This window comes from Triticum urartu, chromosome 2A (genome assembly GCF_056163025.1).
Source record: "Triticum urartu cultivar PI428250 chromosome 2A, HENAU_Tu73, whole genome shotgun sequence".
NCBI classification, from domain to species: Eukaryota; Viridiplantae; Streptophyta; class Magnoliopsida; order Poales; family Poaceae; genus Triticum; species Triticum urartu.
This window is the reverse complement of record NC_141874.1, coordinates 700,573,958-700,634,905: the sequence shown is the minus strand read 5'-3', so window position 1 is coordinate 700,634,905 and position 60,948 is coordinate 700,573,958. Positions and strand designations below refer to the sequence as shown.

At 47.3% G+C, this 60,948-nt stretch overlaps 6 protein-coding genes and 2 pseudogenes across 7 annotated transcripts; 1 reads left to right on the top strand and 7 right to left on the bottom strand.

Annotated features, from left to right (window-relative positions):
• Nucleotides 1-5,194: 5,194 nt before the first annotated feature.
• On the bottom strand, nucleotides 5,195-7,457 carry LOC125527809 (anthocyanidin reductase ((2S)-flavan-3-ol-forming)). Its single transcript, XM_087544992.1, has 6 exons — nucleotides 7,073-7,457; nucleotides 6,630-6,796; nucleotides 6,196-6,396; nucleotides 5,949-6,108; nucleotides 5,610-5,826; nucleotides 5,195-5,514 (listed from the first exon to the last, which is right to left on the bottom strand). Exons 1-6 carry the CDS (start codon nucleotides 7,194-7,196, stop codon nucleotides 5,367-5,369), a joined length of 1,017 nt encoding a protein of 338 aa, XP_087401118.1. The 5' UTR covers nucleotides 7,197-7,457; the 3' UTR covers nucleotides 5,195-5,366.
• Nucleotides 7,458-8,312: 855 nt separating this feature from the next.
• LOC125527808 (CASP-like protein 5B3) lies at nucleotides 8,313-13,660 on the bottom strand. Its single transcript, XM_087544993.1, has 7 exons — nucleotides 13,438-13,660; nucleotides 12,217-12,349; nucleotides 10,457-11,900; nucleotides 10,025-10,191; nucleotides 9,451-9,704; nucleotides 9,175-9,336; nucleotides 8,313-8,725 (listed from the first exon to the last, which is right to left on the bottom strand). The coding sequence occupies exons 1-3, from the start codon at nucleotides 13,527-13,529 to the stop codon at nucleotides 11,697-11,699; spliced, it is 429 nt and encodes a 142-aa protein (XP_087401119.1). The 5' UTR covers nucleotides 13,530-13,660; the 3' UTR covers nucleotides 8,313-8,725; nucleotides 9,175-9,336; nucleotides 9,451-9,704; nucleotides 10,025-10,191; nucleotides 10,457-11,696.
• Nucleotides 9,493-10,560, bottom strand: LOC147986916 (anthocyanidin reductase ((2S)-flavan-3-ol-forming)-like). Its single transcript, XM_087542205.1, has 3 exons — nucleotides 10,428-10,560; nucleotides 10,025-10,206; nucleotides 9,493-9,654 (listed from the first exon to the last, which is right to left on the bottom strand). Exons 1-3 carry the CDS (start codon nucleotides 10,558-10,560, stop codon nucleotides 9,493-9,495), a joined length of 477 nt encoding a protein of 158 aa, XP_087398331.1.
• Nucleotides 13,661-15,242: 1,582 nt separating the features above from the next.
• LOC147986915 (uncharacterized) lies at nucleotides 15,243-16,625 on the bottom strand. The gene is made up of 2 exons (XM_087542204.1): nucleotides 16,382-16,625; nucleotides 15,243-16,063 (listed from the first exon to the last, which is right to left on the bottom strand). Exons 1-2 carry the CDS (start codon nucleotides 16,623-16,625, stop codon nucleotides 15,243-15,245), a joined length of 1,065 nt encoding a protein of 354 aa, XP_087398330.1.
• A 23,828-nt stretch (nucleotides 16,626-40,453) lies between these two features.
• On the bottom strand, nucleotides 40,454-42,834 carry LOC125528738 (anthocyanidin reductase ((2S)-flavan-3-ol-forming)-like; annotated as a pseudogene). The gene is made up of 5 exons (XR_015615249.1): nucleotides 42,401-42,834; nucleotides 41,946-42,111; nucleotides 41,617-41,817; nucleotides 41,354-41,513; nucleotides 40,454-41,212 (listed from the first exon to the last, which is right to left on the bottom strand). The product of XR_015615249.1 is annotated as an anthocyanidin reductase ((2S)-flavan-3-ol-forming)-like (transcript).
• A 324-nt stretch (nucleotides 42,835-43,158) lies between these two features.
• Nucleotides 43,159-45,976, bottom strand: LOC125528740 (anthocyanidin reductase ((2S)-flavan-3-ol-forming)-like; annotated as a pseudogene).
• A 5,658-nt stretch (nucleotides 45,977-51,634) lies between these two features.
• Nucleotides 51,635-53,802, bottom strand: LOC147986914 (anthocyanidin reductase ((2S)-flavan-3-ol-forming)-like). The gene is made up of 6 exons (XM_087544990.1): nucleotides 53,513-53,802; nucleotides 53,141-53,307; nucleotides 52,564-52,764; nucleotides 52,315-52,474; nucleotides 51,961-52,177; nucleotides 51,635-51,868 (listed from the first exon to the last, which is right to left on the bottom strand). Exons 1-6 carry the CDS (start codon nucleotides 53,634-53,636, stop codon nucleotides 51,721-51,723), a joined length of 1,017 nt encoding a protein of 338 aa, XP_087401116.1. The 5' UTR covers nucleotides 53,637-53,802; the 3' UTR covers nucleotides 51,635-51,720.
• Nucleotides 53,803-54,015: 213 nt separating this feature from the next.
• Nucleotides 54,016-55,282, top strand: LOC147986913 (uncharacterized). The gene has a single exon (XM_087544991.1). The coding sequence runs from the start codon at nucleotides 54,183-54,185 to the stop codon at nucleotides 55,071-55,073; it is 891 nt and encodes a 296-aa protein (XP_087401117.1). The 5' UTR covers nucleotides 54,016-54,182; the 3' UTR covers nucleotides 55,074-55,282.
• The last annotated feature ends 5,666 nt before the right edge of the window (nucleotides 55,283-60,948 follow it).

Sequence of the window (60,948 nt, the reverse complement as noted above, 5' to 3'; positions counted from 1 at the left end):
CGCCGTACTATCAAGGAGGGCTCTTGATGAGTAGCTTGATCGTATCGTCTGCAGAGAGCTCAAACCATTGCATCCTTGCATCATCTTTCTTGGTTCTTGTTTGGTTCTCTTTGTGACTCTTAGAGCTTATGGTCATCTTGATGCCAAGCTCGAGTTCATCGAAAACGGAGTTCACTCGCAACTTCTATGATGTTTTCGACGTTGGAGGTTATGTCGGTTCTTCTCTGTTGGAGGTTTCACTCCTCTGTCGCTGTTTTGATACTACTCGTCGTCTTGTTTCCAACAAGCTTGAGCTTGCTCGATTCAGAGCTCATTCGCAGAAGTTATGGCAGTTCTCGTTTTCCTTGGAGTATACTTGTTTTTATGGAAGTGGCATATGTTTGGTGCCAGCGGTAGTACCGCGGGGCCAGAGCGGCAGTACCGCGTATCGCCACAAGTGGTAGTACCACTGTCTCACAACGATAGTACTGCTCGTGGCCATAAGCGGTAGTACGGCTCTGGTTTCGCGCTGGTACCGCCTCGACTCGAGACGTGGTTTTCTCGTGTCAGGTTCAGCGGCAGTAGTAGCGGCAGTAGGAGCGGTAGTGCCGCTCGTGTGTGGTAGTACCGCTGGGCCAAGCGGCAGTACCGCTGGCCCCAGCGGTAGTGCCGCTCATACGGCTCTGCCTCGCCCTCTATTTTGATCTGCTCTCTGTGTTCTACCGCCCGGGCGGTAGTACCGCTCCCCTGAGCTGTAGTACCGCTCATGCGCGGACTGAGCACATAACGGTTGGATTCAGGAGCTCCTATAAAAGGGGGTCTTCTTCCCCATTGAACCTTATCCTTTGAGCTTGCGTTCTTCCCCCATTGTTGACCTTCTTCGAGCTTGCTAACTCTCAATCCCTCCATGGATTCTTACTAGTTTTTGAGGGAAAAGAGAGAGGAGATCTAGATCCACATTTCCACCAATCACTTTCTCCTCTATGTGAGGGGAACCCCTTGGATCTAGATCTTGGAGTTCTTCTTGTTCTCCTTCTTGTTCTTCCTCTCATTTTCCTCCCTAGCATTAGTTGCTTCGATAGGATTTGAGAGAGAAGGAATTGGGCACTTCGTGTGCCCTTGCCATTGCATTTGGTGCATTGATTTGAGTCCTCCACGGTGATACGTGGAAGTTACAAATTGAGAAGCTTATTACTCTTGGGTGCTTGGTACCCTTGAGCTTGTTCCTCTTGGGTGCTTGGGCGCCCTAGACGGTTGGTGGTGTTCGGAGCTCAATCATTATGGTGTAAAGCTCCGGGAAAGCGTCGGGGTCTCCAATTAGGTTGTGGAGATCGCCCCGAGCAATTTGACGGGTATCGGTGACCGCCCCCAAGGGTTGCCAAAGTGTACGGGTTCGGTGACCGCCCCCAAGGGTTGCCATTTGTACGCGTTCGGTGACCGCCCTCAAGGGTCCCTTAGTGGAATCATGTCATCTTGCATTGCGCGAGGGTGTGAGGAGATTACGGTGGCCCTAGTGGCTTCTTGGGGAGCATTGTGCCTCCACACTGCTCTAAACGGAGATTAGCATTCGCAAGGATGTGAACTTCGGGATACACCGTCGTCTCCGCGTGCCTCAGTTATCTCTTACCCGAACCCTTTACTTATGCACTTTAATTTGTGATAGCCATATTGTTTCTTGTCATATATCTTGCTATCACTTTGTTGTTTATCTTGCTTAGCATAAGTTGTTGGTGCACATAGGTGAGCCTAGTTGTTGTAGGTTTTGTGCTTGACAAATTAACCACTAGGTTTATTCTGCATTTGTTCAAGCCTAAACCGTAATTATTTTAAAGCGCCTATTCACCCCCCTCTAGGCGACATACTCGTTCTTTCACTCGTGTTATGCTTATTCGAACAATTGACTGGGTTAAAGATTAACTTCCACAAGAGCAAATTGTTCTATTTTGGAAGAGCTAATGATGACCAAGATGCGTACAAACAATTGTTCGGGTATGAATTGGGGGCTTTACCTTTCACGTATTTAGGTATACCAATTCACCATCGTAAGCTGACCAACAGAGAATGAGAGTGTATTGAGGATCGATTTGAGAAGAAACTGAGCTGCTGCAAAGGCAAGTTGATGTCATACGGAGGCCGACTAATTCTTATTAATTCAGTCCTCACGAGTATGCCCATGTTTCTCCTTTCCTTTTTTGAGGTTCCTGTGGGAGTCCGGAAGAGGCTAGACTTCTATCGATCTTGCTTTTTCTGGTAGAGTGATGAGCCAAAACGAAAGTACAGACTTGCTAAATGGGATATAATCTATAGGCCGAAAGACCAAGGGGGTCTAGGTATTGTAAACCTGGAGGTGAAGAACAGATGTCTTCTTAGCAAGTGGTTGTTTAAGCTTTTTGTCGAGACAGAGGCCACTTGGGCTCAGATCTTACGTAATAAGTACCTCCACTCTAGAACCTTGTCCCAGGTGACAGTGAGGCCGACTGACTCACCTTTTTGGAGAGGACTGATGAGAGTTAAATCACTCTTCTTCAATAGAACAAGATTCATAGTTGGAAACGGTACCGCTACGAGATTCTGGGAGGATACATGGCTAGGGGAGACGCCCCTAGCACTTCAATATCCTTCTCTGTATAGCATTGTTCAGCGTAGAGACGCTTACGTTGCAATAGTACTGCAGTCTACTCCGCTCAACATTCAATTTAGGAGGACGCTAGTAAGGGCATCTCCACCCGTCCCCCCAGGAAGGCCCCCCAAGCACTTTTTTTAGCGCCGGCAGCAAAAAATGCTCCCAGTCAGGTCCCCACGACCACGTTTTTCGCCGGATTTGGCTAAAGTTACGGCCGGCGCGCGCAAGTGAAACCCAGGAAAGCGGGAGGCAGCTGGGGGCGCCGGCGCGATACTTTCGCTGCCAAAGGCCCACTGCCAGCCTCTCTAAATCTCTCTTTCCTTCTTTTCCTGACTTGGCCCACCATGTGATGCATGCAAAAAAAAGCTCTCTCCCGCATGCCCGCCTCGCTCCTTCGCTTTCTCTCCTCTCTCCCCTGCTCCTCGCTCCGGCGATCTTGGACGCCCTCCACCGGCGAGCCGGCCCCGTCTCCCCTCGCTGGCCTCGCCCACATCTCGTCGGAGGAGCCGCAAGCGGCCTACCCCGTCTCCCGTCACCGGCCTCGCTCGCATCTCCCCGGAGGAGCCGCAAGCGGCCAGCCCCGTCGCCCGTCGTTGGCCCCACGTCGCGCCTCCCCGGAGCAGCCGCGTCGTGCTGCTACGGCTCGTCTCCGAGCGTAGCGAGCGGCTAGGTGGACTACTGTGAGCTCGCAGAGCATGACGGGCAGCAGGAGTGGGCTCGGGCAGCTCGACATCGAGTCGTTCTTCGTTCATGGCGGACGGCAGAGCCGGCGGTTGCGGCCAACTAGCTAGAGGAGGAGACGGAGCTTAGGAGGGGAGGCAGGAGCGGCGGTGCTCACCTGAGGAGCTCAAGGGGGCTCAGCGAGAAGCTCAGTAGCAGTAGCCGGCCTTGTGGCCGCGGCTGTTGCTGCTCGTCTTCCTGTCTCCCCCCTGCTCGAGCGAGGCTGCTGCTCGTTGAGGGAGCGCGCCGCGCGGAGTCGCGCAGGGCTGCGAGGGCGGGGAGGGGAGAGGGGACAGGACGCGACCGCGCGTGCCGCGACGTCGAGGCGGGCGGAGATGCGGGAGCTGGTGCGGCGAGGTGGGAGAGAGCGAGAGCGAGCAAACGGCGACTTCGGCCATGGCGTACAGGGAGCGAGGGAGAGAGTAGGGGGGGAATGAGGTGTCGCGATGCATGCGAGCAGGCAGGAGGCGTGGCGCGCTCGGGGCCGGTTGGGGAGGACGACGGCTGGGAAAGTTCTTGATCCCATGCCAAATATTTCGCCGGGCCAACCCCAAGAAGCAAAAAAAATGCCGGCTGGGGAGCACAACGGCTGGAGATGCCCTAAGGAGCCGTTGGGAAGCCTGACTCAATCTTGTGAGAAGATTGATGAATGCTCAGTTGTCTCAATAGCCCGATAAATTGTGCTGGAAACTAACTAAGAATGAAGAGTTTTCAGTTAAATCCATGTACTTGGATGTTATCAACTCTAGCGCGATTCCCCAATCGAAACATGTTTAGAAAGTCAAAATACCTTTGAAAATCAAAGTGTTTATGTGGTTTGTACATAAACAAGTTATCTTAACCAAGGACAATTTGGCAAAACACAATTGGACAGGTTATACGAGATGTAGCTTTTGTGACCAACATGAATCAATCAAACACCTCTTTCTTGATTGCCCTCTGGCAAAAATTATGTGGCGGACGGTTCACATGGCATTTAACATTACTCCTCCGAATTCCATCACCATGTTATTTGGGACGTGGCTTGATGGGATAGATTTTGACACGGCGAGACACATTCGTGTAGGAGTATGTGCTTTATTATGGGCAATTTGGAACTGCAGAATTGATTTGGTGTTTAACAGAACAACAAATATTCATTTTTTGCAAGTTATCTTCCGAGCCACTGCGTTGATCCGTATGTGGTTGCCACTCACTCCGACGGAGGCCAGGGAGCGTTTGGTTACTGGATCTACCCGATGGGAGATGGTAGCATGAGATATTTTCAACCGATTTGAATGGCAGTCATGTAATAGGATATGCATTTAGTGTTCCTATCTTTTTATGCCAGCCGGTTGTGGCTTTTCTATTACTGTTCGTGCTCTTCGTGAGCCTTTTTTTGGTTTTTGTTCGAGACTTAGAGATTTGTGTTGGACCTTTTGCTCATTAATAATCATGATCGTATGCATCGTTCTGATGCAGAGGCTGGGGCGAACCACCCTTTTCAAAAGAAAACTCAATCAAGGATACATCACGCTCGATAGCGTCCAAAACGTCCCTTGGTCTAGATCCAAGCCAGACCATAGTTCTTTTTTTTTTGCCTTGCGATAAAAACATTTGTCCTGCACTGAAGTTGGGATTTAGTAATATAAAACCCTAAAAATTGTGGCTTTGAGATACCCGGTCCTTTTTTTAGCCATGACCTAATGGAGGTATACCCTATGATGATACAGAGGTCAGAAAGAGGCTTGGGGTATCCACAGAGGCCCCAGCAGACTTTTTTAATTCTATACTACGCTTGAACCTTCTGTATGGACATGATGCTGATTTTATTTATAAAGCAGAGCGGAAGTCTTTTTTGATGTTATAACAGTGATATGCACGACACATACATTTAGCAAAATAATATTTATTTATTTTTGCCACACAGGCAAAGAACTAAACATCTTCACGCACCAAAAATACAAGCATGGGTTAACCCTCAAAGAAACTACAAGCATGGGTTCTTCTGCTAAGACACGTTATTTTCTTCCGGTTACATATCCGTCCGCAGATAACAGACATATTAGTAGGGAAGTATCCCCGTGGTCTTGCCGTATTCAACGAGGTCGTCAAAGATCTCACTTAAATCATCGTGCTTGAACTCGAACCCTTCCCCGATGAGCTTCTGAGACGATAAACACACTCTTGGCTTCTCTTGGGACCCAGCAAAGCTACATAAGTATATATTTGGATATCGTTAAACCCGTGTTAAAAACATAGGAGTAGATGCGTGTGTGCCAACGGTTCAGATAGACTGTTCGCATACCGTTCAAGTTTCACATTGTATTGTGGGTACTTTTCGGCTACGAGACGGGCAAGCTGCACGACGGTGGTGTTGTGGCTGCAGCAGATGTACCTGGCCGCCGAGGACTTGTTCTCGGCGACAAACACCTCAGCGCGACACAGATCCTCCACGTGGCATATCGACACGGAGTCGGTGACCGACTGCAGGCCCATCAGGATGTCCCGCTGTGTCTCATCGCCTGGAAAATGTACAGGAGAGAAAGATATATGTCAGCGGTCAAATTAACACTCAGCTAGCAAGCACTGATCATGCTGTGAAAAAACAGAGAAATGCTATATATGGCGGGGACGCCTCTCTCACCGGACAACAGGGAGAGGGTGACGGGGACGCTGGTTCTGGCCTTGGAGACCGGCGCCGCGCCCAAGGTGAACACGGGCAGCACGGTGGCGAGGCTGATGCCATTCTCCTCCGCAAACTTGCTCGCCGCCTTCTCGAGAAGCACCTTGGACACTGCGTATTCCTACGATACAAATTGCACATACACAAAAGCTTCCATCGAATGTAAATGTCCAGGCGAGAGAGAGATTGAGCACAATGATTTATGTACCCAAGTTGGTGGCCTGTTGGTTCTGAGGTATTCGACGTCGGACCAGGATCCCTCGTCCAGCATGTGACCGCCGCCGTGCAGCGGCCTCCTGGACACCCCGGCGTCCGACGACGTCAGGATCACCCGCTTCACCGTCCCCGCTCTGACACACGACCTCATCACGTTGAGTGTTCCTTGGACGGCCGGCTCGATCAGATCTCTCTGCCGTCGAACACGAAGCACAGTAAGCTATCCCCAAAGAGAAAATAAACTAACATGTTTGAGTTGCCAAAGAGAAAATAAGCTATCCCCAAAGGACGACGGTGGGGTGAACAATAGTCAGAGATTGAGTTATGGCTGATGCTGACAACTTAAATGGTGTCCCACATCCCAACAACTACACCTCCCAACAGTCGTGCAGATGGAAACGAAGCTTGGTGGAGATGTCTGTTTACCTCAGGATCTGCTGAACCGATGTTCATCGGAGCGGCGACGAGGAAGGCGTAGTCGCAGCCGGAAACTGCGTCGTCGAAGCTGCCTTCTTCGTCCAGCCGGGCGCCGATGATCTCCAAGGGGCCAAGCGCTTGCAAGTCCTTGAGGTGGGAATTCTTCTCCATGTCATCTGCATATACAGCTTACAGAATCTTCAGAGACGTAACATGGTGGGTTGAGAGTTGAGACCACTCTGACCAAAACAGTTTCCATCAATTTCAGCCTGGTGGTTCGGCTAGCAGACTGGATAGAATAAACATGTTTTATCCAATCGATTCTGCAGAACCGAGTACAAGATTTCGCCTCAAACTCAAGTTTAGAACCTATGATCTCACTCTCACCTCAAACACGGAAGGAAAAGTTGCTCAAGTACGTACATACTGAAGCAAAGAAACAAGAAACTAACCGGGGTCTCTGACGGTGGTCTTGACAGCGTAGCCTTTCTGGAGCAGCAGCTTGATGAGCGCTGAGGCGATGTAACCGCTCCCTCCGGTGACGCACGCCGTCCTCTTCCCCTCACCCGCCGACATCGCCGGCCACCACTCGATCGAACCTCTCGTGGAAAAGAGAAGGATTATTCGCTTGCTCCCCTCGCTTCAGGAACGAGAGGTTGTAAGGTGGTTCCTCTGGAGTGGTTGTTGGCACACTATGATGAGCTGCAAATATCATATCATATCCTCTGGGGGAAAGAGGAACCTGCATTAACACTCCCTCCGTCCGGAGAGAATAGCAGGCTAGTAGTAATGCAGAAGGTTCTTTTAAGTTGTTGAAAATGACCTGCATTACATGCATAGTTCCCTGTCAGAAAGTGATGATGTAGCTGATGGACTGGTGGCTGATCAATAGGTCTCTGTGCACTGTAATATACAACCCACGAGCTCAACTGTGAGCAATTGGCCAGCGTTTTCTTTATACTACTAGGTTTTTTTACTTCTATATGAACTAGACAATGCCTACCCGGTTGCCACGGAATTAGATATATAGTTTCTGAATATTGTGTAGAATACTAATTCAGTCCTTACGATCTAAACTATGTGAAAAGAATTCTTCATAAGCAATGTCACAATGAAATGCAGTGTAGTCTAAAGCCACTTAAAATGTACTAATGCATGCCGTGTGATAGAGGATGCTCATGCATATATCCGACGGATGTCAATGGATCAAGTTAGTAAATCTAATGGCTGCAACAATTTAGATGATGTGGAAGCATGCACGTCAATTTTTTTTTAAAGGGGAATATATTAATAGCGCGGGAGGCAACACCCTCCTTTTTCTGTATTTTTACGTTTTCTGTTTCATTGTCTTGCTTTATTTTTTCAATTTTGTTTATACTTTCAAATATTCTAAAAGTATTTGAAAAATGTTTAATGTGTATAGAAAAAAGGTTTATCACGTATACGAAAAATTTATAAAAAACATGTATAAAAATTTGATCATGTATTAAAAAATGTTAATCATGCATTTGATTTTTTTGAACAAGTATTTGAAAAATGTTGATAAACATTCGAAAAATGTTAAATGTGCATAGGAAAAATGTTGACCATGTACTAATTGTGAATTGGTTAAATGTGAATTTTTTCGAGCATGTATATAACATGTTAATAAAGTATTTGAAAAAATGTTGAATAAGTAGTCGAAAAATGGTGATAAAGCATTTGAAAAATGTTAAATGTGTAAATAAAAAATGTTGACCATATACTAAAAAGATGATGAATTTTTTTGATCATGTATATAAATATGTTAATCAAGCATTTGAAAAAATGTTGAATAAGCATTGGAAAAAATGTTAAATATGTATAGAAAAATGTTGACCATGTATTAAAAAATGATGATTTTTTATTATGTATATAAAAATATTAATCAAGCATTTCAAAAAAAAGTTGGACAATTATTTGTGAAATGTTGATCAAGCATTTGAAAAAATGTTAGATGTGTATAGAAAAAATGTTCACTGCCGGCAAGCCGCCACCCAAAGTTGGGGAGGGCTGGAGGTAGAGGATCTAGAGGCAGGAGTTCGAGGCCTGTGGCGACGTCGCCGGTTCCATGCTCGCGGAGGCACCTGCAGGATGATGTAGCTCCACAGGTAAGGTCCATACGCAGTCTAAACGGATAGGGTATGAGTATACCCACGGGTACAAGTCTATATCCGTGCCCTACCCACTACTTAACGGGTAGGGTATGGGTACTACCCATGGGTACAAATTTGTGCCCATATCCGGCCCATGCGGGTACCCGTATCCACCGGTAAAATTGCCATCCTTAGTGGCTCTCGGTCGTTAGCTACGGAGATAAGAAGGAAAAAAGAATGATCGATGAAGGCCCCACATGGGACGTGTGGCACACGTGCGTTATAATCCGCCGGATGATGGTTATCGTTTCCAATAGTACAGAGCTTTTAAGTTTCCTGTACCTTTCAGTTTATAAGCAGCAAGTGATCAAGTTGAAAGAAAAAAAGAAAAAAGAAGATTGCTAGCAGGGATGCCCGCAACATGTGCCTCGATCTCTCACCGGACAACAAGGAGAGGACGGCGGGAACGCTGGATCTTGCTTTGGAGATGGGCGCCGCGCCCAATGTGCTCACCGGCAACACGGTGACAAGGCTGATGCCATTCTCCTCTGCGAATTGGCTCGCTGCCTTCTCCAGAAGCACCATCTCGACACCCCGTATGCCTGCGACGCAGATTACATCATGAAACCAATACAGAAGTGTATGCCTGACATACTTCCATTGATGGTAAATATCCAGGGGTGAGAGACTGAACACAAATTTCAGTGTTCGTGTACCCAAGTTGGTGGCTTGTTGGCTCTGAGGTACTCAACGTCGGACTAGGAGCTCTCGTCCAGCAGCACGTGGCCGTCGCCCTGCAGCGGCCTCCTGGACACTCCGGATTGGGACGACGTGAGGATCACGCGCTTCACCGTCCCAGCTCTTGCGCACGACCTCATCACGTTGAGGGTTCCTTGAACAGAGGGTTCGATCACATCTCTCTACCATCGGACACAAAGCAGAGTAAATCATCCATCAAGAGAGAAGAAGCCTGCATAATTGGGTTGCCAAATACGTCATAATTATGCAGAGATCAGGTGTTACTCATAATGCTTTGTATGCACTTGATGCTACATTTTGAATTAACAAAATCGCCCTTTATCGGAAAAAAATTGGGTTGCCAAATGCTGAAATGACATGGGATCAAAAGTTCTCTGTATCTGAGAACTACCATTTGTCACAAAACAAGTGACGGGTGACAGCGTGAAGACTTCGTTCCAACTCACCAACTAGATCAGCATTACATAGCGATGCTGGAAGAAGAATTGTGTAAGAAAATGGAAACGAAACGTCATGGAGATGGGTGTTTACCTCGGGATCTGCTGACAACATGTTCACCGGAGCGGCCACGGGGAAGACGTAGTCGCAGCCAGAAACAGCTTCGTCGAAGCTGCCTTCTTCATTCAGATCGGCACGGATGATCTCCAAGGGGCCAAGCGCTTGCAGGTCCTCGAGGTGGGAGTTCTTCTCCGTGCCATCTAGAATTGCAGAATCTTCAGTTATAGGCGAACGCCGAACGCAACAATTCCAAGCAAAAATAACACTGTACGCTGCATCTAGGATTCGGCACGCATGCCTTGCTGCCTGAATCTCCTAAAGAAATCAGACGGCCCAAACAAAAGTTACGGTCGGCGCCAGCCAATCTCCGATTTCAACTCGAATTCGGGAAAGAAGAAAGAAAATCACCGGCACACACGCAACGGACTAGCTTAACTGGAAAGAAAAATCGGGATCGAGTCCAACCTGACAGCGTAGCCTTTCTCGAGCAGCATCTTAACAAGTGCTGAAGCGATGTAGCCGCTCCCTCCGGTGACGCACGCCGTCTTCCTTCCCTTGCCCGCCGACATGGCCGGAGGCTGCTCTGGTCTGCTCTGCTCTGGCTGGTTGGCACACTAGAAAAGTGGGGGGAAATAAAATCCTGCGTAGTTCTCTTGTGCTCGGGAAAGTATTGTCTTTGCATCAGACAATTTGCTGGCTAGTGGTACAGTAGTACTCCTTTTGGTAGATGAAAGTGACTGGCTGCATTATTATGCAGTAATGCAGACTACAACTGCACCAAAGTGATGATTCGTACTCGGAGTACAGCTGTTCCAATACTCGGAATACTTTTTGAATACGCGATTTTTTTTCAAAAAAACTTCTGAACAAAAATTGAATATAGGAACAGTTTTTGAAGTTTTGCTTTTTTTTTGAAAAGCACAAACATTTTTTGAATTTTGAAAAAAAAAACTAAAATTAGAACACTTTTTGAAATTTGAGATTTTTGATTTTTTACAAAAGAAACAGAAAAGAAAAAACCTGAAAAACCAGTGGAAGAAACATCAGGAAAGAGAAAACCAGCTTAGGAACCTTCTAGAAGGTTTCCAAAACGTATGGAAGGTTCCCAAAACGGATCGCGTACTGCGCTCGCGTTGTACAAATGCGCCGGCCCATAACTCATTCGCTCGCTTCATCCCTGTGCGAACCTTCGCCATTTTGTCGCAGAACGCGACATATATGGAATTCCCTGAATATATATGTCGCCATTTTGTCACATAATACGACTTATATGAATCCCTCCCTCTAGCTATCTTCAACCCAAAGCAGGTTGTACCGACCGGTAGCCACCGCCGACTTTCCCCATTTTCGTTTTTGATCCGTTCTCTGTGTACTACCTGCTAGGCTACTGGTACTCTACTCCATCAAAAGAAAAACAGCAATCCGTAAAAAAAGTGAAGACAAAAGCCACTTGGAGCACTAATAGGCACCCCATATTAGTGATTCCACTTCCACATTACCTAAACAGTAACTATTCCACTTTGTCCTTCTAGTAATATGGCAATTAGCACGACGCGACGGTGATGAACAAGTGTCCTGAGCACATTGCATCTGAACTGATTTACCATCCTTGACTGGCAATTAGCACTTCAAAATAAAAGATAATGCAATCATTAACTGGCAATTAGCACGACGCGACGGTGATTCAAAGCACCTATTGAGATCACTAGAAGAACGAGACCAGTAGCCATAACCCGGAGAAAGAAGACGCAGCTTGCAGCGACCACGTGATGAATGCCAGGGTGACCGAAAGCGCGAACTGATTGCAGCCCAGCCACGAGAACCCCTCACAGAAGTTCACATCCTTCATGAAGAAAATCGTCAGGCAGGCGGCGGCACAGACTCCTGAGAACATGAGAACCGCCACGGCCTGCAATGCATTCACAATGTGATCACTCAGATAGGCCTTTGCTAACTACTAGCTGACAGTTCGTAGGCAACGTTCGATCCAGCACCTTTGGCAACAAGTCTCTTTAAGGTTATTATCCTATTCTCTTAAAGTGAGGCAAAACAAGAACTTAGCCCACAGAGAAGCATGAGTTGCACTTATCCTGAATTTATGTTTTCCTAAGAACTAACACATTGATACAAAACTCTGGGTTCAATTATTGCGGTTGCGGTGCATGCTTTCAACTAATTCAGACGTAGCTCCATGGACAATAGAAGAGACAAAGCGAACGACTTACCCAGTCAATGATAACAATGAGCAATAGACGAGCCGGTGCTTGAAGATCCTTTTCATTCCTCAGAGAAAAGATATCCAGACAAGCAAGGGGCAAACTCCACAGAAACTGCAGCACCGAAGCAAAGTTCAGGTAGCTGCAGGAGACCATAATACACGCATTAGTTGATGTCAAACACAACGAGCTCCTGCACAGGAAATTCTGAAGAGTAGTCAACACGTTCAAGACTTATGCAGTTCATAGTCTCAATGATATGAACTTGATATGAAAAAGATAAGCGCTCACCGGCACACATATACTAGCAGTCAAGACAGGTCACATGTTGGAACACAGAGCCTAAGTTTAACAATCCTGATAAAATGTTATCATGGGAAGAAAAATTGTAGGTAAATGGAAAACATGAGGCTTCGTTCTTTACACGTACGCTGACACAAGCACATACATAAAGAAAACATGTCCAATATCCCAGTCCCATTTTTGAACAAGTATGGTGTTGTTCACCCCTTGCTGCCGGGAATCGAGCTTGGAATGAATCGCGGCCCCTCAACGCCCCAGTGATTAGATCACACCAAGCGAAGTTCAATTCTCAGTCAATTTCCAGTAGCAACCACCTTACCTGAACATGAATCCTTGGTAGGGCAGCTTCAGCAAAAACATGCATGCCCCATCGAAAGACAAATCAGCTAATCTAGGAAGTGAGACTGAATGGAGAGTTCAGGCGAGCTCAGTTGTTCTGTCCTTTATCTACTCTTCAAGTGATCAATCTACAGCTCTGTTTTGGTCTGCTTCTCAAGAAGGGTTCTATAAATATTCTACTACTAGCTCAGACGTGATTTTTTTCCGGTCCGGCGGTGTATATCTAAGATAAATTGGGCAGTGATTTCTATGGCATGATGATGAGTGGAAATAAAATAAAACCATGAAGCACCACAGCATGCATCTAGGCTTTTGTACAGGAAACTTCCCCCAAAATCTCCAAGAGGGAGGGACTCTGAATTTTACAACCAAAGTAACATCTTGATCTTGAAGCATTGGGGATGCTACTTGAGTGATGCTCATCAGCTCATGGATTCGCAAGAAAACACACGGAGGGGAGGGCATCCAAGGAACGATTACTGAAGCGAGAAAGAAAATCTAGGAACTCATCTCAACAGACAGACACAGCAAGCGGAGAAGCAGCATTTGGTGGAGAATGAAACCGGTGGTAAGGGGCAGAGGGAGTACAAGTAGGCGCTGTAGTTGGAGAAGCCATAAGCAGAGAACATGGCGAAGACGGATGCGGCGGCGAAGACGCACTGCGACACCCGCAGCGCCATGCCGCTCCATGTCCCCGGGGCCCGGGCTCCCCACTATGCGCTTCATCCCCTGCACTGCACTGCCTGGGCTTCGGTGCGGAGAGGTGGGTGGGGTGGAGAAACCTGGCTGATGGAGTCCTTCCTGGCTAGCCGGGCAGGATGTGCAGCACTAGCTAGATAGATAGATGGGAAAGGTGATGGGCAAAAGATGAGAGCAGGAATTTCACATCAGTTTCCTTTTTCCCTGTATGACTAACAGGTGCCCATGGCCAAGAAATCCCCGTGTCCTGTCAGTTTTGGCTAGGGCGAGCAGGGCCATGTGAACAACCCAGGTTGCTTTACGCTTTAACCTTGCACCAAATGCGAAGCTGCATTCAACGATTCCAAGAGCAAGAATGATGACAGGAGTGTGGTAAAACTATGGATATACATGAAAAACACGAGGCATCAATTATCCAGTATGTAGATAACTCTGCTAGCATCGAGAAATAGAACGGTACCAACACAAGGACCGTACTGGAAATTTTGTGAATATGTCTATTCCTATGTAGTATTAAATTATTTCTTACATCCCCTTCTCTCTCTATCTCTCTCACGGCATGGAGTTTATAGACACACAAGATGCCACTGCTGCTCTCTTAAGGCATCTCTAAAACGGACCCTCAAATCATTTCTATGTTTAGATTTGAGAAATGGTGACTCTCTTAGCCTGGCTTTGCTCACGTTGTTTCGAAAAAGGGTTTGCCCCCGCTTTATATTATAAAGCAACCGACCAAGCATCCAACACAATAGTACAAGTTCCAAACAAGTCATCAAGTCATGCTGGGGGCACATCGGAACAAGCCCCCAAAAAAGAAAGAAAAAGAGAGCTAATCCGGGTCCGGTGGGGGTGGCGGTGGAGGTGGTGCTGGCGAGAAGGTTACTGTCGAGGATCGAAGGCCTGCAATGATGTTGTCAAGGATGTCCCGATCGCGCCGCTTGCTAAGCGGTCTCCAGAGCTGTAAGAAGCCACACATTGTATAGATAGCGTCAGTCGCACGGTTGGGAATCACACGCTCGATGACAAGCTTATCGCGGATACACCACAGGGTCCAAGCAAGGGTCCCCAAAGCCACCGAAGTGGCAGCTTTCCGGAGGCTAGGGAGCCTAAAGGCCTCCCCAAACAGGTCCGGGAGGTTATCGTGGCACTAGTTGCCACCCACGACCTCCCGGAAGCAACTCCATAGGAATTGAGCTGCTGGGCAACAGAAGAAAATGTGGTTGCAAGCTTCCGGAAACAAACAAAGGGGGCAGAGGTCATGCCCAAGACCGCTACGCTTGCGGACCTCCGTGCCCGAGGGTGGCCGGCCTCGAACCCACTGCCATAGGAATATGCGGATCTTCAGGGGGAGTTTGATTTCCCAAAGTACGGATAATTCCGCTGGTCCCGGAGTGGGGAAAATTGCCTGATAAAGGGACCTAGTTGAGAAGCGGCCATTTGGCTCAAGATGCCAAGATAGTGTATCCGGCTCGAGGAAGGGGAGCGGAGTGCAATACATTCGACTAGCTCGTCCCATTGTTGGCGTTCCCCCGCCTCGAAGGTACGGCGGAAGGCAACAACCCCCAAGTCTGCTAAGGCTACCGCAACCGATAGGAGTGGGCGGGTGCAGATCGAGAATAATGAGGGGAAGCGCTCCGCAAATGAGCGGGGCCCAGCCCACCTATCTAGCCAAAAAAGGGTACCAGAACCGGACCCTACAGAGATGGCGGTCCAATGCGCAGGACAGGCATCAGACGGATCATCGATTGCCAGAACTGGGATCCGCCTGATCTAGGAGCAAAAGCCAATGGTTGATCACGAAGGTACTTAGCGCGAATAATCTCTAGCCAGAGACCGCCCTCCTCAGTCTGGATCCGCCAGAGCCATTTTGAGAGGAGGGCAATATTCATCCGCTTGGATGAGATGACCCCAAGACCACCCTGGTCTTTAGGCTTACAGATCTCAGACCACTTCACCATGTGGTATTTCTGTTTATTGTTCTCACCAGCCCAGAAGAACCGGGAGAGGATTTTGGTCACCTCCTGGTGGAGGGATTCATGTAAACTATAGAATCCCATGAGGTACATCAGGAGGCTAATAAGGGAGGAGTTCATCAGGATCACTCTAGCGGCTTTGGAAAGACATCTCCCTTGCCAAGGCTCCATTTGCGGTTGGAGCTTGGCAACTATAGGGCGGAAATCTTTCTCCAGTAGACGGTTGTCACTAACCGGCAAGCCAAGGTAGGTGGTCGGAAAGGACCCCAAACGACAATTCAAGCGGTTGGCAATGCGCTGGGCTTCCGACGGGGAGTATCCGAGCACCATGACCTCACTTTTGGCAAAGTTGATCGTGAGGCCCGACATCTCCTGAAAGCAAAGGAGGAGGAATTTGAGGTTCCGGATATCCTCATCCGAACCCTCCACCATCATGATGGTGTCATCAGCATACTGGAGATGGGTCAGGCCTCCGTTGGCCACAAGATGGGGGCAAATCCCCCTAATGTGGCCGGCCTGTCTCGCCAAATCAAGTATCGAAGCTAACGCATCAACCACAAGGTTGAAAAGGAAAGGGGAAATCGGGTCCCCTTGCCGAACACCTTGTCCTGTGGTGAAATAGGGTCCAATTTCCCCATTGATATTAACGGCCGTACGACCGCTTGTCACTAGCTGCATCACCCGAGCAACCCAATGGGGATCGAATCCACGTTTAAGCAAAACTTCCCGAAGGAAGGACCAATGGACGGTATCATATGCTTTGTGAAAGTCAATCTTGAAGAACACCGCACGAAGGTGTTTGGTCTTGACCTCATGGATGATTTCATGAAGGACAAGAACACCATCAAGAATATATCTACCTTTCGTGAAGGCCGATTGATTCGGATGGTGGATCTGAGGTGCGATCAGGGCCGCCCTAGTGGCGTACCCCTTAACCAGAATCCGAAATATCACATTAAGGACGGTGATAGGGCGGAACTGTCTAATATTGGAAGCTCCTAGAACTTTAGGGATTAGGGAGATGATCCCGTAGTTGAGGCGAGACATGTCTAATGTCCCCCTGGAGAAGTCCCGGAATAGGTCCAGAATGATCTCCTTGACCATCGGCCAGAAGGTCTGGAAAAAACGGACCGGAAGCCCATCGGGGCCGGGGGCCGAGGCCGGGTTCATCGATTTGACGAACGCTTCAACCTTGTCAGTGATGCTTGGAATTTTGTTTCTGACTCCAATTTCTCTATTGACAATTGGCTTAGCAAAACTTGAATCCTTAGGAAAAAATTAAAGGGTGGATATTGATATTGAAGTTGCTATTACAAAAAGGAAGAAGGCTCTCCTTATGGAGTATGACATTCTTAATGTTTTATCTGAATCTCAACCTTTGTCTGTGGCTAATTTTGATAGGATGAAAATGATTAAACTTGAATTAGATGAAATCTGGAAAAAAGTTAAGGAAATATGCCCTAGAGGCAATAATAAAGTTATTATTTATTTCCTTATATCATGATAAATGTTTATTATTCATGCTAGAATTGTATTAACCGGAAACATAATACATGTGTGAATACATAGATAAACAGAGTGTCACTAGTATGCCTCTACTTGACTAGCTCGTTGATCAAAGATGGTTATGTTTCCTAACCATAGACATGAGTTGTCATTTGATTAACGGGATCACATCATTAGGAGAATGATGTGATTGACTTGACCCATTCCGTTAGCATAGCACTTGATCGTTTAGTTTGTTGCTATTGCTTTCTTCATGACTTATACATGTTCCTATGACTATGAGATTATGCAACTCCCATTTACCGGAGGAACACTTTGTGTGCTACCAAACGCCACAACGTAACTGGGTGATTATAAAGGTGCTCTACAGGTGTCTCCGAAGGTACTTGTTGGGTTGGCGTATTTTGAGATTAGGATTTGTCACTCCGATTGTCGGAGAGGTATCTCTGGGCCCACTCGGTAATGCACATCACTATAAGCCTTGCAAGCATTGCAACTAATGAGTTATTTGCGGGATGATGTGTTACAGAACGAGTAAAGAGACTTGCGGGTAACGAGATTGAACTAGGTATTGAGATACCGACGATCGAATCTCGGGCAAGTAACATACCGATGAAAAAGGGAACAACGTATGTTGTTATGCGGTTTGACCGATAAAGATCTTCGTAGAATATGTAGGAGCCAATATGAGCATCCAGGTTCCGCTATTGGTTATTGACCGGATACGTGTCTCGGTCATGTCTACATAGTTCTCGAACCCGTAGGGTCCGCATGCTTAAAGTTCGATGACGGTTATATTATGAGTTTATGTGTTTTGATGTACCAAAGAAGTTCGGAGTCCCGGATGAGATTGGGGACATGACGAGGAGTCTCAAAATGGTCGAGACGTAAAGATCGATATATTGGACGACTATATTCGGACATCGGAAAGGTTCCGAGTGATTCGTGTATTTTCGGGAGTACCGGGGAGTTACGGGAATTCGTATTGGGCCTTAATGGGCCATACGGGAAAGGAGAGAAAGACCTCAAAGGGTGGCCGCACCCCTCCCCATGGGCTGGTCCGAATTGGACTAGGGAGGGGGGCTCCCCCTTCCTTCCTTCTCCTTTCCCCTTCCCTTTCCTTCCCTCCTACTCCTAATACTTGGAAGGGCTCCTAGTTCTACTAGGAAAGGGGGAATCCTACTCCCGGTGGGAGTAGGACTCCCCTAGGGCGCGCCATAGAGAGGGACGGCCCTCCCCCTCCTCCACTCCTTTATATACGGGGGCAGGGGGCACCCCAAAGACACAACAATTGATCCCTTGGATCTCTTAGCCGTGTGCGGTGCCCCCGTCCACCATAATCCATCTCGGTCATATCGTAGCGGTGCTTAGGTGAAGCCCTGTGTCGGTAGAACATCATCATCGTCACCACGCCATCGTGCTGACGGAACTCTCCCTCAAATCTCTGCTGGATCGGAGTTCGAGGGACGTCATCGAGTTGAACGTGTGTAGAACTCGGAGGTGCCGTGTGTTCGGTACTTGATCAGTTGGATCGTGAAGACATACGACTACAACAACCGCGTTGTGCTAACGCTTCCGTTTTCGTTCTACGAGGGTACGTGGACAACACTCTCCCCTCTCGTTGCTATGCATCACCATGATCTTGCGTGTGCGTAGGAATTTTTTTGAAATTACTACGCTCCCCAAAAGTGGCATCCGAGCCAGGTTTTATGCGTAGATGTCATATGCACGAGTAGAACACAAGTGAGTTGTGGGCGATATAAGTCATACTGCTTACCAGCATGTCATACTTTGGTTCGGCGGTCTTGTTGGATGAAGCGGCCCGGACCGACATTACGCGTACGCTTACGCGAGACTGGTTCTACCGACGTGCTTTGCACACAGGTGGCTGGCGGGTGTCAGTTTCTCCAACTTTAGTTGAATTGAGTGTGGCTACGCCCGGTCCTTGCGAAGGTTAAAACAACACCAACTTGACAAACTATCGTTGTGGTTTTGATGCGTAGGTAAGAACGGTTCTTGCTAAGCCCGTAGCAGCCACGTAAAACTTGAAACAACAAAGTAGAGGACGTCTAACTTGTTTTTGCAGGGCATGTTGTGATGTGATATGGTCAAGACATGATGCTAAATTTTATTGTATGAGATGATCATGTTTTGTAACCGAGTTATCGGCAACTGGCAGGAACCATATGGTTGTCGCTTTATTGTATGCAATGCAATCGTGCTGTAATGCTTTACTTTATCACTAAGTGGTAGCGATAGTCATGGAAGCATAAGATTGGCGAGACGACAACGATGCTACGATGAAGATCAAGGTGTCGCGCCGGTGACAATGGTGATCATGACGGTACTTCAGAGATGGAGATCACAAGTACAAGATGATGACGGCCATATCATATCACTTATATTAATTGCACGTGATGTTTATATTTTATGCATCTTATCTTGCTTTGATTGACGGTAGCATTATAAGATGATCTCTCACTAAATTTCAAGATAAAAGTGTTCTCCCTGAGTATGCACCGTTGCCAAAGTTCGTCGTGCCCAGACACCACGTGATGATCGGGTGTGATAAGCTCTACGTCCATCTACAACGGGTGCAAGCCAGTTTTTGCACACGCAGAATACTCAGGTTAAACTTGACGAGCCTAGCATATGCAGATATGGCCTCAGAACACTGAGACCGAAAGGTCGAGCGTGAATCATATAGTAGATATGATCAACATATTGATGTTCACCATTGAAAACTACTCCATTTCACGTGATGATCGGTTATGGTTTAGTTGATTTGGATCACGTGATCACTTAGATGATTAGAGGGATGTATATCTAAGTGGGAGTTCTTAAGTAATATGATTAATTGAACTTTAATTTATCATGAACTTAGTCCTGGTAGTATTAGCATATCTATGTTGTAGATCAATAGCTCACGATGTTGCTCCCCGTTTAATTTTTATATGTTCCTAGAGAAAACTAAGTTGAATTTTTTTAGTAGCAATGATGCGGATTTGATCCGCGATCTGAGGTTTATCCTCATTGCTGCACAGAAGAATTATGTCCTTAATGCACCGCTAGGTGACAGACCTATTGCAGGAGTAGATGCAGACGTTATGAACGTTTGGCTAGCTCAAAATGATAACTACTTGATAGTTTAGTGAACCATGCTTAACGGCTCAGAATCAGGACTTCAAAGACGTTTTGAATGTCATGGATCATATGGATGTTCCAGGAGTTGAAGTTAATATTTCAAGCAAATACCCGAGTTGAGAGATATGAAGTCTCCAACAAGTTCTATAGCTAAAAGATGGAGGAGAATAGCTCAAGCAGTGAGCATGTGTTCAGATTGTCTGGGTACTACAATCGCTTGAATCAAGTGGGAGTTAATCTTCCAGATAAAATAGTGATTGATAGAATTCTCTAGTCACCATCACCAAGTTAGTAGAACTTCGTGATGAACTATAGTATGCAAGGGATGATGAAAACGATTCCCGAGTTTTTCATGATGATGAAATTGATGAAGGTAGAAATCAAGAAAGGGCATCAAGTGTTGATGATTAACAAGACCACTAATTTCAAGAAAAGGGCAAAGGGAAAGAAAGGGAACTTCAAGAAGAACGACAAGCAAGTTGCTGCTCAAGTGAAGAAGCCTAAGTCTGGTCCTAAGCCTGAGACTAAGTGCTTCTACTGCAAACTGACTGGTCATTGGAAGCGGAACTGCCCCAAGTATTTGGCGGATAAGAAGGATGGCAAAGTGAACAAAGGTATATTTGATATACAGATTATTGATGTGTATTTTACTAGTGTTCATAGCAACCCCTCGGTATTTGATACTGGTTCAGTTGCTAAGAGTAGTAACTCGAAACGGGAGTTGCAGAATGAACATAGACTAGTTGAGGGTGAAGTGACGATGTGTGTTGGAAGTGGTTCCAAGATTGATATGATCATCATCTTACACTCCCTATACTTTCGAGATTAGTGTTGAACCTAAATAAGTGTTATTTGTTGTTTGTGTTGAGCATGAATATGATTTGATCATGTTTATTGCAATACGGTTATTCATTTAAGTAAGAGAATAAATTGTTGTTCTGTTTACATGAATAAAACCTTCTATTGTCATACACCCAATGAAAATGGTTTGTTGGATCTCGATTGTGGTGATACACATTCTCATAATATTGAAGCCAAAAGATGCAAAGTTAATAATGATAGTGCAACTTATTTGTGGCACTGCCGTTTAGGTCATATTGGTGTAAAGCGCATGAAGAAAATCCATGCTGATGGGCTTTTGGAATCACTTGATTATGAATCAGTTGATGCTTGCGAACCGTGCCTCATGGGCAAGATGATTAAGACTCCATTATCCAGAACAATTGAGCAAGCAACTGACTTATTGGAAATAATACATACTGATGTATGCAGTCCAATGAATGTTGAGGCTCGCGGTGGGTATCGTTATTTTCTGACCTTCACAGATGATTTGAGCAGATATGGGTATATCTACTTGATGAAACATAAGTCTGAAACATTTGAAAAGTTCAAAAACTTCAGAGTGAAGTGGAAAATCATCATGACAAGAAAATAAAGTTTCTACGATCTCATCGCAGAGACAAATATTTGAGTTACGACTTTGGTCTTCAATTAAAACAATGTGGAATAGTTTCACAAAATCGTGCCACCTGGAACACCACAGCATAATGGTGTGTCCGAACGTCATAAGCGTACTATTATTGGATATAGGCAATCTATGATGTTTCTTACCGATTAACCACTATACTTTTGAGGTTATGCATTAGAGACAGTTACATTCACGTTAAATAGGGCACCATCTAAATCCGTTGAGACGACACCGTATTAACTATGGTTTGGCAAGAAACCTAAGTTGTCGTTTCTTAAAGTTTGAGGTTGCAATACTTATGTGAAAAAGTTCAAACCGATAAGCTCAAACCCAAATCGGAGAAGTGCGTCTTCATAGGATACCCCAAAGAAAATGTTGGGTACACCTTCTATCACAGATCCAAAGGCAAGATATTCATTGCTGAGAATGGATCCTTTCTAGAGAAGGAGTTTCTCTCAAAAGAAGTGAATGGGAGGAAAGTAGAACTTGATGAGGTAACTGTACCTGCTCCCTTATTGGAAAGTAGTTCATCACAGAAATCTGTTCCTGTGACTACTACACCAATTAGCGAGGAAGCTAATGATAATGATCATGTAACTTCAGATCAAGTTACTACCGAACCTCGTAGGTAAACCAGAGTGAGATGCGCACCAGAGTGGTACGGTAATCCTGTTCTAGAGGTCATGTTACTTGACCATGACGAGCCTACGAACTATAAGGAAGCGATGATGAGCCCAGATTCCGCGAAATGGCTTGAGGCCATGAAATCTGAGATGAGATCCATGTATGAGAACAAAGTATGGACTTTGATTGACTTGCCCAATGATCGGCGAGCCATTGAGATTAAATGGATCTTCAATAGGAAGATGGACGCTGATAGTAGTGTTACTATCTACAAAGCTTGAATTGTCGCAAAAAGGTTTTCGACAAGTTCAAGGTGTTGACTATGATGAGAGTTTCTCACTCGTATCTATGCTTAAGTCTGTCCGAATCATGTTAGCAATTGCCACATTTAATGAAATCTGGCAAATGGATAAACAAAACTACATTCCTTAATGGATTTATTAAAGAAGAGTTGTATATGATGCAACAAGAAAGTTTTGTCAATCCTAAATGTGATAACAAAATATGCAAGCTCTAGCGATCCATCTATGGACTGGTGCAAGCATCTCGGAGTTGGAATATACACTTTGATAAGTTGATCAAAGCATATAGTTTTATACAGACTTGCAGTGAAGCCTGCATTTACAAGAAAGTGAGTGGGAGCACCACGGCATTTCTGATAAGTATATGTGAATGACATATTGTTGATCGAAGATAATGTAGAATTATTCTGCAAAGCATAAAGGAGTGTTTGAAAGGAGTTTTTCAAAGAAAGACCTCGGTGAAGCTGCTTACATTTGAGCATCAAGATCTATAGAGATAGATCAAGACGCTTGATAAGTTTTTCAATAAGTACATACCTTGACAAGATTTTGAAATAGTTCAAAATGGAATAGTCAAAGAAAGAGTTCTTGCCTGTGTTACAAGGTGTGAAACTGAGTAAGGCTCAAAGCCCGACCATGGCAGAAGATAGAAAGAGAATGAAAGTCATTCCCTATGCCTTGGCCATAGGTTCTATAAAATATGCCATGCTGTGTACCAGATCTATTGTATACCCTACACTGTTTTTTGGCAAGGGAGTACAATAGTGATCTAGGAGTAGATCACTGGACAGCGATCAAAATTATCCTTAGTAGAATAGGGATATGTTTCTCGGTTATGGAGGTGACAAAAAGGTTCGTCGTAAAGGGTTAAGTCGATGCAAATTTTGACACTGATCCAGACGACTCTAAATCTCAATCTGGATACACATTGAAAGTGGGAGCAATTAGCTAGAGTAGCTCCGTACAGAGCATTGTTGACATAAAAAATTGCAAAATACTTACGGATCTGAATGTGGCAGACCCGTTGACTAAACTTCTCTCACAAGCAAAACATGATCACACCTTAGTACTCTTTGGGTGTTAATCACATAGCAATGTGAACTAGATTATTGACTCTAGTAAACCCTTTGGGTGTTGGTCACATGTCGATGTGAACTATGGGTGTTAATCACATGGTGATGCGAACTATTGGTATTAAATGACATGGCGATGTGAACTAGATTATTGACTCTAGTGCAAGTGGGAGACTGAAGGAAATATGCCCTAGAGGCAATAATAAAGTTATTATTTTTTCCTTATATCATGATAAATATTTATTATTCATGCTAGAATTGTATTAACCGGAAACATAATACATGTGTGAATACATAGACAAACAGAGTGTCACTAGTATGCCTCTACTTGGCTAGCTCGTTGATCAAAGATGGTTATGTTTCCTAACCATAGACATGAGTTGTCATTTGATTAACGGGATCACATCATTAGGAGAATGATGTGATTGACTTGACCCATTCCGTTAGCATAGCACTTGATCGTTTAGTTTGTTGCTATTGCTTTCTTCATGACTTATACATGTTCCTATGACTATGAGATTATGCAACTCCCATTTACCGGAGGAACACTTTGTGTGCTACCAAACGCCACAACGTAACTGGGTGATTATAAAGGTGCTCTACCGGTGTCTCCGAAGGTACTTGTTGGGTTGGCGTATTTTGAGATTAGGATTTGTCACTCAGATTGTCGGAGAGGTATCTCTGGGCCCACTCGGTAATGCACATCACTATAAGCCTTGCAAGCATTGCAACTAATGAGTTATTTGCGGGATGATGTGTTACAGAACGAGTAAAGAGACTTGCTGGTAACGAGATTGAACTAGGTATTGAGATACCGACGATCGAATCTCGGGCAAGTAACATACCGATGACAAAGGGAACAAAGTATGTTGTTATGCGGTTTGACCGATAAAGATCTTTGTAGAATATGTAGGAGCCAATATGAGCATCCAGGTTCCGCTATTGGTTATTGACCGGATACGTGTCTCGGTCATGTCTACATAGTTCTCAAACCCGTAGGGTCCGCACGCTTAAAGTTCGATGACAGTTATATTATGAGTTTATGTGTTTTGATGTACTGAAGAAGTTCGGAGTCCCGGATGAGATTGGGGACATGACGAGGAGTCTCAAAATGGTCGAGACGTAAAGATCGATATATTGGACGACTATATTCGGACATCGGAAAGGTTCCGAGTGATTCGGATATTTTCGGGAGTATCGGGGAGTTACGGGAATTCGTATTGGGCCTTAATGGGCCATACGGGAAAGGAGAGAAAGACCTCAAAGGGTGGCCGCACCCCTCCCCATGGGCTGGTCCGAATTGGACTAGGGAGGGGGGGGCGCCCCCTTCCTTCCTTCTCCTTTTCCCTTCCCTTTCCTTCCCTCCTACTCCTAATACTTGAAAGGGCTCCTAGTTCTACTAGGAAAGGGGGAATCCTACTCCCGATGGGAGTAGGACTCCCCTAGGGCGCGCCATAGAGAGGGCCGGCCCTCTCCCTCCTCCACTCCTTTATATACGGGGGCAGGGGGCACCCCAAAGACACAACAATTGATCCCTTGGATCTCTTAGCCGTGTGCGATGCCCCCCTCCACCATAATCCACCTCGGTCATATCGTAGCGGTGCTTAGGCGAAGCCCTGCGTCGGTAGAACATCATCATCGTCACCACGTCGTCGCGCTGACGGAACTCTCCCTCAAAGCTCGGCTGGATCGGAGTTCGAGGGACGTCATCGAGTTGAACGTGTGCAGAACTCGGAGGTGCCGTGTGTTCGGTACTTGATCGGTCGGATCATGAAGACGTACGACTACATCAACCGCGTTGTGCTAACGCTTCCGTTTTCGGTCTACGAGGGTACGTGGACAACACTCTCCCCTCTCGTTGCTATGCATCACCATGATCTTGCGTGTGCGTAGGATTTTTTTTTTGAAATTACTACGTTCCCCAACAAAAAGAAGAGGTTGCCTTGTGGCAGAGATCAAGAGATAGAAAATCCTTGAAGGTGATCGCGACAATGCATATTTTCAGGCTCTAGCTAATCACATGCATCGTAAAAACCATTTATCTGAGTTAGATGGACCTGATGGTCTTGTGACCTCTACTTCTGATATGTTGGATGTTGCTACTTATTTCTATAAAATCCGTTTTGCCCTAGAACCAAAGCCTAATATTCACTTGGGCACCAGTTTTTGGCATGAAGGGGAGCTAGTTAGTGATGAAGAAAGGCAAGATCTAGAGAACCCCTTTTCCGAGGAGGAAATTGAGAATACCATCATGAGCTCTTATGCTAATAGTGCTCCTGGCCCTGATGGTCTGTCCTCTTTGTTTTTTAATCAAACCTTCTGGGAGTTGATTAAAAATTATTTCATCTGGCTGGTCAGGGATTTTGAGGTTGTGGAATCGGATGTTTATAGACTCAACTTTGCTATTATCACCCTCATCCCAAAAGTCCATCATGCTAGAAATATGAAGAACTTTAGGCCAATTAGCTCGAGTAATTGTGCTGTCAGATTTTTTTTCTAAGGCTATGACGGTTAGAATTTCACCTCTGTGTGATAGGCTCATTTCCTCAAATCAAACTGCATTTATTAAGGGTAGATTTATCTTAGAAAGTGTGGTGATGGCTCATGAGGTTATACATGAGATCCATAGATTTGGCTCTAGTGGACTAATCTCGAAACTTGACTATGAAAAGGTTTATGATAGAGTGAGCTGGGATTTCCTTCTGGAGATGCCCACTTGTAGAGGCTTTGGTTGTAAGTGGATTGATTGGATCTATAACATTATCTATCAGGGATCTTTCCAGGTTAGAATTAATGACACCAATGGTCCTCATTTTGTGTGTGTGTGTGGGGGGGGGGGGTATTTCCCCCTTCCTATTTCACCTCTCTTTGCTTGCTTCGGTGCGGAGAGGTGGGTGGGGTGGAGAAACCTGGCTGATGGAGTCCTTCCTGGCTAGCCGGGCAGGATCTGCAGCACTAGCTACCTTGTTGTGTGCACTTGACTTGGCTCATCTGAGATAGATAGATGGGAAAGGTGATGAGAAAACGACGAGAGCAGGAATTTCACATCATTTTCACTTTTCCCTATATGAGTAACAGGTGCCCATTGCCAAGAAATCACCGTGTCCAGTCAGTTTTGGCTAGGGCGAGCAGGGCCATGTAAACTCAGGTAGCTTTACGCTTTACCCTTGCACCAAATGGGAACCTGCATTGAACGATTCCAAGAGCAAGAATGATGACGGGAGTGTGGTAATTTTCTTTTTTGAATTGGAAGTGTGGTAAAAATATGGATATACATGAAAAACATGAGGGATCAATCATCCAAGTAGATAACTCCGCTAGCATCGAGAAATAGAATGGTACCAATAAGGTCCGTAATGGAAAATGTATGAATAGGTCTATTCCTATGTAGTATTAAATTATATTTTACATCCCATTCTCGCTCTATCTCTCTGGCGGCATGGAGTTTATAGACACCGAACCTTAAATTGCCGCAAATGTTCAAACTGTATTGTCTGGACATTGTTTGCCATCCAACGACGTCCTGCATCGATCCACGGATCAGTCTGCGTGCCCGTTTTTTCAGCCCACCTAAAACCACATCCGGACTCGTACCTCCCTTTTCCCTTTCCGTACATCTCTTCCTCCATGACCGATGTTGTCACTGTACCATCCAGGCCGCCCACCAAGCTCTTGTTGGACCTCCGCGGCTCCACCTGTTCCCCACTCTGCTTTTCCTACGCTGTCGTTCCACACCTAGAAGGCACGGATCCGAGTAGGGATAAGAAACAAATATGCCTAAGAGGCAAGATAAATAAGCAAAACGTCCACTGTTGGGGATATAACTATTTGAGTAAGCCGGCCAGGAGGGGCCGGGTTATGCAAATAGGACTAATCGTAAAGGAAGCCCAAGACCCAGCATGAGGATGGCGGTTCATAGAGCTTAAGGCCCATAGAGACAAACCGCCGTAATGGCGTGACTTGTAACATAAGGTAGGGGTAACTAGTCACCGAGCCGGACACTGTTTATGAGCCGGCCGGGACTCTGTAGGCCGGAGGGCGTCAACCCGTGTATATAAGGGAACGACCCGCCGGCGGCTTAGGGCAAGAAACGGCCAATCGAGAACCGGGCATAGCGTATCTCGCTCCCTGGTCATCAAAACCTCAAGCAATACCAACCCAACTAGATGTAGGCCTTCCTTCACCGCAAGGGGCTGAACTAGTATAAACCTCGCGTGTCATTTGTCCCGATTAACCCCTTTAAGCTTCCTAGTTGCGATGGCTCCACGATTAAGTCCTTGCAAGAGGACATCTGCCGTGACAATTCCACGACAGTTGGCGCCCACCGTGGGGCCAGCGCATGGTGGATTTGAGTCCTTGAAGGGCAGCTTCGAAGGGCTCAAGGGATACGCAGTTGGCCGGATGACCAAGAGTCGTCGCGGCAAGATCTACATCGACGACGAAGGCTGGGGCCCCGACGCCGGCTCAATTGAGCACGGGTACCGGGTCCCCTTTGGCGGAATTCACGTCTTCATTGGCCGGATTGGTGAGCCGGGCCCTGAGCCGGACAGCTGCACCGACCTCGTCAAGACGGCTCAGCGTGCGAAACCCGCCCGAGCTCAACCCGTCGTGAAGCGTGCCTTTGTGGGTTGCATCCACGGAGGTGAACTTTTTGAAGGGTCTGAAGGTGATGGTGAGTCGGCCGTCCTCTTTAACGGTGATTCGTCCGCCGGCTCAACAGATTCGCTGTATCAAGTTCAAGATGGTGTGCTTGGGGGCTGTTCCGATGGCAACACTATTCTGGACCCCTCAAAGTCACCAAACTGGACAGGAGTCTTCATGGCTGGTACTCAACCCGGCCAAAATTCTATGGCTTCAGCAGCGATAACGTCCGGGTTAGGAGCAGCCGGGGCAGGAGGCCCTGTGCGCTCACCGGCTCAGGTACTGATGGATCTCATGGATAAGCTTACGACCTTGTTAACTACTACAGTCGTCCCTGCGAACCAATCTGAGCATGAGGCGGAAGTGGCACAGGTTCGCGATGAGATCGCCCGGGCCAAGGAAACCTTAGCAGCTGAAGATACTAGATTAACCACAGAGCGGGCGGCTTTGGACGCATAGGCGCAGCAACTTCAGGCAGAGGCCTTTCAGCTCACGTTGAGCTTAAAAGCATCTAATGAGGTAATGACGAGGAGACATCAGAAAACTCAGTCCCGTTTACCTCGGATTTATGATCCTCGGAATCTCTTTGCTACACCCGGGGCCGGCCCAAGCAACCCGCCAGGTGCAAATCAGTTTATGACATCCGGAGCGGGAGGCCCAGTCCAGCCTCCGGTGACGGCGCCTCTTCACGGCAATATGGCACCGCCCCATCACGTACCGATACCACAAGGTCACTTCTCCAACCCCATGGAGAACTTAAGCGCAGCATCAGCACGTTTGGTGGCTCTCCCAGTAGATGGTGATGATCCGACAATGGTGGAAACCCGAAGGATCAGGGAACTTGTCCAAACAGCCCTGGCTCAGCAAGAGACCTACTCCTACAGCCGGGACAGGATTCACTCAACTCCTCCGCCTTGGTTAGCTCCGCCTCGTCAAAACCGGAGCTCGAGTTACAGTAGACACATGGAGTCAGAGGCCTTGTCAAGTAGCGCTCAGCGCCGGAACCAGCCCGGCGGGTATAACCCGGTTCAGGATCGGATACGTCAGGAGGACGAGCGGGCGGCTCAGCTAGTGGCTCAGCTAGCAGCCCAACAGGACTCACCAGCTTATCCGACGACTTCCGTTGAGGCGGGTATTGCTACTAGAACCGGAGGAGTTCCTTGTCTGGTACCGGCTCTACGTAATGTACGTCTGCCCAAGGATTTCAAGGGACCTCGAAAGGTGCCGAATTATACGGCCGATTTACAGCCTGGGGCGTGGATTGAAAGTTACGAGATGGCCATGGATCTGCTGGAGGTTAGTGATGAAGCGATGGCTAAATACTTCACCATGATGTTGGACGGAATGGCCCGTTCTTGGTTAAAGGGTTTGCCACCCAATTCCATTAGTTCATGGGCGGAGCTAAAGGCCCGTTTTATCCAGAACTTCAAGGACACTTGCAAGCAGTCTATGTAGATTGTGGACCTAACAAATTGTAAGCAGGAGGAAGGTGAATCTACGACTCATTGGGTGCGCCGGGTCAAAGATATAATACATTCGTCTGACAAGATGGATGCCGGTTCAGCAGTTCTCATGCTGGAGAAGAATTGCTGCTTTGAGCCTCTGAGACAGAAACTGGGGCGCCTGAAGCGTGATTGCAACGATATGGGGACGCTGGTGGCGGCTTTAGTCAAGTATGCCGATTCTGATAGTACCAAGGATCCCGCGTCTGATGAGGAAAAGACGGGGAAGGGAAAGAAGAACAGTAATGGAAAGGGTCAGCGGCATAACCCGGCGAGTCAAGGAGGCAATAAGCGTAAAGCGGACGGTAACCCGGAATTTGTGGCCAATGCACAGGGTAACAATCAGAAGCGCAAAGGAAAGCCACCCCCTCGGTTTGGCGGGTCAGGTCCGTCTCTTGAGCAACTACTCAATGAGCCCTGCCCGAAACACGGCACCCGGGAACGACCAGCGACTCATTTATGGAAGGATTGCGCAATCATGAAGGCTTTCAAGAATTCTAATATGTTTGATGGCAATCAAGGCCCAAGCGGCGGCTCAGGAGCTAGCGGCTTTCATGGCCCGGGCGGCGGTTCAGGATCCGGTTTTCAGGGAAGCCACCGTGGTTATAATCAACAACAGTCTGGTCAAGGAGGTCAGCAGCAGCAGCAGTCGGGTTATCAGAGCCATCCAAAACAACTAAACAGTGGGCAGTATCATGTGTTCACCACAAGTTTTTGTAAACGTGATCAGAAAGTTCATAGGAGGGCGGTGAATTCTGTTGAGCCGGCAGTCCCTCGTTACTTGAGGTGGTCAGAACAGCCTATTGTCTGGAGCAGGGAGGATCACCCTTCCCGGGTTGATAATCCGGGTCAACTGGCCCTGGTAGTGGCACCGCAGGTTGGTGGTTATAAATTTACTAAGGTGCTCATGGATGGAGGTAGTAGCATCAACATCCTCTACTACGAGACCTTTCGGCGCATGGGTTTAACTGACAAGAATTTAAAGACTTCCAACACCGTCTTCCATGGAGTGGTGCCTGGTAAGTCGGCGTATCCTGTGGGTAAAATCGAGCTAGAGGTGGCCTTTGGGGATGAGCATGATTCTAGGGAGGAAAAGTTAACTTTTGAAGTGGTCAAAATCAAGAGTCCATATCACGCTTTGTTCGGGCGGCCGGCTTATGCCAAGTTCATGGCGCGGCCGTGTTATGTTTATTTACAGCTCAAGATGCCGGGTTACAAGGGTACCATCATTGTGCATGGAAGCCGAAAGGTGGCCCTGGAATGCGAGGGAGGCGATGCGGCTTATGCCGAGTCTGTCTGTGCAGCAGAGGAGCTCAAATTTTATCAAGATAATGTTGACCCGGCGGATATGACCTCCCTCAAGAAGCCGACTACGGAGCATGACCCGACCATGAAGTTTAAATCGGCTGTAGAGACTAAGCTTGTTGATTTTACTCCGGGCGATTCGTCTAAGCAATTCAGCATCAGTGCCAACTTGGATCCTAAATAGGAAAGCACGCTCATCGAGTTCATCCGTGAGAATCGGGACATCTTTGCATGGAAGCCTTCTGACATGCCGGGTGTACCGAGAGGACTCGCTGAGCACACTCTTAATATTGATCCGAAGTATAAGCCGGTCAGGCAGTTTCTGCGGCGATTCAATGAGGAATGACGAAAAGCTATAGGAGAAGAGGTCGCCCGGCTCTTGGCGGCTGGGTTCATTGTCGAAGTTTTTCACCCGGAGTGGTTGGCTAACCCGGTGCTCGTGCTCAAGAAAAACGGCACCTGGCGGATGTGTGTGGATTACACGGACTTAAATAAAGCTTGTCCGGCTGATCCTTTCGCTCTCCCCCGGATTGATCAAATCATTGATGCTACGGCGGGTTGTGCGCGTTTGAGCTTTTTGGATGCTTACTCTGGTTATCATCAGATCAAGATGGCAGTTAAGGACCAGGAGAATACGGCTTTCATCACTCCGTTTGGAGCCTTCTGCTATGTGTCTATGCCTTTTGGGCTCAAGAGTGCCCAGGCGACTTATCAACGGTGTGTACAGAATTGTCTTCACAATCAGATTGGGCGCAATGTTTATGCTTATGTGGATGACATAGTGGTGAAATCCAGAGAGGCGGAAACCTTGATATCTGATCTCAGAGAAACCTTTGACAATCTCCGGGTTTACAAAATGATGCTTAACCCGGAGAAGAGTGTATTTGGTGTGCCTGCAGGCAAGCTTTTGGGATTCTTGGTCTCAAACAGGGGCATCGAGGCTAATCCGGAGAAGATTAAGGCAATCACTTCTTTGGCTAAACCGGCATGTATCAATGATGTTCAGTGATTGGCGGGTCATGTTGCCGCCTTAAGCCGGTTCATAAGCCGGTTAGGTGAGAAGGCCCTACCGCTGTACCAACTGATGAAGAAGGCAGACACCTTTGTCTGGAGTAATGCTGCTAATACTGCTTTTGAGGATTTGAAGAGGCGGTCATCCGAGCCGCCAGTTCTTGCAGCTCCCATTGACAAAGAGCCTTTGCTGTTATATGTGCCTGAAGATGAGACCTTGGCAAGACAAATCGCCCAGCGGTCCAAGTCCATGAGAATTGTCAATGGCGAGTTACATCACTGCAGCGTCACTGGAGCATTTCAACGTTGCGTGTCACCTGCAGAGGGTCAGGAGATCCTTCGTGAGATTCATGAAGGCGATTGTGGTCATCACGCCGGCTCAAAATCTCTTGTGGCCAAAGCTTTCCGTCATGGGTTTTATTGGCTGACGGCTCATGCGGATGCAGAAGACCTGGTCAGTAAATATGACGGATGTCAGAAATTCTCACGACGAGCCCATGTGCCAGCTCAAGAATTGAGGATGATTCCAATTACTTGGCCGTTTGCAGTCTAGGGGCTTGATATGGTCGGGCCTTTCAAAAGGTCTAAGGATAAAAAGACGCACCTCTTGGTAGCGGTTGACAAGTTCACAAAGTGGGTGGAGGCGGAGCCAGTCAGTAAGTGTGATGCAGCCACAGCGGTCCAGTTTATGAAAAAGGTGATTTTTCGCTTTGGTTTTCCACACAGCATTATAACTGATAATGGCACTAACCTCTCCAAAGGAGCTATGGAAGAGTTCTGTCAACGAGAGCATATCTGGCTTGACGTTTCAGTTGTGGCTCACCCTCAATCCAATGGTCAAGCAGAACGAGCTAATCAAGAAATATTGAGGGGTATCAAGCCCCGGCTCTTGGTCCCCTTGCAGCGGACGCCGGGTTGTTGGGTGGAGGAGTTACCTTCTATAATTTGGAGCATCAATACTACACCTAACAGATCTACGGGTTACACGCCTTTCTTTATGGTGTATGGAGCAGAGGCGGTCCTGCCAAGTGACATCCGTCATGACTCACCCCGTGTGGCGGCTTATGTTGAAGAAGACAATGAAAAAGCTCGGCAAGACGCACTTGACCTATTAGATGAAGAGCGAGACTTGGCAATAGCCCGCTCGGCGGTTTACCAGCAAGACCTGCGCCGCTACCACAGCCGCCGGGTTAGGTCCAGAACCTTTCAGGAAGGCGACTTAGTGCTCCGACTCATCCAGGATCAATCTGACATGCACAAGCTATCCCCTCCTTGGGAATGACCCTTTGTGGTCAGCAAGAATCTGAACAACGGATCATACTACCTTATCGACGTTCGGGAGCACAAAGACTCACGTAAGTCGGAGGAGGAGACCCGTCGGCCGTGGAATATCGCTCATCTTCGGCCTTATTATACTTGAGCCATCGGCTCTAATGTGTATATACTTATACTATGTATATTACAATAAAGCAGGACCTCTGTCCTTTTTTCCACTCCCAAAAAAGGTTTATGTGTTTTCTTTGTCAGGTGGTGGAGATAACCAAGGAGAAGCGGATCATATCTGAATCCGGCTTTCCTTTGGTCCGGCTTATGATCATATCTAAATCTAGCCGTGATCACTTGGGGGCTTCCTGTTCAAACATAGGTCGTATTCGAACCAAAGAGAACATAGCTGTCGATACCCACTTGATCGGCATACTGCGAAACCCACTTGGGGGCTTCTTGATCATATTTGAATCATAGCTTAACCCCTTTGGGTCTGACGTGGATCGTATTCAAATCAGCGTCATTAAACAACTCTTATGGTCACCTGGGGGCTTCCTGTTCAAACATAGGTCGTATTCGAACCAAAGAGAACATAGCTGTCGATACCCACTTGATCGGCATCGCCACAGCCACTGGGGGCTAACAGATCGTATCCGAATCTTAGCTTAACCCCTTTGAAATGGTTCACTGATCGTATTCGAATCAGAAACCCTTGAATTTTGTTCATCATATTTTACAAGTATCAACATTGGATATCTTGCGACCCTCTTGAAAATACAATGGAATACATTGTAATCCTCCAGGATTAATATTGGTTACATCAGGTTGTTAAGTACCAGGTGAACTTTTATGTGCCAATTTTCAGGAGTTAAACTTACCCTTAGGGGTTGGCTTATATAAGTCGGAAAAGCAGTCGTAAGCATCACAAGGCAATGCAAGACATTTCTGCAAAGGACATAACAGATTCATATAAACTACAAAGTGCATAGTGACGGCGGCTTATGCAAGTATTAAGGGCCATAAGCATGCGCAAAGGCATAGCAAAACTCAAAGTATTTTATACTCTGTTACAAGACTCCCCGAGTCTGAATGATGCGGCGTTGTTTTTCTACAAAGACATAAGCAGGTGGCGCCTGTCAATCTACTCTTGGGGTTGACTTGAAGCCTCCGGGTTATCCTTCTCCGCCTCTCCGCCGGCTGCTTTGTCCTGGAAGGATGATGAGGCCCAGTCAATGCCACTCAAAGCCTCAAACTCAGCTTCATCATCTATTAAACCGGTTGGGTCAACTTCAGGGGCAAAGGTGTGCTTACGGATCGGAGGAATCAAGCTGACATCATCATAATGCGGCGTGGGAATTCTCCGATTCTCCTTGTCATAACCCGGCTGACACTTGGTGAGGTCAGTGTCATTTCCAATTTGAGTGGCCACAGGGCGTATATCCCTCACGCAGGTGGTGAAATCATTTTCATCAAATGGAGTGCCATCCTCCTTTAAACTTGGATACCCAAGAGCGATGTCGGCCGGGTCTAGCTCTGGTAACCAGGCTTTGGCCCGACTCAAAGCGGCTATTGCTCCGGCTCTTGCTTGGGCCCATCTCAACTCTTGAATCCGCTGAGGAAGTACAGCAAGCCGTTGTAACACATCTTGCAAGAGCTGGGGCACATCATTTGATAAGGCTACAACGGCCAAGGCACGTTGTGACCCGATGTACAGTTGCTCTACTAGAGTATACACCGCCTTCAATTTGATCAGCGTATTCTGCTTGAGGTTTGTGCTCCTAGGGCCTGTATTGGTAAGTATAAGGTAAACCTCAGGTAACAATTAAAGGAATATTTACAATATTTAATGCTTGTTTAAGATAACTTACCAAAGATCGCTGAGACCATCCGAGATATCTGGCGTTGTAAGCCGGTCAGTTCGGCTGTTGCATTTGCCAGCGACGCCTCTCCTGTCTCGGCCCGAGTCACTAGTCCGGCCTTTTCGTCAGCCCAAATTTTCTTCTCCGACTCAAAATTTTTCTTCAGCTTCTCTTGTTCAGAGACGCTGAATTCAAATTTGGAGTTAGCCTTTTGAGTTTCAATCTCCTGGGCTGCCACGCGTTTCTTCAAGTCAACAATCTCCGATTCAAATTGACTTATGATGGCCTGCATTGCACCGGATAGTAGTCAAGATTACGGTAAATAATATTAAGTCCCAAGCACTTTGCAAGCAAAGATACTTGACACTTGGGGGCTAATGTATACCGAAGCTTTCTAAATTATTAAGCCGGTCCTGGATATTAAGTCCCAAATACTTTGCAAGCAAAGATACTTGGCACTTGGGGGCTAATGTGTATCGCAAGTTAAAGGTATTGTGTTACATCCGGTTTAAATATTTCTCTTTAAGCCGGGCAAGCAGCTCTAACAATTTTTATAAGTCTACAACATATTTATTCATAAGCAATAGACTTGGGGGCTGGTACAGTAAGTATGATTGAAAGTAAGGAAGCATAAGTCATACCTCAGATTTTTGCTGTATTTGCTTCACCATGTCAATTTCCAGGTCACGGCTGCTTTGCACCTGGTTGATATAGCCCGAGACGATCTCTCCAATACTCAAATGAGTATAGTCGGTGATATCCATCTTGGCCTTACGGCGTTCTAATAACTCCTCTTTAGCCGAGCATTTGGCAAGGACGGTGGGCCTGGCCAGCTCAACGAATTGAGCCTTGAGAAATTCCACTTCTGAGTCAGCCATTTTGACTGGGCTAGGTGCCTCCGGGTTAACAGAACCATCAAGAATATCTTCAGCAGGCGGGTCAGAAGTTGGTGCTGCAATGTCTTGAGCCGGCTCAGGCGGCGGTTGATGTGTGGAAGAGTGGGGAGCAGCTATACCCTGTTCTGGTTCAGTCACCACAGGGGTTTGGGCCGGTTTATCGTTCTTGGTTTTCTTCCTGGGCTTAACCTGCACGCTGTGGGCAAAGCAGAGAAATAAGTAAAGAAACATGAAGAAAGAAAAACATAAGGTGAATAAATTGATATTACCCAGGGGCAGTCTTAAAAGCCGGCATGTTTGATTGCATGGACTCGCCGGATGAAGGAGAGGTATCCTGGTAATTGGAGTCAGAGGAATTGAGAGGTTGACGGATTAGACCTGCCAAAGGTAAAAAAGGGTGTAAATTGGAGATAACCTCAGTCCAACGCTTCCGGACTGTGTCAGGCAAGCCGGAGGATAGCTCTGCATCCTTGCTGGTCCAGGTCTGCCTCAGGTTTTCAAATTGCTGTTGCTTCAAAAGAAAGTCAGGATCTTGGTAAGCCAAAGGGTGTGAAAATCTTACTTTCCGGGTTACTCTTCGAATTTTCTGATGCGGCCGAAGTTCGGAGTCGGAGGAGATTATAATTACCTCTTCTTCGATGGGTTGGCTGTTGCCTGTGTCTCCCTGAAAGAAGGTTAATGTCAGTAAAGTAGTGATAAAGGAGAAAGGGAAATTAAAAAGTTACCTCTTCCTCATTATCATCAGTATCATCAAGCTGAAGCAACTCAGAAGCGCTTGGCTTCCTTTTCCTTGAAGTGGTGGGCTTGGCGGTTTTCCTTTCGGCCCTCTTGGCCGCCCTGGCTGTCTTGGCCGCCTCATGATCATATTGGATTTTCCAGAAGTTATCATTTGCCTGTAAAAGGTTATAAAGGGTTATGCGTAAGAATACAGTATAACATGGTGAAAAAATAACCCGACGGCTGGAAACTTACTGCAGGGGCCGGGTTCTTCTGGCAAAAAGGCAGTAAGCCGAAAGCATTACTATTCACTGTGCCCTCTTTCAACAAAGACTGAGTTGTAGCTTCCACTACGTCATCTGGTAAGTCGTCAGGACTATGACACTGAGGGTCATCTTTCTCGCCTGAATAATTACACATTAAGCTGGGGCGGCGGCTTAACGGAATTATTCTCCAAGCAACCCAGACTCGGACCAGGTCAATGCCATCTAAGTCGTTCCCTAAAAGAGCTTTAATCTTCTTGATCTTGGGGGTGAGTGGCAGACGTTCAACAACAGTCAACTTATCCGGCAGCGGGTGAGTAGGTTCAAGGCGCAATGCACGGAAGCCGGGCAGCGGGTTTTCACCAGCCGGAGGAGTATCTTGGCAGTAGAACCATGTCTGGTTCCAGTCCTTTGGATGACTCGGCAATTCGGCATAAGGGAACAGGCAGTCTCTCCGCCTTTGAATCGATATGCCACCAAGCTCCAGACTGGGCCCGTTGGCCCGCTCATTCTACCGGTTCAAATAGAACAATTCCCTGAACAAAAGTAGGCTAGGTTCTTCTCCAAGGTAGACCTCACAGAAAACTTGGAAGTTGCAGATATTTGACACGGAATTGGGCCCGATGTCTTGAGGTCTAAAGTCAAAGAAGTGCAGAACATCTCTAAAGAATTTTGAACCGGGAGGAGCAAATCCCCGGCTCATGTGATCGGTAAAAATGATCACCTCCCCTTCCTTGGGTTGAGGTTTCTCTTCAGACGGTTCTGGAGCACGATAAGACATGGCATCCTTCTTGGGCAGATGGCCAGACTTTACAAACTCGGACAGTTTGCTCTCTGTAACAATGGATGGGACCCAGTTACAGGTAACCGGAAGTTTAACATCTTTGGGTGCCATTGGGTAAATTGAAGCCTACAACAAGATAAAGGAAATTTTTCCGGTTCATTATAACCCGGAGAATAAACATTATTGGGTTATTTAAGATGGCGGCTTAAGAAGGGGCCTAATGACATACAGGTAACTATGTGATAATGTTTAACAGCTGCAGGTATTAAAGATGATTAAGGTTTTCTTAAGTCGCCAGAGGCAAGCGGTGCTGACAGCCGGTACTATCTTAAACCGGCTACACGGACTACTATGGCTGAAACAGAGTCAACAGACGCAGTTTTTTGGCTAAGTGTGGAACAAACAGGTTTCACAAGTTGCAATCATTATTTTGGATCAAACGATGCTCTGGAAAGGAAAATATTTCTAGACCTAAAACAGTACAGAGAAGTTCATATACTCGCGGAGGGCTTCCAAAACAAGGGAAATGAGATCTGTTCTCATACAGGATAAGCACAAACATTTTCCGCAGCAGTTCTAAGTTGTTTTTATAATCTAAGCAAGGCATTAGAGGTGAGAACTAATGGAGGTTTGCGTCGGGCGGCGATGAACGACGACGAACTCAAGACGGTTTCAATGCAGATCTGAGAAGGGGGAAAAGAGCAACTCACAGATGCGGAAGAACTGCGGAGGGTCGCCGTCATTTTCTGGTAAGAATCAGGGTGATGCAGCGGCCTGAGTCGGTGAAGACGAGGGGGTCGACGGCGGCGGCGGCGGAGCTTGAGCAGCAAAGAAGGAGGTGCGAGGAGGAAGACGACTGAAGGAAATGAAAAAGACCTAGGTCGCATCTATTTATAAGGAGGGGCCAACCAAGACGGCACGAGAAACGAGGAGACATAATATCATTTCACAACGACCCCGACGCCTCGATTTTCGGGATGGTCAGTTAAGGCAAAGATCCGTTGAAGATATGATGAAATAAGATAAGGATTTAATTAAAAGATGATGTCACGGTGGGTTAACCCGGATCCAGAAGATGACGCCACAATGGGTTATGACCTTTTCACGAACAGAAGACAGAAGGACTGATTCTTAAGGTATTTTAAGATTGACATGAACCTGTCCAAATCAATCTGGGGCCTAATGTTGGGGATATAACTATTTGAGTAAGCCGGCCAGGAGGGGCCGGGTTATGCAAATAGGACTAATCGTAAAGGAAGCCCAAGACCCAGCATGAGTATGGCGGTTCATAGAGCTTAAGGCCCATAGAGACAAACCGCCGTAATGGCGTGACTTGTAACATAAGGTAGGGTAACTAGTCACCGAGCCGGACACTGTTTATGAGCCGGCCGGGACTCTGTAGGCCGGAGGGCATCAACCCGTGTATATAAGGGAACGACCCGCCGGCGGCTTAGGGCAAGAAACGACCAATCGAGAACCGGGCATAGCGTATCTCGCTCCCTGGTCATCGAAACCTCAAGCAATACCAACCCAACTAGACGTAGGCCTTCCTTCACCGCAAGGGGCTGAACTAGTATAAACCTCGCGTGTCCTTTGTCCTGATTAACCCCTTTAAGCTTCCTAGTTGCGATGGCTCCACGATTAAGTCCTTGCAAGAGGACATCTGCCATGACAATTCCACGACATCCACCCTGTTGTCCTAGACTGCCAATAGACCAATCTAATGATTGTCTTCGAAGAAGAACGAAAAGAAACTCTGTGTGGGACGTTACATTCTCTCGCGTTAGAGCAAGCTTTACTTGAATCTGCACCTGCTCCTAGGGTTGTTGTGGTATCCATGAGTCATTGAGACTCAGCAATAACATTACCAAGGGAACTAAGACTAACATGACTTAACTTCTATCCTAAGGGGAGATTGAAAAGTATTTGTTTGGGCTAGGACCACATTTTGGGCATTACAATGTTGTGGCAGCGCGCCAGCACCCGGGACAAATTGATGTTCCTTAAAACGGGGACTATGGCTTGTAGGCGGCGGATCCGGTTCTCTTCCCCGACCTCGTTGGCGCGATGCAGCGGATTCCGGTCCAGGCTAGCACGAGGACAATCCCTAGCCGATGTGCCATAGCGATATGTGCCTTGCTGCTCGCAACAGGCTTGTTCGTTGGCTCTAAAAGCCTCTTTGGCGAGGGTGCGACCCCGGATCTTGCAACAATGGAGGCTGGTTTTAGTTCTGATAAGCGTCTCGGCGACTCAGAAACTTGGAGACAACCGCTAGTTTCGATGTGTGCAGAAAGCCAAAAACCCCAATGAACCTTCTTGTAATCTTCTTTGTATTTGAGTTTACAATGCAATGTTCCAATGAGATCTTTTTTTCTTTGCCTAGTACTTTTACTAGTTTATGTGTGCGTATGTTCTTGTAACTCGGTTATTGTTTAATGAATAGCACGGTTACTCCCAAAAAACAAAGCGAGCAAACGGTTCAGCACAATCACAAAGGGCAAGAACTACAAATTCCCAAACCAGAACATGAGTGTAGGAATTTTTTTCCCTACCACAGGGAGGTACCCTAAGGCCACAGAAGCTGTCATTAATAAATCAAAATTGATACAACACAATTTATTGAAGGACCTAAAAGAAAATAGTATTACAAACAAGGCCTTCCATTTTTGCATACATGAACATAGAAATAACACTTAGAACACATTCCGATCCCGAAGCAACTGAGGAGCAGGAGAGGGGTGCCTGGGAAACGAAGTGACTCTCGACGGCAGAAGGAAGGAAGGAGATAGAAAGTTGAAGTAAATAAACCCGGTGTGGATACATTACTTATTTGAGATGAGATTTTTTTTGTTCCAAACACATTCAAATCGTTAGCTGGTGGAAACATCAGTGGGGCAAAATCCCTGTGGTTCTGCCGTACTCGACTAGGTCGTCGAAGATTTCACCCAGGTCATCATACTTGTACACGAACCCTTCCCCGATGAGTTTCTTCGATGACACACACACTCTTGGCTTCTCGCAGGATCCATCAAAGCTGCGGAAACATACATGAATGGTGTTAAACCCGCAACCAAAAATAGCATGTGTGGCTGTTAGGTAAAAAGCTCACGAACCGTTCAGGTTTCACGTCGTATTGTGGGTACTTCTCTGCCAGGAGACCGGCAAGCTGCAAGACAGTGGTATTGTGATTGCAGCAGATGTACCTACCCGACGAGGACTCATTCTCGGCGACGAACACCTCGGCGCGACAGAGGTCGTCGACGTGGCTAATCCCAACGCAGTCCTTGACTGACTGCAGGACCATCAGGCTACCCAGCTTTGCCTCATCACCTGGAAATGCACAGGACATACAAACACATTCGTAGGACACCGGTCAATAGAGCAGGAGACTGAAATCAGGGCTAACTTACTAGTACATCTTTATGTTGCCAATCACTGAAAAATGCATAGAGAAATGTTGGCCTTTCTCACCGGACAACAAGGAGAGGATGACGGGGACGCTAGTTCTGGCCTTGGATACTGGCGCCGTGCCCACAGTGAACACCGGCAACATGGTGACAAGGCTGACGCCGTTCTCCTCTGCGAATTCACTCGCCGCCTTCTCCAGAAGCACCTTGGAGACGGCGTACGCCTACGATGTAAATCAACCAATATCAGTGTCACGTCGACATATTTCCATCGATTGTAAACATCCAGGCGAGAGAGACTGAACACAAAGACATAGATTTATGTACCCAAGTTGGTGGCTTGTTGGCTCTGAGGTACTCGACGTCGGACCAGGAGCCCTCGTCCAGCACGTGGCCGCCGCCCTGGAGCGGCCTCCTGGACACGCCGGCGTCCGACGACGTCAGGATCACCCGCTTCACCGTCCCCGCTCTCACACACGATCTCATCACGTTGAGTGTTCCTTGGACGGCGGGTTCGATCAGATCTCTCTGCCGTTAAACATGAAGCACACTAAGTTATCCCTGAAAAGGAAATGAACATGATCCCATGTCTTCTGTGGCCGAGAATAAAGTGATGGGCACAAAGTTCAGGGTGTGCATGGGTGATGTGTGTTTACCTCAGGATCTTCTGACCTGAAGGTCATTGGAGCAGCAACGAGGAAGGCGTATTCGCAGCCAGAAACTGCTTCGTCGAAGCTGCCTTCCACCTCCAGTTGGGCACGAATGATCTCCAGGGGCCAAGCGCTTGCAAGTCCTTGAGGTGGGAGTTTTTCTCCATGTCATCTTCATACAAATTACAGATCTTCAGAGTCTTGGGAATTTGGATGAAAACAATTTCCAGTAATTTTATCATAACTGATATGGTGTGCACTATATAAACAAAAAAGTACGTTTGGTACACACTTATACACATGATTTGGTAGGCATGTTTTGCTGTCTGAATTTACCAAAGGAAACAAAACCTAAGAAAAGAAATGGCTTATCGAGTCGAGACTGGAGAACCCAAGATTTCAGGTCAAACTCTGAAAGGAAGATTGCTGAAGTACGTCAAACGAGGAAACAAGAAACGAACCGGGGTCTCTGACGGTGGTCTTGACAGCGTAGCCTTTCTGGAGGAGCAGCTTGATGAGTGCTGAGGCGATGTATCCGCTCCCTCCGGTGACGCACGCCGTCTTCCTTCTCTCACACGCCGACATCGCCGGCCACCACTCGATCACTGCCGGTAACGGCGAAGAGAGGGATGATTCGCTCCTCTGCTCCGGTTGTTGCCACTGAGCTGTAATTAAGGAGCCGGCAAGTAATTTTCAGATCTGCATATCGTAGGCAACTCACAACCGGGACAAGTTGCAGCGGATGACGAGTTTTTCGGCAGCTGAAGATGACCTGCAATGCAAAGATGCCTTGTTCGCGATGTTAACAAGAAAGTGATAGTGTAGCTGGTGGTTGTTTACTCAGTAGATAACTAGGTATCGCCGTGCACTTGTAAGGTACAAACCATGGGCAACAGGCGAGGATTCCAATCGTCCAGGCTGCGTTGCGTTTGCATTCAACGTGCACGATGCGCCGCGCCCGCGCCGAGCGTCGAGCGTGCGTTTATTTTGTTTTCGCAGGAGGTGGGATATGATTTGGCCGGCGGTGGTTGCACACGTGACGGCTGACGACGGCGCCCCAGGTGCCAGTTTGCAACGTCAGATTAAAAATAAATAAAGCAGATCACAACATCTTGTTTTTTCAACAAAGGACGAATTTAATTGGCTCAAAACTAAAGCATTAAAAGGATACAAACATAATAAGTGACACTCGGCTTCTGCATAGTTGGTTGACGTACACATCAGTAGGGTAGAATCCCCGTGGTTCTGCCGTATTCGATAAGGTCGTCAAAGATTTCACCTATATCATCATACTTTTTTTTTGTGGGGGATATCATCGTACTTGAACACAAACCCTTCTTCGATGAGCTTCTCAGACGACACACACACTCTCGGCCTCTCTGGGAACCCATCGAAGCTGCAAAACCTTACTTGGACGTTGTCAAACCTGCAAAAAAAACATGCATATGTATCCAATAGTTTAGATGGATGGTCCGCATACCGTTTGACTTTTATGTTGTATTGTGGGTACTTCTCGGCCATGAGACGAGCGAGTTGCAAGATGGTGGTGTTGTGACTGTAGCAGAGGTATCTTCCTGAGGAGGACTCATTCTCAGCGACGAACACCTCGGCATGACAGAGGTCGTTGACGTGGCTTATTGGCATACCGTCTGTGGTCGAGTGCAACCCTATCATGATGCCCATCAGTGCCTCGTCACCTGAAAATGTATACGGTGATACCGGTTAGAAGAAGACAGGGCATAAATCAGATTTGTTTTTGCTATATATTGAACATAGAGGAAATGATAGCCTCTCTCACCGGTCAATAGGGAGAGGGTGATAGGGACGATGCTGGATGCGGGCTTGGAGACCGGTGCTGTACCCAAGACGAACACGGGCAACACGGTGACAAGGCTGATGCCGTTCTCCTCCGCGAATTCGCTCGCCGCCTTCGCTAGAAGCACCTTCGATACCGCATATGCCTATGTTGCAAATTCCATGCAACGTTAACGTTGTACCGACAATATTTACGTTGATTATAAATGTATAGGCGCGAGAAACTGAACACAAATATTTATGCACCCAAGTTATTGGCTTGTTCGCTCTGAGGTACTCGACGTCGGACCAAGAGCTCTCGTCCAGCACGTGGTCGTCGCCCTGCAACAGCCTCCTACAGACAGCGCCGTATGATGACGTTAGGATCACACGCTTCACCGTCTTCGCTCTCACGCACGACCTCATCACGTTGAGTGTTCCTTGCACGGCAGCGTCGATCATAGCCTGAAGAGGAAATAAATAAATTGGCACGGTTGGATTGCCAAATGCTGAACAGTATCCCAAGTCTTGAAAAAAAGTCTTCTATAGCTGAGATTTTTTTTTTGAGAATAACTAGTTTGTCCTAACTTCCAACAACCCGGTCACCATGAGATGCCTGAAGAGCAATTATGGCAATGAAAACGAAGCTTGCTGGGGCATGGAGACGGGTGTTTACCTCAGGATCTGCCGGCCCGAAGTCCATCGGGGCAGCAACCAAGAAGGCGTAGCCGCAGCCAGAAACTGCCTCGTCAAAGCTGCCTTCTTCACTCAGATCGGCACGGATGATGTCCAAGGGGCCAAGCGCTTGCAAATCCTTGAGGTGGGAGTTCTTCTACATGGCATCTTCATAAAAATTACGCATATATCTGTTAAAAAGAATAAAAATTACGGAATCTTCAGAGTCTTGGGGTAGGGATGAAAATGGAGTGGAAAGTTTTCGTTTTTCCGGAGGAAAAATGAAAACAGAGAGGAAATATGAAAATAGAAATGAAAATTTATAAAACAAAAATGGAAATGGAATTTTTATGCGGAAACGGAAACAAAAACGGAATGGTGTTTTCCGGTAGAACACACGTGGAAACGGAACTTTTCGTTTCCGTTAATATGAAATTTCCATTTCTACTATAAGCCCATAGCTGCTTTGTAGCCCAACAACCAAACAACATGCAATGACAAAATGAGTAAAATGAGCAAAATGTATAATTTGAGTTCCAACTTTTATTACCACACACATACTCAATTAGACCCTATACGGAATTGTCATGTACTACTACAATGCTACCCTATGTTACCAACACAACCATATTATTTTGTAGCCATGTTAACAATTCCATCAATTTGTTTATTTTTTGTCTGTATTTCTCCATGATTTAAGGGGGCTTTAAGTTCCGGTCAACACACAGTTTTGTTTCCGTGTCCACTCCGTATTCGCTTCGTGTTTGTTTCCGATAGTATCTGTTTCCGTATTCGTTTTCGGGGTTTCTGTATTTGTTTCCGCTTCTGCAAAAAAAATATGAAAACAAATATGGTAGTACCCAGTTCCATGTTGTTTCCGTGCCGTTTTCATCCCTATCTTGGGGCAACAATTCCCGACAATTTCGGCATAATTTATACGCTATATACGCAGAACAGAAGGCACATGATTTGCCAACATGTTTTGCTTGCTGAACCTGCAAAAGAAATCATAAAGGACAAACTAAAAATACATGGGCTATCCAGTGGAATCTCAACTCTAATGAACCTAAGATTTCAGCCTAAACTCTGAAGAAGAAGAGCTTCTTTGATTCAAAAGATTCTCAAAGGAATTTTGGAGGATTCTAATCCTTAGGAATTTTTTCTATCTTGGTTGTTTGATTCGAAGGATTGTAAACCATAGGAGATTTTCCATAGGATTCATTTGCACTAGATTTCATAGCAAACATCCCATCCACTCAAACCTGTTTGAAAGAATCCTGCATTTTTTCTATGCACAATTAAACACTCGTACAATCATATAGGATTCAAGACGACATTCCACTCTAATTCCATGTTTTTCCTATTCCCGCGTTTTGGAAATCCTACCAATCAAAGAGGCCTGAAGTTTCCTGAAGTATACAGAACGAGGTAACAAGAAACCAACCGGGGTCTCTGACCGTCGTCTTGACGGCGTATCCCTTCTCGAGCAGCGTCTTGACGAGCGCTGAAGCGACGTAGCCGCTCCCTCCGGTGACGCACGCCGTCTTCCTTCCCTCAGCCACCGACATCTCTGGCCGCTACTCGAGCAGTTACGCCAAAAAGGACGATGGTGACCCCCTCGCTCACCTCACAACCGCATACTAATAGTTGTGAGGTCGTTCCTCTGGTGTGGTTGTCGGCAGTTTGCATCCTGTGCGGCGGCTGCATACTAATAGTATCATTCTTTTAGTTGTATATATTGTATGGACAACAGAGACAAGTTGCAGGCCATGTACTGGATGTTGCTATGGAAAACAGAACACGGTCGGAAGTGGAGAGAGGCTTGAGGAGTTGCCTAAAGAAGAAGTTACTAAGGCTATCCTCCTTGAGAGAACCATAGCAAGACAGAGATCATGTTTGTTGCAATTGAGGGAAGGAGATGGCAGCACAAGGCTCTTTCATCAGCAGGCGAGCCATAGGCAGTGCAAGAATGTCCTCCACTTGGTCAAGCATAACGGATGCATGTACTCTGGCCAAGAGGAGGTGGCCTCCGCGGTGGATGCCTACTATGGCGCGGCATTTGGTGCCGCTGAGTCCCGGAGTTACACGTTAAATCTGAATGAGTTGGACTTGCCACGGCTGGATCTATCGCAGCTAGAAGAGCCATTCACTTATGAGGAGGTGGAAGGTGTCATCAAGGGGATGCCCCTGGACAAGGTGCCCGGGCCGGATGGATTTACGGGCCGTTTCTATGCCGCATGCTGGCATGTTATCAAAGATGATCTCATGAAGGCGTTGGCTTGTCTCTACAACGGGGATGTTCGAGGTTTGGCCGTAATCAACAAATCTCTTGTTACTTTGCTGCCCAAGAAGGATGGTGCCCTGGATGTGGCGGATTTTAGGCCGATCATTCTTGTGCATGGAGCTATTAAGATATTTGAGAAAGTGCTGGCTTGCAGATTAGTGTGGAAACTACCGATGCTTGTGGGAAACCACCAGAGTGCTTTTGTGAAGGGCAGATCCTTACACGACAACTTCATGTTGGTCCAAAGTACAGCCCGGAGGCTGAATGCCTTGCGCAACCCCGCCATACTACTCAAGCTAGACATTTTGAAAGCGTTTGACTCCGTTCAGTGGCCGTTCCTGATCGAGGTGATGCAACAACGTGGTTTCAGACCTAGGTGGAGATCATGGATTTGTGGCATTCTTGCAACCTCTACCCCCAAGATCATGGTGAATGGAGACCCCGGGGACACTATTTACAACTGCAAGGGGCTCAGGTAGGGCAGCCCGATATCATCGATGCTTTTTATTCTCACAATGGAGCCGTTGCAAAGGCTGTTTGAGCGTGCAACGCAAAGAGGGCACTTGGAGCCGTTAGCTTCTCGAGGGATGAAGCAACGGCTGTCAATTTTTGCGGACGATGTGGTGGTCTTCATCAAACCAAAGCCAGGAGAGCTCGAGGCTGCGAAGCGTATTTTTGAGGTTTTTGGGGAGGCTTCTGGTTTGCGGATAAACATGGCGAAATCCGCGGTCCTTCCGATAAGGTGCTCGGATCAGGAAATCACTATGGCAAGCAGCGTGTTAGGATGCCCGAGAGGGTCTTTCCCTATCAAATACCTAGGCCTCCTGTTGACATTACGGAAGTCAACTCCGGCGCAGCTACAATACTTGGTGGATCAAATGGTGAATTGTATCCCTAAGTGGAAGGCGGCTTTGATGCCGAAGAGTGGACGGTTAACCTTGGTCCAATCGGTTCTTTGTGCCATGCCCATCCATGCAATGATGGCCTTGGATCTTCCAATGAAAACTATTGCTGCGATGAACACAGTGTGCCGAGGTTTCCTCTGGTGCAAGCGAGCTAATGCGAATGGTGGCAATTGCGCTGTTGCCTGGGATACAGTTTGTGCACCAAAATGGGCTGGAGGTCTGGGAATACCGAACCTCAAATGGCTGAATGTGGCCATATGCAAGCTAGGTGGCCATGGCTTCAAAGGGTGGACTCGAGCAGACCTTGGAGCGAATTCAAAATCAAAGTGCCAACGGAGGCACAACTTCTGTTCCAGGCGGCCACCAGGAGTGAGGCACATTGTGGGCTCAACACCCTTTTTTGGGAAGATCGTTGGATCCATGGGATGAGGGTGCAAGAGATCGCACCAACCATATATGGCATGATTCCTCGACGAGTCAGATTGACGAAGCATGTGTCACTGGCCATTAAGGATGGTTCTTGGGCTCTGGATGTTGGCCCGGAGCTAGTTGACCAGGCCTTGAGGGAATTCCTATCCCCATGGCTCTGTGTGTGCATGTGGGAGCCGGAGGTGGATGTGCCTGATAAGGTCACGTGGTCCTGGGAGACGAACGGACGATACTCGGTGAGGTCGGCCTATGCGGCTAGGTTTTGGGGTCGGGAGGTAGCACCCTTGGCGGAGCTAACATGGTCATCCCGGGCGCCCTCTAATTGCAAGTTCTTCACTTGGCTAGCGTTGAGAGATCGGTGCTGGACATCGGACAGACTTGCAAGAAGAGGGCTACCGCATCAGGATGCATGCCCTTTGTGTGACCAGGAGGAGGAAACGATCAATCACGTGCTCCTAACATGTGTGTTCGCTCGTTCCATATGGGTTGTGATTTGCGAGGCATTGGGCAAGTTGGACTGGACACCGACGAATCATGACACGCTTGGCGATTGGCTTCGGGACAAGCAAGGTTAGAACAACCTGCGGCGCAAGGATCTACATACTATTTTCATTCTCACTATTTGGGAATTGTGGAAGCATCGTAATGCTATTGTGTTCGACGGAGCATCCCCTTCGGTGGATGTGCTCATAGCTCGGGTCAAACCCGAAGGGAAGATATGGTCGTTAGCTGGCAAGTTCAAAGGGGACATTGAACCCTTCTTTGGTAGTTTAGAAAGGTGGGCGCGTAGGGAAGGATAATTGTAACGGAACTCTTGTAAACTATGGTGGAGGCAATCTTTGCCTTTCTTCTTTAATATATAATATGCACGCTCGTGCATATTCGAGAAAAAAAATACATTGCAGAGTTCAGCCAGAAAGTGGTTGTTATTAAGTAGTTGACAATGACCTGAGGCCGAAGATAGCAATCCCGAAGTCTAGGGGGGGGGGCTAGGTAGCCGTCCACCTACCTCCACCGCTCAAATTAACTGCGCACGCGCGGCGGGCCCCAGCTGTCAGTCATCCAGCTGCCCCGTCGTCGTCCTTCTTAATGTGGAAGTCATGGACCAGCCAGTCCACAGGTTCCACTTAAAAGCTCGGCTGCCTCCTCAAGCCCCGACACGAGCGAGCAAACCCTAGCCGCCCAAGCATTCCTCTCACACCCCCCCTTCTCGTCGGCGGCCATGGGGTGGCGTTGGATCAGTAAGGGGAAGAACGACCATGAGGCTAGGTCTACCAGTCGCCGCCGCTCCACCAGGTCCGTGCCACCCACGGCTCGCGTTTGCCATCTCGCCGCCGGCGGCCTCGCAGCGCAGACGGCCCTACGTCGGCGTCGACATATGCCGACACTATTGGGAGACGACGACGCCACTCCCGTGAAGCGATGCCCACCTCCCCAACAATTGGCATCTCTCCGCGTATTGGGTGCCAATCCCACCGGTGCAAGTGAGCGGCTGCGCCTGCCGTGAGGAGATCCACCAACATCAGCTATGTCCACCGTAGATGGCACGAGGAGGAGGAAAAGATGGTTATTAGATACCACTCACCTGGTTTGGTGAGAAGCGCTCTAATGGCAATGAGGTTAGACGCCACTAGGACAACAACAAACCTAACTTTACTATTTGTAAGGTCGATCCGAGCCCCCTTCCTATGCCCACTCATGTCGGGGTCGGGGACATGGAGTAACTCTCAACATGAGAGAAAAGGTTGAGAAGTAAATGAACCCGTTGTGGCATTTTTTGCTTATTTGAGATGACACTAGCAAACATACCCGTGCGTTGCAACGGGAGAAAGAAATATCACAAACCAATCAGCATGGCTGAAGACCCCCTCCCCCAACGTGACATTCCACGCCATCTATTTCAACACGATGTCCACTTGCCGCTTATCCTTCTTCCGGTCCTCGCCGACGATTAGCACATTATCCATCTAATCACAATTAATCCAAATATGGTCAATCCCAAAATGATGAGTTTAATTTGACGCGAGGTGGCTAACAAACATCGACGCCCTCCTGGGCGCGACTTCCATAGGAACGGACGCTCCATGCATAACCGTGGTAACGCTATTTGTTCACCGACTACTATGAAAACCATAAACTTCAAAGTGCATCTCATCTACAGTTTAACCAATCCTTCTAGCAGTTTTCAAAATCTCTACAAAATGTAACCCGTAAGGTCATACCTTTGTCAAATTCAGAGAATGTGGGGAAAATGGTACCATTTCTGCATTTTGTAAAAAGATCAACCATTTGTTGTCGAATCCACACAAACTACTATCAAAATGGCAACTTTTTAACTTGTATCAGTAAGGTTATTTACTCGAGAGCATTGAACATAAGAAATTCATAAGTTCCAAGCGTCCGCGGCATGAAACAGAAATTGGTTGCACGATAGTCCTTTGCCCGCCCAGTGTGCCACACTCTTCTCCGATAGGATTGGGATAAAGTGATCGCACGTCAGCAAAAAGCGAGGTAGCCGAGGACGGTGGAGGGGGACAGAGATCAGGTGACATGCACGTTTGCATGTCACCGTGTGCCTTGCGGCCGGAATTCAAATTTAAACATTGCGACAAAATCTGAAAAATATCATGCATGTTCACAGCACATATTAAGATAATCCCTAAAAATTCAGATCAAAATTCGAAACATACATCGAGAAGCAAAAAAGAGAAACTCATATGTGAATAGTCTACAGCAAACCATTCATGAACTATTCATGATGTGTTGGTCATGGGCCGGTGGAGGGGTAGGGAAAGTGGGGGCGGCATTGGTTAACACCAAACTTTCTCGTATCTAATGTTGCAGGAAGCTCTCTGCCCGATCACGTTCTTGTGACTGAAGTTTCGTGTTGCCTTGAATCCAACAACAACGGTGCACTTACTTTGCCAGTCCCCACTGCAATCAAATTTGTCAACAGCCATAGACCATAGTCATAAATATTATGGCTCTCTCAAAGGGATTGGAATTTTGAGGCCAAATAATTTCAGATTAGCGGAGAAAATTATAATAGATGAATGCGTTGTCGTGAATCCTAATGCCTTGTTGTTTTGAAGCTCCTGCACCACAAATCCTAATGCCACTGCATTACTAATGAGACCAAAATAAATCAAGTATCCTAATCTGTACTAATTCCGATCCTCCACTAGCACCAGCCACAACAACATTGCAGGGAAGCTCGCATGCGCCTGAACCTGAGCGCCCAACCCCGCCGCCAAGTTCGCCTCGCCGGAGCAGCACCTGGCGCCTCCGCGCCCCACCCAGCCCCACCCACTGTGCCTTCCTTTGGTCTCCTCCCCCCGCCCCCAGCTCGCCCCTCGCTGGAGGAGCACCAGCGCCGCCGCTCCCTGTTCCTTTCCTCTCCTCCCGAGCTCCCTCCCTCGCATGGCCCGCCTCCTCTTCCTGTTCCTCTGTCAGGAAACGACGCTGTCGAGAGAGCACGTCCACTCGTTGAGATCCTGTCCCGTGTGCGTGCGGGATCGACGGCCCAATCACAGATTTCTCATTAAAGTGTGGACGGCGGGTTAATTCACAAAAAGCACAGGGACCTTTATATAAAAACGCCACGACGGTGAACCCGGAGCCTCAATCCGTGCTTTATTATTAGGGAGAGATTATTTTGTTCTGATCAAATATTGATCAACATATGACGTACATATCAATATGGTAAAATCCCCGTTATCCTGCCATACTCAACAAGGTCGTCAAAGATCTCACCCAGATCATCGTACTTGAACACAAACCCTTCCCCAATGAGCTTTTCAGACGACACACACACTCTCGGCTTCTCTAGGGACCCATCAAATCTGCAAAAGGCATACCTGGATGTTGTTAAACCTACAAAGAAAAACATGCACATGTATTATCAGGTAGTTCTTCAGCCAGAGGATTAGCATACCGTCCAAGTTTCATATTGTATTGTGGGTACTTCTCCGCCATGAGACGAGCTAGTTGCAAGACGGTGGTGTTGTGACTGCAGCATAGGTATCTTCCCGAGGAGGACTCATTCTCGGCGATGAACACCTCAGCATGGCAGAGGTCGTCGATGTGGCTTATGGGCACGCAGTCCGTGGTCGACTGCATGCCCATCATGATATCCATCTGTGCCTCGTCGCCTGAAATTGGCGTAGGACAGGCAGGCACACACACCATGCGTATGACAACACGGGTCAGAAGAACACGGACATAAATCAAGGCTTGCTTGCTTTAAAATAAAATGAAAACAACATGGAGAAATGCTAGCCTCTCTCACCGGTCAACAGGGAGAGGGTGACGGGGACGCTGGATGTGGGCTTGGAGACCGGCGCCGCGCCCAAGATGAACACCGGCAACATGGTGACAAGGCTGATGCCGTTCTCCTCCGCGAATTTGCTCGCCGCCTTCTCAGCAAGCACCTTCGACACTGCGTATGCCTGCGATGCAAATATACACCGAACCAATACCAACGTTCAGGAAATGTCTGGGCCTGAGATATACTGAACACAAAGATTGATTTACGTACCCATGTTTCTGGTTTGTTGGCCCTGAGGTACTCAACGTCGGACCAGGAGCTCTCGTCGAGCACATGAACGTCGTCCGGCAGCGGCCTCATGGAGACCGCAGAGTCCGACGACGTGAGGATCACCCGCTTCACCGTTCCGGCTCTCACGCACGACCTCATCACGTTCAAGGTTCCTTGGACGGCGGCTTCGATCATATCCCTCTGCAGCCAAACACCAAGCGTAGTAATTAAGTTAACCCCGCGGGCTTGTTCGATTTGGTGGGGATTGAATGGATTGAGGGGATTAAATCCCTTGCAAGTCGAAACATCCTTCAATCCTGTCAAATTCCCCGATGAGGGGATTTGACATGGTTGAGAATTTCCCCTGCCAAATGCTGAAATGCCGAGTGCCGACATGATCCCAAGTCTTCTATGGCTGAGAATAATTTGTCAGGGAGCGAGTGATGGCGCTGACAACTTAAATGTTGAATTGTTTTCCAATTCCCAACAACTCCATCATCTTCAGATGCCGGAAGAACAGTCATGCAAATGAAAATGAAGCTTGCTCTTGCGGTGGTGCCGGAAGGCAGCTATTTACCTCAGGGTCTGCTGACCCGAAGTCCGTCGGGGCAGCGACGAGGAAGGCGTAGTCGCACCCGGAAACTGCCTCGTCAAAGCTGCCTTCTTCGTGCAACCGGGCACGGATGATCTCCAAGGGACCAAGCGCTTGCAAGTCCTTGAGGTGGGAATTCTTCTCCGTGTCCTCTGCTTACAGATTACAGAATCATCTTAGAACTGAGATCAAAGCTAAATATGTTTTCAAAGGCTTGGCAAGCTTTCCTGCCTGACTCTACCAAGCAAATCGTGACGGATAGACTAAACGAGGAAGAACCTGCATCGAACTCTGAAGAGAAAAAATTTCTGAAGTACATACAAGAAAGAACTAGAAATGAGGAAACAAGAAGCCAACCGGGGTCTCTGACCGTCGTCTTGACGGCGTACCCCTTCTCCAGCAGCGTCTCGACGAGCGCTGAAGCTATGTAGCCACTCCCTCCGGTGACGCACGCCGTCTTCCGCATCTCACCGGCCGACATCGCTGGGCAGTGATGATCCCCTAGCTCACCTCGCTTCACACGGTTGTGAGGTCGTTCCTCTCGTATGGTTGGTTGTTGGCAGTTTGACACACTGAAAGTGATAGGTGCTGCATAGTACTCACTTGGTTCCTAAATATAAGTCAATATGAACTACTACATACGAAGCAAAATAAGTAAATCTATACTCTATAATATGTCTATATACATTTTGTTCGTGTTGAAATCTCTAAAACAACTTGTATTTAGGAACGGAGGGAATAATAAACGAACGATAATATATTTTATTTGCAGATCTGAGCTATCGTTCAATGCAACTTGTCTCGGTTGTGAGGTGTCTACTTCTCTATGATAAAGGTGGTTTGCTCCCTAAAAAGGTGGTTTGCTCAGTTGTTGTTCGGTTAATTATTCAAATAAATCAGTAGAGAATGATGTTTTATTAGCCCATTACTTATCTTGCCTAGCGTAAACTTGACCCGCTGCTTCGCTCGCTTCCTGAGTAGTACATCCTCTTGACGTTGACCACGCGCTTTCCCATCGCAGAGGATCATGTCCATGTTCACCTCCAGCAGCTCCGGCGTGCCGTCCCCGTCCCCGTCCCCGGAGGCGGCGGGCAGCAGCATGATCAGAGCGGCGCGGCAGCCCCAGCCGCAGGCGTTTGACTACTTCGTGGTCCTAGACTTCGAGGCGACGTGCGAGAAAGGCGCGCGGATCTACCCGCAGGAGATCATCGAGTTCCCCTCCGTGCTCGTCGACGGCGCCACCGGCGACCTCGACCCTGCCGAGTTCCGCACCTACGTGCGCCCGCAGTACCACCCCGCGCTGACCGACTTCTGCAGGGACCTCACCGGCATCCGGCAGGCGGACGTCGACGGCGGCGTGCCGCTGGCCGAGGCGCTCCGCCTGCACGCCGCGTGGCTGCGGGCCTCGGCGTGGGCCAGGAGCGGCGGCTGCTTCGCCGTCGTCACGTGGGGGGACTGGGATCTCCGCACCATGCTGGAGTCCGAGTGCCGCTTCAAAGACCTCGCCAAGCCTCCCTGCTTCAACCACTGGATCAACCTCAAGATCCCCTTCGCCGCGGCGATGGGCGGCGGCCGGTGGGCTGCTCTGCGGTCGGCCGTCGAGGCGGCGGGGCTAGAGTGGGAGGGCCGCGCGCACTGCGGCCTCGACGACGCTCGTAACACGGCGCGGCTTCTCGTGGAGCTGATGCGGCGCGGCGTGCAGCTCAGCATCACGACCTCGCTGCGGGCCCCGTCGCCTCAGGTAACTGTAACTCCATACGGTGGCGCCGCCGCGGCGTGCTACTGCTACTGCGGGGTGGCGGGCAGAGGTGGCGTGGTGGCGGTGCCGGGGCCGATGCAGGGGAGAGGCTTCTACGGTTGCGGTAACTGGACGCCTTCCATGGGAGCACACTGCTCCTACTTCACGTGGGCAGATTAATTGCTAGCCAATCCATGGGTTTGGATTTGGGGAATTAATACCCTATAAATTATACGTACATGTGCGAGTATCACTCCACCTCTTTGATTTCTCTTGTCAACACAGTGTTGACAACACTCTTTTGAGCTTGGTTTTCTTAACAACTCGAATCCTATTGCGTGGTGTATTTGATTATGTCATGAACTTCAAATTCTATACATGTTTGAGTATACTCTGTTTTGCTTGAAATGATTCATTTTCGAAACTATGGTAGAAAATTGCATGTTCCACTACTACAATCTAGTTTAGGGCCGAGTTTTGATATTTTGCCAAGTTCATTTCATCGGGAGCTCGGCAAACTTTTGCATGGTTTCATGCAAACTTGCACTCGTTAGTGAGAAGAAACTTGGGAAACTTGACGTCTCGTCAAGTACCAGCAAAAAGGACACGGTGAAAGCAAGAAACTCGGAAGTACCTCAAGTTCACCGAGTTCCTCCGGATAAAAACAGCAAACACTGGCAGGTGGGCCCCATGGATGAGCAGGCGACAAAGGTGTGATGGTGGACTATGTTTGCCGGCTTTCCGCTAATGGAAACTCGGCAATACGTGTACTTGTCTTTTTTACCGAATTCGACGGGTCACATGTATGTCAAGTACATGTGAAAAACAACTCGACAATTTCTTTTTGTTTTTTTGTTTTTTATACAGAAATCAAGGAGTAAGTGTATGCCTAGCGTCCGCGGGGATAAACTCGACATAAATGTGGCAGGCGTACCCGCATGGCACATGTCATTAACCAGCTGATGGTTGGTCTCCCTATAATGAGTTCTGAAACTCAGCAAAGGGCTAAATCTTGGTCTTAAGCAGGGAATCAAAACCGGCGGATCTCGGGTAGGGGGTTCCGAACTGTGCGTCTAAGGCGGATGGTAACAGAAAGCGGGGGACACAATGTTTACCCAAGTTCGGGCCCTCTCGATGGAGGTAATATCCTACTTACTACTTGATTGATCTTGATGATATGAGTATTACAAGAGTTGATCTACCATGAGATCGGAGAGGCTAAACCCTAGAAGCTAGCCTATGGTATGATTGTTGTTGTCCTACGGACTAAAATCCTCCGGTTTATATAGACACCGGAGGGGCTAGGGTTACACATAGTCGGTTACAAGGGAGGAGATCTACATATCCGAATCGTTAAGCTTGCCTTCCACGTAAAGGAGAGTCCCATCCGGACACGGGACGAAGTCTTCAATCTTGTATCTTCATAGTCCAACAGTCCGGCCAAAGTATATAGTCCGGCTGTCCGAGGACCCCCTAATCTAGGACTCCCTTAGTAGCCCCTGAACCAGACTTCAATGACGACGAGTCCGGCACGCAGATTGTCTTCGGCATTGCAAGGCGGGTTCCTCCTCCGAATACTCCATAGAAGATTTTGAACACAAGGACAGTGTCCAGCTCTGCAAAACAAATTCCACATACCACCGTAGAGAGTATAATATTTCCACAAATTTAATCTGCTGACAACTTTTCATAACATGACATCACGCCATGGCTCCGGTTATTATTCGAACCACTTTTCTCAACAAGCTACTGCACATATTGCGAGGCGGTTTACTTGGCACGTCTTGTCGAAGCAGAGATCGTGCCCCTTATCCCGGGATCCTCATCAATATGGGTGTGGGTAACCCAACCGCGCCATCAATCACGACGCTTGGGGAATAAGTGAGTTTTACCAGGCAAGTGGGGAGGCACGCAGTTTCTACCGTCCTTATAAAGGGATTAGGACTCCTCTTTTTTACCCATGCCTTCTTCTTCCCTGCCCATCCATTCTCGCGCACTCGAGATCCAGCGCCCAAGCTCGCATCATCTCCGCAAAAACACTCCGAACATGTCCGGAGCGGGAGGCAAGTGGATGGCCTCCTCCGTTACGGAGGAGAACATCTCGAAGCTCCGGGAAGCCGGATACCTGGCGGCAGATATTGCGCACCGGTTCCCAGGCGCGAGGCAGATCGTTCCTACCCCCGAGCCCCACGAAAGGGTTGTATTCCTTACCCATTTCGTCCGCGGGCTGGGATTTCCCCTCCACCCATTTGTTCGCGGGCTCATGTTCTACTACGGGCTGGACTTCCATGATCTGGCCCCCAATTTCATCCTCAACATCTCGGCGTTTATCATCATGTGCGAGGCCTTCGTTCGCATCAAGCCCTACTTCGGCCTGTGGCTGAAGACCTTCAATGTTAAACCGAAGGTGGTGGTCGGCCAGCAAGCGGAGTGCGGAGGCGCCATGGTGGGCAAAATGCCCAACGTCACCTGCCTCGAAGGCTCCTATGTGGAGACTGTAAAGGGGTGGCAATCGGGGTGGTTCTACATCACCGAGCCGCGCGACACCAACTGGGCGGCGACCCTCGAATTCCGATCCGGCATCCCCATGCGGCTCACTGCTACCTCTTGAGCACTTGCGTTGGTTTTCCCTTGAAGAGGAAAGGGTGGTGCAGCAAAGTAGCGTAAGTATTTCTCTAAGTTTTTGAGAACCAAGGTATCAATCCAGTAGGAGACCACGCACGAGTCCCTCTACCTACACAAACAAATAAATCCTCGCAACCCACGCGATAAGGGGTTGTCAATCCCTACACGGTCACTTACGAGAGTGAGATCTGATAGATATGATAAGATAATATTTTTGGTATTTTTATGATAAAGATGCAAAGTAAAATAAAAGGCAATAAAAATAACTAAGTATTGGAAGATTAATATGATGGAAGATAGACCTGGTGGTCATAGGTTTCACTAGTGGCCTCTCTCGAGATCATAAGTATTCACGGCGGGTAAACAAATTACTATTGAGAAATTGACAGAATTGAGCATAGTTATGAGAATATCTGGGTATGATCATGTATATAGGGATCACGTCCGAGACAAGTAGACCGACTCCTGCCTGCATCTACTACTATTACTCCACACATCGACCGCTATCCAGCATGCATCTAGAGTATTATGTTTAAGAGAACAGAGTAACGCTTTAAGAAAGATGACATAATGTAGAGGGATAAACTCATGCAATATGAAATAAACCCCATCTTGTTATCCTCGATGGCAACAATACAATACGTGCCTCGCTGCCCCTACTGTCACTGGGAAAGGACACCGCAAGATTGAACCCAAAGCTAAGCACTTCTACCATTGCAATAAAGATCAATCTAGTAGGCCAAACCAAACTGATAATTCGAAGAGACTTGCCAAGATAACCAATCATACATAAAAGAATTCAGAGAAGATTCAAATATTGTTCATAGATAAACTTGATCATAAACCCACAATTCATCGGTCTCAACAAACATACCACAAAAGAAGATTACATCGAATAGATCTCTACAAGAGAGGGGGAGATGTTTGTATTGAGATCCAAAAAGAGAGAAGAAGCCATCTAGCTAATAACTATGGACCTGTAGGACTGAGGTAAACTACTCACACTTCATCGGAAGGTCTATGGTGTTGATGTAGAAGCCCTCCGTGATCGATGCCCCCTCCGGCGGAGCTCCGGAACAGGCCCCAAGATGGGATCTCGTGGATATAGAAAGTTACGGCGGTGGAATTAGGGTTTTGGCTCCGTATCTGGTAGTTTGGGGGTACGTAGGTATATATAGGAGGAAGGAGTACGTCGGTGGAGCAACAGGGGGCCCACGAGGTTGGAGGGCGCGCCCAGGGGGGTAGGCGCGCCCCCTACCTTGTGGCCTCCTGGTTGATGTCTTGACGTAGGGTCCAAGTCCTCTGGATCATGTTTGTTCCGAAAATCACGTTCCCGAAGGTTTCATTCCATTTAGACTCCGTTTGATATTCTTTTTCTGCGAAACCCTAAAATAGGCAAAAAACAGCAATTCTGGGCTGGGCCTCCGGTTAATAGGTTACTCCCAAAATAATATAAAAGTGTATAATAAAGCCCAATAATGTCCAAAATAGAATATGATATAGCATGGAACAATAAAAAATTATAGATACGTTGGAGATGTATCAAGCATCCCCAAGCTTAATTCATGCTCGTCCTTGAGTAGGTAAATGATAAAAACGGAATTTTTGATGTGGAATGCTACTTGGCATAATTTCAATGTAATTCTCTTAATTGTGGTATGAATATTCAGATCCGAAAGATTCAAGACAAGAGTTTAATATTGACATAGAAATAATAATACTTCAAGCATACTAACTAAGAAATTATGTCTCTTCAAAATAACATGGCCAAAGAAAGTTATCCCTACAAAATCATATAGTCTGGCTATGCTCCATCTTCACCACACAAAGTATTCGAATCATGCATGATACTTCTCCGTCGTATATATAATATTTGATTGTTCCATGCCAATATTATTCAACTTTCATATACTTTTTGGAAACTTTTTATATTATTTTTGGGACTAACATATTGATCCAGTGCCCAGTGCCAGTCCCTGTCTGTTGCATGTTTTTGGTTTCGCAGAATATCCATGTCAAACGGAGTCCAAACGGGGTAAAAACGGACGGAGCTTATTTATGGAAAATATGGAAAATTCGGAAGGAAAATCAACGCAAACCAGTGCCCGAGGTGGTCACGAGGCAGGGTGGCACCCCCCTAGGGCGCGCCACCTACCCTCGTGAGCCCACCGTAAGGCGGTTGACGCTCTTATTTTGCCGCAAGAAAGCTAATATTAGAAAAAAAATCACGGCGAAGGTTTCAGGCCAATCGGAGTTACGGATCTTCATATATATACGAAACGGTGAAACAGAGCCAGAACAAAACGCAGAACCAGAGAGAAACAGAGAGATAGATCCAATCTCGGAGGGGCTCTCGCCCCTCCCATGTCATGGAGGCCAAGGACCAGAGGGGAAACCCTTCTCCCATCTAGGGAGGAGGTCAAGGAAGAAGAGGAAGAAGGGGGCCCCTCTCCCCCTCTCCTCCGGTGGCGCCGGAACGCCGCCGTGGCCATCATCATCATCACCGCGATCTTCACCAACACCTCCGCCATCTTCACCAACATCTCCATCACCTTCCCCCCTCTATCTACAGCGGTCCACTCTCCCGCAACCCGCTGTACCCTCTACTTGAACATGGTGCTTTATGCTTCATATTATTATTCAATGATGTGTTGCCATCCTATGATGTTTGAGTAGATTTTTGTTGTCCTATCGGTGGTTGATGAATTTCTATGATTGATTTAATTTGCTTGTGGTTATGTTATTGTCCTTTGGTGCCCATCATATGAGCGCGCGCATGGATCACACCATAGGGTTAGTTGTATGTTGATAGGACTATGTATTGGAGGGCAAGAGTGACAGAAGCTTCAACCTAGCATAGAAATTGATGCATACGGGATTGAAGGGGGACCAATACATCTTAATGCTATGGTTGGGTTTTACCTTAATGAACATTAGTAGTTGCGGATGCTTGCTAATAGTTCCAATCATAAGTGCATAGAATTCCAAGTAAGGGATGACATGCTAGCAGTGGCCTCTCCCACATAATACTTGCTATCGGTCTAGTAAAGTAGTTAATTGCTTAAGGGGCAATTTCGCAACTCCTACCACCACTTTTCCACACTCGCTATATTTACTTTATTGCTTCTTTACTTACAACAGCCCCTACCTTTTATTTACTTGCTCTTTATTATCTTGCAAACATATCCAACAACACCTACAAAGTACTTCTAGTTTCATACTTGTTCTAGGTAAAGCGAACGTCAAGCGTGCGTAGAGTTGTATCGGTGGTCGATAAAACTTGAGGGAATATTTGTTCTACCTTTAGCTCCTCGTTGGGTTCGACACTCTTACTTATCAAAAACTGTTGTGATCCCCTATACTTGTGGGTTATCAAGAATGCACAACCCCGATGACAAGCCAAGCAATTGTTTCATACTTTTAATGTTCT

What these genes read in the sequence shown, in the direction of transcription:
- LOC125527808 (XM_087544993.1), bottom strand. Translation starts at nt 13,529, where the DNA reads ATGGCGCTGCGGGTGTCGCAGTGCGTCTTCGCCGCCGCATCCGTCTTC. An exon ending in TCCAACTACAGCGCCTACTT is followed by an intron (nt 12,350 to 13,437) that starts GTACTCCCTCTG and finishes GGTCTCCTGCAG; the next exon opens with CTACCTGAACTTTGCTTCGG. An exon ending in TCATTGTTATCATTGACTGG is followed by an intron (nt 11,901 to 12,216) that starts GTAAGTCGTTCG and finishes AATGCATTGCAG; the next exon opens with GCCGTGGCGGTTCTCATGTT.
- LOC147986913 (XM_087544991.1), top strand. Translation starts at nt 54,183, where the DNA reads ATGTCCATGTTCACCTCCAGCAGCTCCGGCGTGCCGTCCCCGTCCCCG.
- LOC147986914 (XM_087544990.1), bottom strand. Translation starts at nt 53,636, where the DNA reads ATGTCGGCCGGTGAGATGCGGAAGACGGCGTGCGTCACCGGAGGGAGT. An exon ending in GACGACGGTCAGAGACCCCG is followed by an intron (nt 53,308 to 53,512) that starts GTTGGCTTCTTG and finishes ATCTGTAAGCAG; the next exon opens with AGGACACGGAGAAGAATTCC. An exon ending in TACAATATGAAACTTGGACG is followed by an intron (nt 51,869 to 51,960) that starts GTATGCTAATCC and finishes TGCCTTTTGCAG; the next exon opens with ATTTGATGGGTCCCTAGAGA.
- LOC125527809 (XM_087544992.1), bottom strand. Translation starts at nt 7,196, where the DNA reads ATGTCGGCGGGTGAGGGGAAGAGGACGGCGTGCGTCACCGGAGGGAGC. An exon ending in TCGGTTCAGCAGATCCTGAG is followed by an intron (nt 6,397 to 6,629) that starts GTAAACAGACAT and finishes GTTCGACGGCAG; the next exon opens with AGAGATCTGATCGAGCCGGC. An exon ending in CCAACAGGCCACCAACTTGG is followed by an intron (nt 6,109 to 6,195) that starts GTACATAAATCA and finishes TTTGTATCGTAG; the next exon opens with GAATACGCAGTGTCCAAGGT.
- LOC147986915 (XM_087542204.1), bottom strand. Translation starts at nt 16,625, where the DNA reads ATGGTCAAGGAGATCATTCTGGACCTATTCCGGGACTTCTCCAGGGGG. An exon ending in TCAATCGGCCTTCACGAAAG is followed by an intron (nt 16,064 to 16,381) that starts GTAGATATATTC and finishes TTGATGCGTTAG; the next exon opens with CTTCGATACTTGATTTGGCG.
- LOC147986916 (XM_087542205.1), bottom strand. Translation starts at nt 10,560, where the DNA reads ATGTCGGCGGGCAAGGGAAGGAAGACGGCGTGCGTCACCGGAGGGAGC. An exon ending in GATCCCGATTTTTCTTTCCA is followed by an intron (nt 10,207 to 10,427) that starts GTTAAGCTAGTC and finishes CTATAACTGAAG; the next exon opens with ATTCTGCAATTCTAGATGGC. An exon ending in TGTTGTCAGCAGATCCCGAG is followed by an intron (nt 9,655 to 10,024) that starts GTAAACACCCAT and finishes GTCCGATGGTAG; the next exon opens with AGAGATGTGATCGAACCCTC.